At 39.4% G+C, this 72,089-nt stretch overlaps 1 long non-coding RNA gene across 1 annotated transcript; it reads right to left on the bottom strand.

Annotated features, from left to right (window-relative positions):
- Nucleotides 1-42,540: 42,540 nt before the first annotated feature.
- LOC145716494 (uncharacterized) lies at nt 42,541-52,065 on the bottom strand. The gene is made up of 3 exons (XR_014139177.1): nt 51,678-52,065; nt 44,383-44,553; nt 42,541-43,170 (listed from the first exon to the last, which is right to left on the bottom strand). It is a non-coding gene; the product is annotated as an uncharacterized LOC145716494 (long non-coding RNA).
- Nucleotides 52,066-72,089: the final 20,024 nt, after the last annotated feature.

The raw sequence follows: 72,089 nt of genomic DNA, 5'->3' as shown, positions 1-72,089 counted from the left end.
GATCTACTTTCTTAACACATTTCAAGTTTATAATACAGTGTTATTAACTACAGTTATCAGGTTATACATTAGAGCCTCAGAACTTACTCATCTTATAACTAAACGTTTGTACACTTTGACCCATTTCTCCCCATTTTTCTGACCCCTCCAACCCTTAATAACCACTTTTCTATTTTCTGGTTCTATGACTTGACTTTTTTAGATTCCACATATAAGTGAGATCATGTGGTATTGTCTCTTTGTGTCTGGCTTATTTCATGTAGTGTAATGCCCTCCAAATTCATCCACGTTGTCACAAATGGCAGGGTTTCCTTCTTTCTTATGGCTGGACTATATTCCATTGTGTGTGTGTGTATGTGTGTGTATATATATATATATATATATATATATATATAGACATTTTATTTATCCCCATTGACAGATGCTTAGGTTATTTCCATGTCTTGGCTATTAGAAATAATCCTAAAATGAACACGGAAGTACAGACATCCCAAGATAGTGATTTCATTTCCTTCTGATATATACCCGAAAGTGGGATTTCTGGATAATATGGTAGTCCTACTTCTAAGTTTTTGAGGAATTTCCATACTGTTTTCCATAGTGGCTGTACCAATTTACATTCCCACCAACAGAATGCAAGGTGTCCGTTTTCTCCATATCCTCACCAACATTTGTTACCTCTTTTTATTAATAGCCATCTTAACAGGGTTGAGGTGATATCTCATTGTGATTTAAATTTGCATTTCCCTGATGATTAGCAATGTTGAGTACCTTTTCATCTGTTGGCCATTTGTTTATCTTCTTTGGAAAAATGTCCCTTCAAGTACTTTGCCTTTTTTTTTGCTACTGAGCTGTATGGGTTCCTTCTATGTTTTAGATGTTAACCTCTTATCAGATATATGCAAATATTTTCTCCCATTCCATAGGCTGTCTTTTTATCTTGTTAATTGTCTCGTTGTTGTACAGATGCATTTTAGTTTGATGTAGCCATACTTATTTTTGCTTTTGCTGCCTGTACTTTTGGTGTTATATCCAAAATATTATTGCCAAGACCAATGTCAAGAAACTTTTTCCTTTTGCTTTCTTCTAACGGTTTTATTGTTTCATGTTTTAAACATAAGGTTTCATCCACTTTGAGTTGACTTTTGTGAATGGTGCAAGATAAGGGTTCAATTTCATTCTTTTGCATATGGATATCCAGCTTTCCCAACACCATTTATTGAAAAAATTATCCTTTCCCCATTGTGTACTCTTGGCACCCTTGTCAAAGATTAGTTGACTGTGTATGTGTGGGTTTATCTCTGGGCACACTCCATGTGTGTCCGTGTGTGCGTGTATATGAGAAAAGTCTTTGTTTCTCAGTTTACTGACATGAGTGTTCAGTAAGAACACGAACAAGGTCCAACGAAAACATGTTATTGTTATTCTAGAAAGATTATTGTACTAGATTATTTATCTTGCCATTTCTTCCTGTAAAAAGGAGTAAGAAAGACTTTTTTAAGGTTAAAAATTGTGATCACTAGATGCGTGTTCTGTAATCTGAGTCACCATTCTTTGGGAGTCTTCATTCTTTCAAGTCCTACCCTCACCCAGATGCTTAGTGGCTAAATAATTTCCTTTGTCTCTCATACCATCACAGGGCAAAATCTGACTTGGTCATTAGGCTTCCAACACAACTCTGAGTAATGATAAATGTGGATATCAGGTAATATTGACCTTTTATACTAATTCCCAAACAAGATTCAATTGGAAGCAAGAAGTCATTAAAACATCCAGGTCTAAAAGGGTAAAAGTGTGCCAAAAGTGACGCTTGCTTACTAGGCTGTGTCTAGGGGATCTGAAGAGACTTCACAAAACCAGAGACCAGCCAAGAGGACAGAATGCTTTTGCTGCTTGGAAAAATAGAGATAATCTGAGAGTTGGGGTTGTCATGCCAATTTATCTTAATTTCGGCATTACTCAATTTATCTGTAAAAGAGGTAATGAACTTTTACATACTAATGGGAAATAGCATGAGACAAATGAAAACAACCCTCTTAAAGAGGCTTCCCTGATCACACTAGCTGGAAATGGACCTTTTCGTTTTCCCTGTTCTCTTGCATTAGTTTCTATCCTACTTCTTTAAATAGAAGTGAATTGTGTCTGTGTCTGGTCTTTCCCTCTGAGACATGTATTCGTTGAGAACAGGTAACTCTACCATACATATTTTGCTATCACCCACACACCTAGCATAGTGCTTTATATACAGAAAATAATAAAAATGTATGAAATGAGCATGAAAATGGATAAGTGGAAGCAGTGTTTTGGGCCCATTCAAAAGAGTGATCATGAAAATAAGCAAGAGAAAACTAGCCCAGAATATAACTTTGCCATAAAGCATGAAATCATTACAAGCCTGCAAACCATTATTACCAGGCCAGTCTCCATTCTCCACTTTTCCTGTCAAATATTTTATTTCCCTCTTGCATACATTTTTTACTCCTTTATTATTTTTACTTCTTGTTTTTGTTTCTTTATAATTTAGCTCTTTGAAGTTAAAAATTTCATTGAAATTGAGCAGTTGTTACTTTCTTTAAATTAGATCATAAGACTACTAGAGTTGATGAGTTTTTTTTTTCTGAATTCTGTTTAGTCATTCTCAGTCCTCAGTCATCACTAATATTGATAATGCTAATTGTATTTCCTTGTGGAGTCCTGCTTGACAATACATGATACAATTAGTCAAAAGCAAAATGAAAGCAAATTGTGGGCAGGCTAATTCTTTTCATAATGAGTAATATACATTGATAGATGAGTTTTGTTAATGAGGAGTTCACATTACTTTATAAATTTGACCCTCCCTTCCTTGTAAGCATCTGGTAAGGATTAGTTTCCCTGTCTTTGGAGAATTTGAGGCTCAAAATTGCACAGGGATAGTCCCGACAGGGCCTAGTTGCAGACTCCTAAATTAATATAATCTATCTCCCAGATCATTTGTCTTCCTATAGAAACCTATTAAGTGCCTCTGGTATAAAGACAGACGCTCATCAATCACATAACAAATGTGATAACGAGCTTGCAGTGAGGTTATAGGAAAACAGAGGGACTAGAGGAACACACAGCTCTGCTCTCTGGCTGTAAGGTGGACTCATGCACCCTCCAGAAGGCCCCAGAAGCTACCTCTCTTGCTTCCCCCTACATTTTGCCAGGACATACAGCTTACAAAGAAGACTGCTACCAAATCGTTCTAATGCCACTTAAGACTGGAATTCATTGGGGGTAGAAAGGCCACTGACTCCTTTCTAATAATCTGCTCAAAATGTAGAAAAGAGAGAATGGTGTGTATTGTTCAGGGCATCATAGGGAATTAGGGAGATATTTTCATTTTTAAAATGGTGTTGTATCTTCTCTTTTGTTCTTGGGACAGTAATCTGGACAATGCCATAAGGGAGTTATACACAAGACGAATAATAACTGAACAATGGACTTTCAAAACAGAATGTTGTTTCCCATAAATATCCCCAAAGTATCTGAGACAGCATTATGTTATTGGGGAAGAGCCTTCACCGTTTTCATTTGGTTGTTAGGGTTCTCATTTTTTGTTTGTTTTAAAATCAAGACCCTTTTCAACAGAAATTGGAAACCACACTGTTTCCAACTGGAGAAGAATGCCTACTGCCTATGGCTTTTATTTATTGCATACACGTATTTGGACAAATGCTTGATTCTGCAAGCAGTGATCTAATAATTCTTGTTTTGCAAGGAAACGATTTAATCTGAAGCCATGTCTATCTAGCCTCCCTCAAGACTGAAATGCATCATTACCCTTCTTAGTCTTTGTGGACCCCATGAAGATCCTGCAAGAAAATTTAGAGCACCCTAAAGCTACCGCCACCAGATAAAAGAATTGCCCTTTATTTTGAAAGCTGACTACGGGAATGATCTCTATTGATCTCTGAAGTAACATTCAGACTTTAACATTGGGTTGTTTTTCCTAAAGTCAATAATGAAAAATGAAGTAACCCTCAACCAAGTCTGTGTTCCTGTAATAACAGGATTGCTATGCCTTCCACTGACATGAAAGAGGCGGTTTGCTAAGAAGGCTAACTCCCCAAGTCCTGCTGTCAGAAGAAGAGGTTATAAGCACAGAAACAAAGCTGTTCTGTCAGCCAAAATACCAGTTAAGCTGTGTTTGCTATGGCATAAATAAATGTTCCCTTCAGATCCAGTCAATGTGAGAAAAACAAGGAAATTACAAAGGGTGGTTTTAATGTTAAGAAGACAGGAGGTTAGGAGGCACAAAGAAAGTTTTAATTGTTTTACAAACGTTTCCAGTAAACCATTCTAAACAGCTGGGCCTACGAAATCACCACCAGGACATTTCACAGGAGAGTAATCTTAGACTTGGAACAAGAGAAGCAAGCAGGCTGCATGGTCCTCCAGAAATGCATTCAGAGAAATTACCAGAATAGGGCGGATTCTAGCAAAGCACACAAGCTTTCTTCCTTTTTCCCAGCAGGTGAATTTATGCAAAAGAGATACTATTCTGAAAAATAAGCCATTTCTTTTAAAAATGACATTTCAACTGAACACAGAGCCATATGTAAGTCTTCAATACAAAGAGTAACATAAGATTCCTATGACTCTGGAAGCAATATCTATAGAAGCAGAAAATCCATAAATCTTGTGAATTTTTAACCTTGCCCTAAAAACTGTATTAGTATATCACTAAATTAAGGGAGGTACTTTTTTTCTAACTCCTTGAATCATACAATGTTTTATGTAATAGCTCTATGGTTTGTCTTTTCCAGTAGAGAGTCTCTGACACTGGCATGAAGGTCTCAGCTTTAGCCATTTTCTCCATCTGGTCTATAAATGAAATTCATACATATGTAGATGGCTATGCATCTATCTATATATGATACATATTAATTACTTAGGTATCTATGTATGTGCTTATATCCCAGCTTATCCCATGAAAACTTTAGGTGCTAACAGTAAATACATGCAAAGAATTTGCAAAACAAAAATAAAAAGATTAAGGCTATAAGACAGGGAAAATCTACATTAGCATAAGAAATGTCAATGGGCTAGAAGGAAGTGTTAGGGAGAATATATGATGCTTAAACAGGCTACAAATTTCTATTTAGTTGCTCTAGCAGAGCCGTGAACTCAGTTCTGAGCTTTAGGGATGACAATATAATAATGTAAATGGAGACAATGAAATTGTTCCATTATATATGAAGACCAAAAACAAGACCCAGAAGGTCTTCAGGAGGATCCAGTTGGTGTTGGCCACATGTGTGGAAGTCAGAGACAACACCCTCAACAACAAACACAGCGAAGTCATGTGTGGTGGTGTGCCCCGAGGAGTAAGCATAACCTCTCATTTCAATTCAGGGAAAACAGTTCTCCCTGACAGGTTCATGGGGAGGGAAGGTAGTATAGTCCCTGCCGATGGAGTTTTGGTGGGTGGTTTGGCCCAAGGGTAACACACCTGTCCCTGTAGTGAAATAGACTGCATGAACATACCTGTAGGTAATTCTAGGGTTGAAAGTGAAAAAAAAAAAGAAAGAAAGTAATAGCTATGACCTGTTGAGCTGCTACTCTAAACCAAGTGCTTTGTTTGTGTGCATTTTCCACGTATTTGTCCTCAGATTCTTCAAAATAAATACCATTTCCACTTTGGTATTTTACAAAATGAGGACATAGAAGCTGGAGAGATTTTAATATACTTATCAAAGAGGTGTGTGGGTGTGGGTGTGTATAACATATGTATTTAAAAGTGACAAAGTTAAAAGAAAAAATGAAAATCCACCAGCGTTGTGGAATATTTGAATACAACTCTCTCAATAAGTGATAGATCAAATGGACATAAATCAGTACAAATAAGGAAGATCTGAATGGAACAACAGAATTGCTTTGCTGTAGGATTTCTCAAATTTCCCTGATGGCTCAGTACGAGACTTAGTGAATGAAAATCTCCAGGAGAGAGATTCAGAAAGCTGTATTTTAAAAAACTGCCTCAGATGATTCTTACCTTACAGGAGGTTTGGTAAACACTGATCTAATGAATACATAGAAACTCCTGAACCCAGTTCTTTTCAAATTACAAGGAACATTTACCAAAATATGAAACATTTACCATGACAATGCTTTGGTCATATAGCAAGTTAGAGTAAATTCCAAAGAATTGATTTCACATGGAATGCTATCTCTGACCACAATTAAACAAAAATGAAATAAAAAAATAAAAATTAAATTTCACACTCATGCATACACATGCAGAACAAAACAAAAATAATTTTGGAAATTTAAAAATATGTTTTTAATAACTCATGGTTTAAAGAAAAAATTGGAAATTAAAAAATACTTAGAATTGCACAATAAAGACACTGTAACTCAAAATTTTGGAAATGTTGGTGAGTGATGTGTAGTGGGAAATTTTTAGGTTGAAAGGCTGTCTGAGAAATGAAGAAGAAAGTCTGAAAATTAATGAGCTAAGCAACTATCTTAAAAATCTGGGGAAGAACAGTAAACTCAAAGAAAGTCAAAGAAGAGTAAAACTAAAGGCAGAAAATAATGAACTAGAAAACAAAGATGAGAGGATCATCAAAGCTAAAAATTGTTTTTTGAAGAGACCAAAAGAAATTGACAACTCTGGAAAGTTTTGTCAAGAAAACAAGACATGAGTTTCAAAGAAACACTTTCAAAAATGAAAAATTACAGATACTGAAGAGAGAAAAGAAAAAAATGCTCTGATGCCAAAAATTTTGAAGACTTTGAAGAAATGGATATCTTCCTAGAATAATATGGTTCATCAAAATTGAAAATGTGACAAAATAAAAAATGTGAGTAGCTTTGTAACTATTAAAGCCATTAAACAAGTTTTTTTTTTTTATTCTCAGAAGGAAGATGCCATGCACAGATGATTTTAGAAATAAATTCTACCCAACATTCAAGGGAGATAACTCCAAACGTGGCACAGAAAAAAAGAGAACATCCCACAATTCATTTTATGAGGCTAAATAACTTTGATGACCAAAACAGATAAGGATAATCTTGAGAAAAGACACTTAACATACCAGTCTTACTTATGAATATGGATCCACCGATTTTTTTCAGTAACAAGCTATTTTTATAATTTTATTAGTGCTATAATTATTTTATTAATGACATAATATGATTCGAGTTATATTATTAGTGCCTAAAAGCTGAACACTATTATATCTTTCTGGTGAACTGAAAGTTTGATCATTAGGTGGTGAACATCTTTATCTCTACTGATGTCTTTTGCCTTAAATTATATTTATGTATTATAAATTAACTGTATCAGCTTTCTTATAATTAGCCATTTTCAGGTACATCTTTTTTCTATCCTTTCCAACTTTTCTGTGCCTTTATGCTTTAGGCATGGCTTTCACATACAGCATCTAGCTGGATTGTTTTTATTTTAATCCAGTTAGACAATCTACATATTTTAAGAGGAGAAGAATCAGTCTATTTAAATATATTTTGGTTAATCTCTGTCAACAGTTTGGGCTTTTTCTTTGTCCTTTTTTTTTTCCCCCTTATCCTCCTTTCTTGTCTTCTTTTTATTATCTTTCAAGTTCCCCCCCCCCCCCATTGGTTTGGATGTTCCTGACACTATTTTTGATCTTAGTCAAAACCCTTGAAATTTTATCATGCTTCCATAACAAGGCTTAGCTTAATGCATATATTTACCTTCCTAGTGAGTAGCCCCTGGTCCCATGAATATTTAACTCCATCCACCATACACACTACCTTTTAGGTTTCATGCTGTTTTGTTCATTATAGTTCTTTGCCACTTCCAATGATTTTTATTCTCCAAACTGAACATAGTTATTTTTGCTTTGTTCAACGCTTTCTTAGATTTATTCTCATCTTTAGTATTTTCTTGATTCACCAGTCCTCCTTGCCATCTGAGTCTTCTTTCTGTGATTTTTTTTCTTTATCTTTCTAAAACCCATCCTTTAGATTTTCCTTGAATGAGAATCTACTGGTAGGGAACTCTCAGTTTTCGTTTTTCTAAAAACGTCTTTCTTCTACTCTCCTTTGTGTGTGTTTAAGTGTTTTGTTTTGCTACTAATTCGCCTGACTTCTGCTTTCCATTTTTGCTGTTGAGAAGGAAGGCCATTAGATTAATTATTTCTCCCTTTTAGCTAGCCTATCTTTCCTCACGGGCTGCTTTTATGATCTTTTTTTCTTTAGATTTCCCTGGGTATGTTTTGATACGGAATTTCTTTTCATATGTTGCGTTTTGAATTCATTAGGTCTACTCGATCTGAAGACAAATGCGTTTTCAATTCTGGGGGAAAAAGTTCCCACATTTACCTTTTAAAATATTTTCTCTTTCTCTTCCCTTTTTTATTCTTTCCTTTTGGAGCTCCACTCAGATGTATTTTAGGCATTTATCCTCCATATTTCAACTTCTCCTTCATACTTTCTGTCTCTTTGTTTTGTATGTTGCGAATGTTTTTTTAGGCTCCGTCATCCAGTTTGTGTGGACAACAGGCTTTTAGACAACAGGCTTGAGCAATGGAAACTTGATCAAGGCCAAAGGACCCACACTGACCCCGACCCCCCGGCTGAATACAGACAGGCCGGTTGGGTGACCCACCTCAAAGAATCCAGAGGCTCTGACTGACCGATGGGCTATTTACAACCCAGGCACAGTTACCAAAAAAAGGGAAGATTCCATGCACCCCCATACCTCCTCATCTTCCCACTTGGAACACAGCCCATCCTCTGCCTCGTGGCAGACAGTCTCTCCTCTGCTGTCCTGCCCACCACTCCCTTGCAGTGTATTCAATCAACTTCTATCTCCTTTGTTCTGCCTCAGGCGAATCCTTTCACTGCCCACCCCACCGGCTTCCACCTGATAGTCGCCCCATATCTGGGAGCCCCCTATCTGATTAGAGAGACCACAGCTTGTGATTTTCCTTTTCAGCTACGTCTGATTTGCTGTAATCATCCATCCGGTGTTACCATTTCAACGACTTTATATTTCATCTTGAAAAGTTTTACTTGATTTTTAAAAAATATGACTGTTTTTAAAAATACTCTCTTATTCTTTATGACATTAATTCTCTATTCTCTGATATGTCTTAAGCATATTAAATATGCTTATTTTATGTGTTTTGCCCCATAATTTCAATACCTGAAGTCTAGAACTATCTGGTTCTGATGGGATTTTGTTGTTTGTTTCCTTGATTCTTAGTTGTGGTGCCATTACCTGGTGTTTTAGAACTGTTTTCTACTATGAGTCATAATCATTGGAATATTATATAGGGGAATACTTTGAAGTCTGGATTGAGGAGGCATTCTTCCAGAAAGGATTTACTTCTGCTTCTGTTAGGCATATGGAAACATTACCAACTCGGGCACACTTTGTTACAATTATTGAATTCAGGTTGCAGAAGACAAGGAGTGTAAGGTCAGACCCAAACCCCCATAAGTGCTGGCCCTTGGCTATGGATTCTCTGGGGAGATATGGTTTGCCTTTCTCCAAAGTCAAGACTGACAAGTCCTCAAGGGCAGGTTTTGTTTGTCATTTTTCATTCCTACCTCACTCTTTTTTCCTGGAGGATACAGTCCTTCCTGAGTCTCAGCTCTGTACTGTGGGCCTCCAACTTGACACTTCCTGGCATGCGTGCATGCAAGGCCTTGCCTCTGGTTTCCTGTGTGGCCATGAATCTGAGGATCCAGCTATCCTCCTCCTCCTCCTCAGGGCTTCATGGCCTCAAAGTTTTATTACCTCTTGTCTCATGCTCTTGCTTCACATTCCTGCCTCAGAGAATTTTTCTTACTTTCTTGAAAATTCATATAAGACTTGTGAAGGATGTGTACACAATATTTTATGCAGCATATCAGTGTTTGGCAGGCTTTCAAGATCTCTAGTCCATCCTAATGTTGAAAATAGAAGCTCAGGTACATGTCCTTAATGGTACCTAATGCGGGTTTTCACCTCTGGACTCGATAAATATAAGATTGGTTAAGAACTATAAAGAGTTTTCTAAATGTTTAGCTTAAACATAAGCATATGCACAAACAAAAATTATACAGATAAAGCTAGAGAGTAATCCCGCAGTACGATGATATTAGTGCATTCTTACCCAGGAGTGGCTGAAAGAGCCTGCAGTTGTCATGATGATTCTGTATGTAGTGCCTACTGATTTTTCCTTTTTAAGAATGCTAATCTACACTAGTGCATAGCTTAGTTCCTGAGGACTTGCAGACTTTATGTCTGTAATGGGTCTGATTTTAGTCTCCAGTATCATGGGCCAAAGCTCTAGCTACTCAGTTGCTGTTGTGACTTCATATATCGTGCACATATGTGCTCGAGATGAACTAACTTACAGCTGCCTCACAGTCATGGTTCACTTAGTTTGAAATACTTTCCATGTATTGCTATAGTGTGAAGAAATCTAATGGCTTCTTGAGTTTTGATGGGAAAGAAATAAAACCATGATCTGATCCTGGAACAACAAAATAAGGATGCTATAGGTAAGTTTTGGGTTAAAGCCCAGGGCTTTTTTCTCTATGCACACTTCTTTGTTTGAAAAATGTGACATCTGTATCAGTTAGGATACAGGCTTAGTCACTCTGAATGGAGGACTGCTGGGTAGTGTCAGCTAGAAGCACATGCCAGCCAGAACTCAAGGTTCTATTACTAGGGGAGAAGGGGATGGTGGGTATCAGCAACAGCTATGTCTTTGTGGAGGGCAGTAACGAGTCCATGATGGATGTGGAGCTTGTGGACAGACCATAAAGAATCTGAAGTTGAATATTTTAGCCTTAGTTTGAGATGTAAGGGAAGACCATGGGGGGACAGGTGGTTTAAGCAATGGAACAGAATGTTCATATCACATGAAACAATAAAGTACAACCACCTTTCAGAGAAGACCAGAGTAAGAGCAATACCAATAATAATTTAAAATGATCAGAACTATATTCCAGTTAATGCTTACTACTCACATATTCAGTCTTTCCATGATGTATGTATCATATATGCATTAAAACAAGCTTGCTTTTAATATAAACATAAAAACCACTAAAGCTTGCAGTGTGGGAAATATGTATTTTTAGAGCATTTAGTGAGTGGGACAAAAAAGTCTTTTGGTGACATACTTTGGTTTCCATTATCTGTCTGCTGAAATCCCTTAAAAGGGAATACCTCACATTTACCACAGGATGATAGCTTAAATTCAATTTAATACTCATCTTTATTCTTAATATTCCCTTGGGTCATTTCTCAAACAATAAATTTAGTTAATTGGGAAATCAGGAGTAATTTCATATGCACATCCCTCTTTGTGAATAGGCAAACTGTTAGTCATTAGCTCTTCAATCCCCTAGAAGAAAACTCTGACCTAAGCACAAAGAGTTGTTATTGAAAACTTCAAAAGAAAGTCAAAATTGTGAGTTTCTCCTAACAATAATTTTTGGTATTTTTACATGAGCTTTTTACAAAAAGATTTTAAAGGACTTCGCTGATGTTTTGACAAAGTGTCACTTCACTTAGTTAATGACAAGGAAATGAAGATGTAGGTTGGATGTATATAACATTCAACATGACTGAGTTAGCTATTTTCCCATCTGCTTTGACTTTGTTTTTATAAATATTAGCCCATTAGTGACATAGCAGTCACTAGTTTTTGTCATCGATTAAGTGAAATAATAAGATCCAGTTACGTGGCTTGATTTCCACGTGGAACAAACTGGCTGGGCACAATTCCATTTGCTGGAAAGGAAATGATCATCTGGTCATGTCCTTTTGTAATAACTGGCACAACTTTGTGAAGAATTCATACCCAACCAATTTTATTTCTTGCTACAACTGAATGATGAGCCATTGAGCCTGCAAATAATTTAATTCTGCTCCTGTGACATTCAGAGCTAGCCAACTCTTTCTCAAACTGTGAGGCTGTGAGCACTCAGCATTCCTCTCTTACTTAACATCTGATTTCTTTCCACTCTATTTCCATGTCAGCACATTATTTTTTATCCTTCATTTTCAGGCATCTTGCTCTTGCCGTCTTCCAAATGAAAGAAAACACACACACACACACACACACACACACACCCCATAATTTGGCTTGAGAATCTGTATATTAGGAAATAAGCAGGCATTTCACTGTTAGCAATAAGAAAATCTAAACGGTTTGGGTTCTGTTGTTTGGTGATATGAAGAATTGGACCAAGAATTTTGGAAGATCCACTTAAGGACTGAAACATTTTTTTTAAGATTTTATTTTTTTTGAGTAATCACACCCTATTCTTCTTTCCTATCCACATTGCTGGAGAGTGTGGTGTCCTAATCAATAAATTTGGTGATATGTTATCAGTTCTCATTGTCCCGGACCTCTCTGCAACATTAACTGCCAGCATTTGTTCAGTAGCCGTTGTGTGCTAGACAATGTCCTAGTTTAATGAACATGTGCAGAATATTTGTCCCCCCAAATGTCAACTTTCGCCATCTTGGGAATAAATGAATATTTTTAATGTGAAAATCTTCATGAGAAAGGGTCCAAAAAGTGATTCAAATGTGGCTTTAGCTTCGACTCTGTTCTTTTTCCCGTGTGCTACTCTGTACATGGGGAATCCACTTCGGCACTTAGGGAGACTTTCCTGCTCAACATCACATACTCAGTTGGAAATGTCATTTTTCTAATAATCACTGTGGAGCAGTTAAAGGCACCATTATAAACCACAACGAGATATGGCCAGACCATTGTATACCCTAATTACAGAGGCCCCTGTCGTATGTGAAGCCTCAAGTCTCACGTATGACAGGTTCTCTTTTTTCTAGTGTAAAATGGAAATGTACGTAGCCAGAAGGTTTTCTTTTCAGGTCTTCATGTATTATTGATAGTTAATGAAAACAGAATAAAAAATAATCTTATCAACAAAGGCATCCTTCTATGGACTTGTTTGTATCTCCCTAGAATTTCATTTTTCTCCTGCTTTTAAAAGCCGGTTGCTTCACCACCACCACCCTCCCCTGACCCACATGCTCACACACAAATGCCGAGAAATGAAACACTCTAAACATTTTGTACTGAAGCAGCTAGAGGATAAAAGATCCAAAGATATATTTTCAAATGGAAATCACTGCATATACCAAACCTAAAACCTGCCAAAATTCCCTTTATTCAAAGTAGCATTACCTTCATGGTCACTGTGCTTTCCCTAGAAATGACTGCATTCCTGTTTGGTTTTCTCCCCTTATAATTTAAGGTATGTCTCTGGGATCCTATATGCAAGTGTGGGGGGGATCTTGGTTGATGATTCTGTTTGACATCCTTGGAGAAATAAGAGATAAAGTAAATAAACAAATGAGAAATGGTGAATTAAGAGAGTATCTCCACAAGAAACCCTGTATGTCAGTTCCAGTCCTTGTTGGCGCCCCGATGAAACCATGTCCCGCTCACCTCTGTGTCGCAGATATGGAGACAGCTAAGGCTCTGGTGTCCGCCGGCTTACAGATGTGCTTGGGCGGAGGAGGCACCGGCAGGAGGCTGCAGAGCAAGAGGAAGAAGGAAGCCAGGGTATTTCTACCCCCGGACCCCCTCCGCTGAGTCCAGGATGCCGCTTTCATTTCATGGCTCTAGTTCCCACTGGACAGGCCCCCATGGTCCCAGTGTCCTCTGGACAGCCCAGCCCCTGGGCTCTGCTAACACTGTGGCTTCCCTTTGTCCCCTCAGCCTTGGGGTGAGGGCAGCTTCCTGAGGTTGTCAACCCCTGGGTTACCTCATGTTCCCTTTTGGTCTTATCTTCCTTGTAACCAATTCCCTGTATTTAATTTTATCCGTTCTAAATATTCAAAGTGGTTTCTGTCTTCCCATTTGGATCACAACAGACATGTCCTGGATATTTAGAAAAACCCAAATAATGCAATGACTCCCTGTTTCTTCCAGATATATTTTTTTTATGGACAGAGGGGAAAAAAAAATCTAAGTGTACCACTTTAAAAAAAATGCCAACATCATTTGTTTAATCTCTTGAATTTAAAATTAAAGTCACCTCCAAATCTTTCCAGTTTTTCATTTATGGTTTAATGTTTCTGTATTGCTGTCTCTTTTTTTTTTTTTAAAGATTTTTTTTTTATTTATTTATTTTGAGAGAGAGAATGAGAGACAGAGAGCATGAGAGGGAGGAGGGTCAGAGGGAGAAGCAGACTCCCTGCCGAGCAGGAAACCCGATGCGGGACTCGATCCCGGGAATCCAGGATCATGACCTGAGCCGAAGGCAGTCGCTTAACCAACTGAGCCACCCAGGCGCCCCTGTATTGCTGTCTCTTAACACCATCTCCATGACGTTGAAATTTTATACCAGCTCTTTTACTATTCTTCAGAAGGCACAAAAGTGGACAGTGCATTTTCCAGTGTTTCAACTCATTGTCATGCCCTCACTCACGGCCATCTCATTGGTGGGTCCAGCTTCGCTTTCTCATTTTGCCAACATGTCCTCTCTTCCTAAGTCAGCTTCAAGGAAAAGCTGTGTTTGGACCACGCATTAGACTTTGTTTAACGCATTCAAGCCAGGACACACTTTTGATTCAATAAATGAACCATCGCTCTCAGGGGCTCAGCAATATTTATTTGGTGCCTACAGTCTACATCCTTGCAATACATGTTATGGGAAGAGAAACATGAAGGAGCACATGTAGCCCCTACCTGGTGGTTAGGGAGAGAAGTGCCATTTGGCCTTCAAGGGACAAGGATCCAGAAAGACAAGGATCCTATAGAAGACAATGCAGTCACCTGGAAAGATTTACACTTAAATGCTATGTGGGGATATTCCATCCTGAGAGGACTATGTGAACAGACTAGTGTTATGACCAGGTAAGAATGATTAAAAAATACTTTATGCAAAAAGTAAGCTGTAAGCAGAAGAAAGGGACCGGGTAGCTTTCGTGGGGACGGAGGGATAAAATGGCATTTCCTGGTAGAGATGAAGCATATAGAGTCTTTTTTTTTTTTAAAGATTTTATTTATTTGACAGAGAGACACAGCGAGAGAGGGAATACAAGCAGGGGGAGTGGGAGAGGGAGAAGCAGGCTTCCCGCGGAGCAGGGAGCCCGATGTGGGACTCGATCCCAGGACCCCGGGATCATGACCTGGGCCGAAGGCAGACGCTTAATGACTGAGCCACCCAGGCACCCCAAAGCATACAGAGTCTTAAAGTTACACAAAGTAAAGAGCAAACCAACTTACTACCAAGGAGCAAAGAGGAGAGAATCAACGGTGAAGCAGAGCAGGGAGACAGAGAGAGACAGTCGGCCGGGGTAGAGTCCCAAACAAAAGTGAGGAAGAAATTTGATTTGCAAGACAGGAGGGTCCTGAAGGTGAAGATAAATAACTTTCTTCTAGCCTTATCTCATTTGTGGATTTAGACCAGGAAACATTAATGTGTTTTGGGTTTTGGAGAAATGTCCCTAATATTTGAGAACAGAATAGAAACCTGTGTATAGCAGCCTGTTTATACTGAGGCTGCTTAGATGCTTGGAGGTTAAGTGATTTGACAAGTTCAAATGGCCTCCATAAAGGTGGAAAGCTAGGTCTTACAAAGCATTGCTTAGTGCTACAAGCAGACAAAATATTGGACTGAATAGACAGCTGGTCCAATCCAAAATAACATATTTTTAAACTGATGGTTACCAGGTTACCAGAGGGGAGGTGGGTGGGGGGATAGGTGAAACAGGTGATGAGCACTGGGTGATTGAGATAAAAACTTTTAAAAATGGCATATTTTTCAGTTTATGTCTTTGTGGCAGTTCATTTCCTTTCCCCTTGTCCCAAGACCCTCCCCACTGATGTTGGTCTCATCCTCCTTTGATCTACCCTCTACCCTGGTGACAGAAAATCTGTATATAACACAGACTTGATCATGATGTCCCTGTGTTTAAAATCCATTGATGCTTCACTACCCGAAGGATAGGTCCATTCCATGACTATGGCATATAGGTAGGGTTACCAGATTTAGCAAATAAAAACCCAGGACTCCCGGTTAAAATTTGAATTTCAAACAAGAGATTTTTTTAAATATATGCTCTGTCCAATATTTGGGACATACTTATACTAAAAATTATTTGTTGTTTCTCTAAAATTTAACTAGGATTCCTATATTTTATCTACCAATCCTATAAATGGGGCCGACCCTCATCTCCTTTCTAGGCTCTTCTATGCCCCCCCCAGTGCCCAACATTCCAGTCATCTCTAGGACTCCCACTGGGATTTTACTCACATTCTGCTCTTTGTCTGAACTAGAGTTCCTGTCCTTAAATCCAGACCTTGAGGAGTGTGGAACTCCAGGGGGAAGAAATCTAGTCAAGTGTCACCTGCTGTTGCTCCTGGAAGCTCCCACTCCTGCCAGTGGAGCAAAGGGTTCTGGCTGTAGGTTGTAGCTCTGCTGTTGTGGGGAGGGGGGCAGCAGGGCTGATCTTTTCAGTCTGAGGAGGCTCTGCATGTTTCCAAATAACCAAGTCTTGCATTCTTAAAATAACTTCCCTTCCAGCTTTATGAATCAAACCCTGACTCGGGGCTCCCTCCAACAGTCTGGTCCTTCCTGAGGCTGCTCAACCCCCTTCCAGACTGATTGCTGCCTCATTCATATGGCTCCTCCCTCATTCGAGACACGTGTCTACAGATGTCCAGCTTGTGTCCACACCAGACAGAGCTCCCCAACAAAGCTGCTTTCATAAATAACACCTCAAACGATAATGTTTGTGCCAAACTGGCTTCTTTCACTTTATAACAGTGTCTATATTGTAACCCCAGGAAACCTGACCCTTGGATAAACTACTTTTGAACTAAAAATCTACATATTGTGTTGAAATTCTTTGAACTCGGACATGTAAACTCTAAACCAAGCATCAAGTATATTTCCTATCATGGTAGAAGAGTATGAATAATGAGTTTAATCAAGTTACTATTTGCGAGAATATGCTGACCTAGAATTTAAAAAAATCCCCTCATCTGAGGAAGAGCTCCTTCTTGACATCAAAGAGAGTGTTTCTTTATTTTTTGAGATGGCTGATAAAAGATGATGGGAGTGTGAGTTCCTAGCAGGATTTCTCTGGATAAACAAGAAAACGTCACCAAGTTTTTACCAGTGTACCACTAGAAGTGTAGGAAATTGCAACAACAACAACAACAACAAATCTGCACATGTCCTTAGATCCTTCCTTCCTTCTGTCCTCGGGCAAGGGGCTGCATGGTAACGATGATAACCCTTTTTCCCTTTACACTGAAATCTCCACAGAAAAACATCGTAAAAACCTTCCTTTTTGACTTTAGAAAGCAATTCAACATCAAAATAATTATCAAGAGGCTAAGGAAGTTGTAGCCCTGGTCAAGCTGTTCTCTGCTGAAGCAGAGGCACGGAGCAGAATGTGAACAGCAGCTGATTAAAGCGAGTCGGCCAGCCCGGGGTGCGGACGAAAAGGTAGAGCACTGCCTGCAGTAAGAGGTGAATTATCTTAAGCCATGTTTAGGTTCCAGCATTGAATAGGTTTGTAAAGAATTAGGTTCCTGGGGCGCCTGGGTGGCTCAGTTGGTTAAGCGACTGCCTTTGGCTCAGGTCATGATCCTGGAGTCCCTGGATCGAGTCCCGCATCCGGCTCCCTGCTCGGCAGGGAGTCTGCTTCTCCCTCTGACCCTCCTCCCTCTCATGCTCTCTGTCTCTCATTCTCTCTCTCTCTCAAATAAATAAAGAATTAGGTTCCTTAGAAGCACTTCGGAGCTCTCATGACGAAATATAGCTGCTTATTCATTCACGTCCTTGAATTTTAAACTTCTTTGGTTTATAAATTAAATAGCAATAATAGAAAACAAATATGTGTAAGGACAACCACATCAGTCAAACTAATTGGCGCTGGTATTATATAAAACTCCTCAGAGAAATCTAGATTTGATGTTAAAGTAAAAGGAAAACCTCATTTTTGAAAAAGGAGGACAACGGATTCATGAAAATATTCCTTGTCCCCTTTTGGCATTTCCCCTCCTCATCCTGCCCATGAAATAACTGAATATATTTCCTGCAGTCTATCAAACTGCTTTCCACAACTTACAAAAATTAAGGGATATTACTGGATTAAAAACAAGCAAACACTGTACTCATTCTGTCAAGCAGCCATGATGTGCCATGTTCAGAAAATATGCTGTGCTCATTTTCATTGATTTATTTCAAAACTTTTCTCAGTCAAAGGGTCCTTGGAGGTTTAATAACTTCCTGCTACAGACTGTAGCAGATGGATTAGGTGCGATTGGTGAAATATAGCCATCAACATATAAACCCAATGTCTTATCGAGAATACCAATTTGAAAGTTGGTGACAGGACCTAAAAAAATCATCATTTAATACCATTATTTTCAAGAGCTTTTTCATTTGACATGGATGCTTTAGTGATTTAGTGCCATGACTGTAAAATGTCAGGAAGATTTATTGACATGAAGCAGATCAATTCGTATTAGAAAATAGGAAGAAGAACTAGAACATTCCTTTTCTGACTGACACTATTCACCTGTTCTAAGCAGAGGGGATTGAAGTAATAGCTAATTAGCATCTTCAATTTTTTTAGAAGATTTTATTTATTTATTTGAGAGAGAGAGAGTGCACGCACAAGAGAGCATGAGTGGGGCAGGGCAAAGGGAGAGGGAGAAGCAGACTCCCCCCTGAGCAGGGAGCTAGATGAGGTCTTGGTCCCAGGACCCTGGGACCATGACCCGAGCCGAAGGCAGCAGTTAACTGACTGAGCCACCAAGGCGCCCCTAGCATCCTCAATATTAACATTAGAATTATTTTTTTCTTAAATTACAATCTAAAGTAAATAGCAATTGTGCCTGGGAGTCATGGCAGAGAATGAAAGCTACTGTAACCATGCACAGCAATAGTTTTCAGTTCCATCAAGCTCAAGTAATAGTTCTATCAATTACCATGTAAGGAGTAGATTTCTAAGTGAATCCCGCATCTTCTTAGAGAAAGAAATACCAGTTTATTGAACCATATCAAATACAGTCACAATGAATCCCTCCTGCCATGTTGATGTTTCCTTCCATGGAAACAAAGCTTACGAAAGTAGCTAATATTCTGTTGTGCTTAAGAAATTAAGTTCACGTGTTTCCTCCAGCACAATTACCCTAACTGGCTATGAGAGTTATCAGTGGGTTTGATATTACTCCCAAGCCAGTGTGATGAGCGCTGTGGTAGGGGTATGCTTAGAGCGCTCAGAGAGCAAAGAGGGGGTCACCTCGCTCAGGCAATCCAGGAAGGTTTCCCGAGGTGTCTTGGAGAACAAGTAGGAGTTCGCTGAAGAATGAAGAGTTATCCAGACAGAGGAAAGAAAGAGGAATAAGAAAATGGTAGGGAAAGAAGAACCAGATATTAGGTGTCATTGACTGCCCCACTGAGAATCTTTACCTGGCAGGCAGTGAGGGTCTGTAGAGGACATTAGTTACTTTTATATTCTTGGCATCTATGTTCTAGGAAGGCAACGGCACCTCAACTTTCCTTGGAGAACCATTACAATTCCTTATAGTATCTGAGCATTTAATTCTAGACTAAGAACATATTGAAGAGGTTTGTCACCAATGACTTACCCACTGTAAGAGTTTTATGCATCATGTTCTAATGACATACAGATTAATTTTCACTATTTACTACCATAGTTAATTCATGGTTCTCCTTTTTTACTTATCCTGACATTTACCCATATAGCATATACCAGGCAGTAGGTCTGTAAAAAATGAGCAATTAATAGTACCTGCCTTCAAAGAGTATATAGTTTAGCAGCAAATATGAGAAATACAATCATAGTGAAATTATATTACAGTGAAAGAAATGCTATTATAGACATATGTAGAAGATATTGTAGAAATACAAAGGAGTATCTAAAAATGAAACCATCTAACTGAAAGGGGCCTAAGAGGACAAGGGAAGGCTTGCAGGAAGATCGGAGCCCTGAGCCATGTCCAAAGGACAAATTAGAGGGGTGGTGGAAGGTGGCAGGTTGGATGAAGAGGGGAAGAAATCCCTGTCAGTTCCCTCTATTTTTACTGTTTAGGAAACAGTCAGTGTTTCAGTATGGATGGAATACGGGGTTGGTGTGAGCATATGGACAAAGCTATGTGAGAACTAGAGTGGTTGGTAGAGCTTTATTCCTTGGGGGTCAAGCAACTGACTACAATAAATAGGTACAATAAATTTGGGTCTTGACTCCAAATCTGAAAGGGATATTTATCATACCAGTAGAGTAGAGGAGGACAAAGCTCAGAAGGGGAAAAAAATTGTGGAGAGTTAACTGCAATAGAAAATTCTAGGTACTACATTGCCAGCATAGGGCAAGTAATTATTGAAAGTTTCCCTTTTTTCTTTCCTATTCTCTGCATCCATGAAGTGATCCATTGCCTTGAAAAAACTGAACAGGCAAGTACAGAGATGTTAAATAATTCATTTGGCCTATTTCACTTAGTATATGTATACATTGGCTCTGCTTGGATATCCAAGAAGGAATGTGGATTAGACCCATTCACACCATTGATTTGGGTGTGACTTTTTTGGCGGCTGACAGTTTTGAGTTCCCTTATTTTTATTCTTGTAAGTCTCCTATCCTAACAACCATCATTTCTATGATCTGAGACTTTCCAACAAATCTAATATGAGAGATTCAGAATCCCACAAAATGGAATGCAGTTTTTCAGGCAATAATGCTTCCTCCAGAACTTGGAAGAAATCTTTTTGGCACTAAAAGTGAAGGTAGAAGAGGTAGTCCATGGTGGATTTCCGGACTCAGAAGTAGGAGAGAAGATTGAAGGTCCTCCCAGGACCAGGTGTGGGAGATGCACTTTACTTCTTTCAACCAAGGTATGACTTTTATTCACGTTTTATTCTTGTGTCTTTGGTTTGAAATGCAAATGTCATCTGGGTATCAAGAGAGAGACATCTAGAAAAGATGTTTTAAACCCCTTTTGTGCCTAGAGATGTTTAAATTCTTCCCACAATTTATGTTTATCTCTGGGGGAATCATATTTTTAAGGAATTGGCAGCCTCAGTCTCCTCTGTCTCCAGGAGAAACCCACACACATGAAGGATTTTGTGAGCTCAACAGATTCTACTAAGGATTTAGGGTAGGGGGTAGGAATCACAGGAGCAGTTCAGATAGCCCAGAAAAAACAGGCTTTTGCCCTCCCCTTAGCTTCATTCTTTCTCTCCACTTCTCCCTTCTCTCACTTCCTTCTCTCGAACAACAGAAAATTCTCCCTTTGTCTAATGTATAGCACTTTAGCATTCAGTTTTTGAAAAGTTCTTCCTCTGCCACAAGCATTTTCTACCAAATACAGTGTTCCAAGAGGAATTTGGTGATAATGTTTTTCTCCTTACAATAGGAATTGTAGTCACTCTCAAGGTATGTTTCTTTCCCATACTCTGAGCTTATTATTTCATATTTTTCCCTAACCCCTCACTTTTCTCATATTTCCACTGGGAAAAAACAGACGCCATCACCAGAAAGGCTCCGTTATCTTCCAATAATGAGTCTTACAAGCTCAGCTGTGTTGGCATTGATCTTTGCCTTCTTTCTTCTTGTTATGATTAGGAAGTTTCTCTTTTCTCACAAAAGCTAAAAGTTCGTCGTATTTTCTGCATGTCTCCTCCTTTGCTTTCTTAAGCTTTTTACTTTATTCCTTTCTCCAGCATCACTGATTTCTCTTGGCCAACTGGATCTTTCCCATCCCTATATACATTTTCTAGTGTCTCCCATTTTAAACAAAATTGAAAACTAACTTATGCTCTTCTCTAGCCGCCACACAAGTTCATTATTCCCTTTTACACACAGAAACTTGTAAAAGCCTTATTTATGCTGTCTCCATTTCCCCATTTTCAAGTAACTCTTCTACCCATTACAATCCACCTTTCCCCTTTATCCTACCACTGAAAAAGTTTGTCAAAGGCACCAATGATCTCTATGTTGTAAAATCCAGTGGACACTTGTCTCTCTTCCTCTTCTTGACTTCTTAGCAGCACCTGACAAGTTGATCACTTCCTTCTTTCTGGACACATGTCTTATCTTGGTTTCTGACTCCATGTTTGCCTAGTTTACCTCTTAGCCCTCATGCTTCTCTTTTTCAGTCTCCTTGACTGACTCCTCCTCTGTCCATTCGCTAAAAAAATGGATTCTACAGGGTTTAGCCTAAGCCCCCTTCTCTACTCTCTTCCCATAAAATATCACCCAATCCCATGGGTGTAAACACTGACAGCTCCCAAATTCTTTCTTCCATCTTCAAACTCCTGTCTTTGCTCCAGGCTCAAATAGCAAAATGTTTATTTAATACTGTCAGTTGGGGAAACATTAACCCTATTTCCCTAAATTTTTATTTTTCCCCTAAAATCTATCCCATGTCCATACAAATAAATGGTATCACCGCCTTCTCAGTTGCCTAAAAACAGAAATCTGAATTATTCCTGAGTTTCTGTCTCTCATTCTCCAGAAAAAGGCTCTTTGCAAGTTTTATTAATTCTACCTTGAACATAAATGAAAATCTACCCATTACTGATCTCCACCCAGGCCAGCATCACCTTGTGCCTCATGAAATCTCACAAAGTCCTAACTAGTCTCCTTCTTCTCATCCTTTTTCAATTGATTTTTAGTATCCAGAGTAATCTTTTAAATGCAAATTTGATTAGGGACTCCTGGGTGGCTCAGTTAAGTGTCGGACTTGGTTTTGGCTCAGGTCATGATCTCAGAGTTGTGGGATTGAGCCCCACATAGGGCTCTACTCTCAGCGGGGAGTCTGCTTAAGATTCTGTCCCTCCCTCTTCCTCTGCCCCTTCCCCTGCTCACTTGCTCTCTCTCTCTCAAATAAATAAATAGATTTTTAAAATAAAGGAAAATAAATAAATGCAAATTTGATTAGGCAATGGCTTCCTATTCTTTCCCAAAGCTTGGTCTTGGCCTCTAAGTCTCTACACTACCACTTACTTTTATAAATACAACTTGTCAACTCTGCCATTCACTCAGTATGAGCCAGCCCCACGCTAGCCCTCTCTTAACCCCTTAATTAAATATGCTAATTTTCTCCAGTCTTAGGGCCTTTGCACATGCTGGTTCTTTCACTTGAAATATTCATTCCATGGCTCATTGCACTTTTGTTTTCTTTTCCTTCAGGTCATCCGAATGGTCTCTCCTAGTCATCTTAGGCTCGCATTCCCATACTCTACCACTGCCTTCTCTTTGATTCTTCTACAACTTCTAGTTGGTTTTCTGGCTTGTCTTTCCAACAAGCCTATTGGTTTTTAGAGCCTTTAAACTTGGATGCCTAGGTCCCGCTCAAGAGATTTTGGTTTGTGTAACCTGAGGTGAAGTCTGTAGTCAAGATTTTTAATAGCTCCCTGGGTGATTTTAATGGGCAGCCAAGACTGAGAACCACTCCTCTGGACCAGTGCTTTTCAAAGTATGGTCCCCAGTCAACAGCATCAGTATCATCTTGTTAGAAATGCAAATTTACAGGCCCCACCCTGAACCTACCTAATTAGAATCTCTTCAGGTTGGGGCACCTGGGGGGCTCAGCCGTTAAGCATCTGCCTTTGGCTCAGGTCATGATCCCGGGGTCCTAGGATCGGGCCCCACATTGGGCCCCTTACTCAGTGGGGAGCCTGCTTCTCCCTTTTCCTCTGTCCCTTCCCCCGCCGCCAACCCGCTTGTGCTCTCCATCTCAAAGAAATAAATAAAATCTTAAAAAAAAAAAGAACCTCTCCAGGTGATTCTTACACATGCTAAACTTTAAGAACTGCTACTCCAGGGGCTCCTGGGTGGCTCAGTTGGTTAAGCATCTGCCTTCAGCTCAGGTCATGATCTCAGGGTCCTGGGATTGAGCCCCGCATCGGGCTCCCTGCTCGGCGGGGGGGGGGCTGCTTCTCCCTCTCCCACTCCTGGCTCATGCTCTCTCTTGTTATCTGTCTGTCTCTCAAATAAGTAAAATCTGAAAAAAAAAAAAAAAAGAACTGCTACTCTAGAATAATGTCCACAAGGGTTATTCTTTGTATCCAGATACGGTGCTGTGTCTTTGGCCTGGGAGGCACAATGCATATTTGAATCAATAACTGAATAATCTATAATAATCATTATCAAAAGATGAGTAAATTATATAATAAATGATGTAAGGTCTGAATGCAGGTTATCTGATATCAATATACTTTCCTTTACTAAGACCTCAGGATCAGTTTTTTCTACTAGCCCTCACTAAGAAAGCATGTTATATCAGAGATAGAAGAGCAGCAAATAGCGTGAGTTTCTGAACTGCTGCCCCAGCAATTTCCTTTCCCGGCCTCATTTACACTGTTCTCGACCCTATAGCACTGGGTGTTCTGACAAGTGTGCTATTTTCACTTCTGACTTCCAGATTCAATTCAAAGGTGGCAAAGTGGAGAGGCTTATTTATTAGATTTCATCAGTAACAGATTAGCACACATGTTTATTTTCCTTTAATTTCCCGGTGAGTGGGTCACTAATGGCCTGCCCAAGCGAATGAGGGGATGCCTGCCCTTTCCTGGACGAGTGAACAGTCTTCTGTTAGAAGCCCAGTGTTGTTATTATCTGCATCGCCTCCCTGGCACCATCTGGAAACCTCACCATTCTCAGAATGCAAGGTGCATCTGCTTCGTTCTTAGACATTTTATCATGCTGAGAAGGCTCAGGCACTGGGAAGACTGTCATGATTGTCTTGCTAGAGAAAGAAAAAAAAGATTATCTACTCTAATTCAAGTATGATGTTGAAATATAAGCTGAAGAAAAACAATGATATTAGTTCAAGCTGCTCAGGAATGAATTATACCTCCCCTTGTAGAGTGTCTCTAACAAATAAACCAAAAGCTGCTCCTGAAGGTGGATGCTAACTCTGTAGCTCAGGCTTATTTCTGGCATTATTCTCCATACTGCATCAGTCTCCCAGACCCCAGGGAGAAATCATGCTAGAGCTCTATGTTGGCCAAAAGGGTTGTGCCTGCAATCTCCTCCACTGCCAGGGGTGCCCTGGAGAGCTTTCCTCCCACTCACGGGGGCCTCCCTGGTGCGTGTTTCAGTGGCTTTCCTATAGGGCAGCAGCAGCAGTGCTTTGAAGGACACTGCAAGGTCTTGCTCAAGAAAGATGTCCTCCCTTCCCCCTGCTAGTCTTTGGTGGCTGCAATTCTTAGCTGTCATCTCTCTTTAAAAGGCAAGAGTATGGTACTGTTTGCGGAAATTTATCCTTGACTATCTCCTTCTGTTTTCTTAGTTTCTATCTTTTTAAGATTTCTGAGGATTAGCTTAACATAGATAAATCAGTGCAAAATATTGAGGGAAAAAAAAGATCCAGACGTGGGATCTGCTTACTCCACTCTGTGAATCAGGCAAAACAGATACCTTGTGCTGCATAACAAATAGAATTTGTACATGCTCTGAAAAGTAGCACATGCCTCCCATGTGAAGAAAAGAATGGGGAGCCAGCTGCTACAATGAGAATATACTATGGAAACCGATCCTGCTGCTAGAACCTTCCAGAAATGATAAAGAAGCATATTTAAGACTTAGCTCAAGGGATACATCCCCTACGCAGACTTTCTCCCACTCCCCTACCCCCAACACACACTCATACACATACACACACATGCACACACACACACACAACCCCAAGTAAAATTGGCTACACCATCTTTGGTGCCATAAGGGTAGGAATTTTTTTTATTAATCTTTGTATATCCAGTGTCAAGAATAGTAGTACTCACAGAGTAGGTGTTTAGAATTTTTTAAATAAATGAATCAATTTATTAAATTGTCCAGCAATAGGAGTAATTTGATTTTCTAGGTCATGTAGAATGAGTGCTACATCTCTATAAGTTTCATTTATTACATCCTTTATTTATGGATGAGAAAATTGAGCTTCATAGAGATTAAGTAGTTACTTGCTCAAGGTCACTCAGCTAGAAGATAGCTGATGTGGGATTCAATCCACATTCGTCCTCCCCAATAGTCCTAGCCATTATGTCATATTGCCCTATTATTGAAGCCACTTCTCTAACATGCATTATTTTTCAGATCTAACCCACATAAAGCCCAGTTGATGTAAAATAATCTTTGTAAAGAGAGGAACATTCTTCCTTTGATGATTAAGCTTTCATTGCTGGCTACAGTACCAGGATAGAAATGAAAAGCTTTAGGTTATCGGGTCAGGTGAATCTTTTTTGAACTTGGTCAACAGGGGCAAATCATTAGATCTTTCTGAGCCTTCATTTTCCTATCTTTAGAGAAAATAGTGTCTATCCTGTTTTAGTCCCAGGGTAGAAAGGATCATATAACAATATGTGAAAATATTCTGTAAACTATTAAATGGCATAAAATGTTAAAAAAGAAGGACATATCAGAAATTACTGCACAGTGGAAGACTGGGTTGAAGTTAGAGAAATATTTGAGTCACTTAAATTTTTTTGAGTCTATATATGCATAGTATATACTATATATACATTCTTATAAATCTTTTTTAAATGAAGATAACTTTGGGGTAATTTATGGGGTCTTTTTAGTTGAGGTTTTCTATTAATTCCAACCAAGGCGACCCAATGGATTCATTTGCCAGCCAGCCTGAAATGAGGGGCCTTGTGACCATGTGGCCTGCTCATTTAAGCAGATGGAGTAACACATTCAGTGCTAATTAAAATCTTCAAAGGGTCTTCAAAGGGTAGCGGTAAATACTATGTATTTCCCTTATTTAAAACACTAGCAGATGAAAACGTTTTTTTCTTAATGAATATAGGATTCCCATCTGTTATCTTTACAAAAATGCACCATGTAATGCAGAAGAAAAAATAGAATTGAAAAGATTGTGTCATTCTTTTCTTTTACAGTAAGCCATTCTTTTCTAGAACCAGATGATGCTTTTTTTTTTGGTCTTTCCTTTTTTTTCTTTTTTCTTTCTTTTTTTTTTTTTTTTTTTGCTATCATATCTCCCTTCAAAGCCATGGGAAACGATTAGTCGGTCCTGATAAAACATAACCGAGCAGAACTCCTGGCTGTCCCTATTTCAAAAAATATGGTGATAATGCCAGAGGTTGGCTCACACAGCCCCCACCCCAACCCCCTACTAGTTTTTCTTCTTGTGTTAGAGCAGCTGGAAAGCTTAGGTCTGAGTGTCGTAGATGTGCAGCAGCTAGGATGACGCCAGGCAACTGTGCAGACCTCCACACAATCCCGCCTTCGAGAGCCTTGCATGTGCATGTGAGCGGTGTCAGGAGAGAGTGGCTCCGTAAGCAGGCAGGTACCTGGCTGAGGGTACCGGTTCTTCACTGGCAGCCACAGTAGAGTTTCTGGTGTCTGGTCCCAGCATGTGAGGTGGCAAGTGGTGGACAATGGGGACAGCAGTGGCCTTGTAGCCATACAAATTCCATGGGGAAACTGGGCATTTTTCATACTTCTGTCTGTGGCTGAATACATACGAGTGTGTTTTTCCGGCCCTCCCAGAGAAACTTGTGAGCTACCTAACATCCTTTTATAAACCCTTCTCTGTCAAACTAGCCAGAGCCAAATCTGTTGCCTGGAAGAGTCCTGACATTTATAATTAACACCATGTGGAGTTTTAACATAAATCTATTGATATGCCTCAACAAACATTGCTAGTTGCCTAACCAATCTCCATTTCCCCTCTTTCTTATTAACAGAATCCTGTTTTGTAGGGGGCAGTAATGTCCCCGACTAAAAAATGACATTTCCTAGCTTCTCTTCGCATTAAACATGGCTGCGACATAATTCTAGCCAAAAAGATGTCAGCTGGGGGTATCTGTGTGAGCTTTGCTTCCCTAAGTACCACCCTCTTTCTGCTTCTTTCCTGCCTGAAATATGGATGAGGCAGCTGGAGCTTCAGCATCCATCTTGGGACCATCATGGAAAGGCCAAGAGAGGCACCTGCCCTGCCATCCATGAGCCTCAGCACTGATGCCAGCAACGAACACCTGCATTACCACCAGACTTCTTCTCCTAGGAGAGAAATCCATCTCCAATACCCATTTTCAAACACTATCACACTGGGGATTAAAGCTTCACCATAGGAGTGGGGTTGGCCCACAAACACTGGGAACAACAGCTATTTTAATAACACAGCTACCATACTAGGTAGACTGCCCCTGTCCTATGTTAGGAGTCTGGGCTAGGTTACCAAAGAACCCCTCAGTTCCTTTCCTCACTGGTTGTTCTTTCTTTCTTTATTCTTTCCTAAAGAAATTTTAAATGAGTAGGGAGAGGGATCTTGCCCCTTTTCTAGAATACCACATTCATCTCTCAAAGAACAAAAAATAGAAGCCACAGGGAGGCAGACTTCAGCTCTCTCTCTATAAAAGACTACTCTGCCAGAGCTCCCCAAATGTTACATATGCTTAATTAAAGGTAATGAGTTCCCATGACCTCGGGTGTTTAAGCATAGGTTAAATGACCTTTGGGAGGAGACGGTCAAAACTTAATATCCAAACACTAGACCATAATCAAAAAAACCCTTAAGTCCCTTCAGTTTTACAGTTCTTGGATCCTGTGTCAATATCTCTTTCACAAATACTTTGCACTTGACTACGAAGAACTTGTTTGTTGTCTTTACCCCCTGCCATCTTTGTGATGAACATCTCACCCCTCAAATGCCATGTGTGTGGTGGGTATCCTCTTTTTGATTGGGTACGAAGGATGGCTTTGGGAAGGAAGTGAAACTCTGAGGCCAAAGGTGAAACAGCTCGCACTTTGGAGACAAGAGCAAAGATGGAAGGAGACTGATGAGTGCAGAAAGAAGCGTACTGAGTTGATTAAAATGGGAGTTGGAGGTGAGGAGATCATGAAGTAGAATTAGGTTCAGTTCCTAGAAAAGAACCTGTATCTAGAGACTTGCAGGCATGGGGACCAGGTGAGTATGCAGCTTAGGGTGCTGGAAAAGAACCCGGAGAACAGTTTCAGCCTGTCACCCGGGAGAACGTGCTCAGTGTGAAATTTACTTTCCTCACACCCTTCAAGCTAAAAATGCTCACTCAAGGGCAGAGAAGCACAATGGGGTAAAAACAAACCACGCTTACGCTTAACAGTGCCAAATAAGAACCTGTAATATGCTGAGTGTTTGCAGCTGATAAATTGGGATTGCTTGCCTGTACAATGTAGTTTTTTGCAACTCTAACTAGTTTGGTCAAGTATGATGTTCCTGAGGACTCATTACAAAGACAGGGTCCTGAGGGGGCTTAGGGGTCTGTGCTGTGTTCCTGGGCCCTCTGGTCAGGCAAGTGAGGTCCGTGACTAACACGGGAAGCTTCCTGATTGTCTCACACGTGCTCTTCTGTACACGATCAACTCTGCTGTCTCTAGCAATAGTCACCTTTGGTCCAGAGATCCACCACATTTCTGCCTGCTCAGCCCAGGTGTTGTTAAAGGTGAAAGGTGCCTCAATTTCATCTCCTGTTCCTTAGCCTCTGGTAAGCTCTTGGGATTTGCTGACTAATGTTTCAGGTGGTTGAAAAGAGGCATCATTCCTCAGCAGTGCTAATGATATTTCCCTACTAACTAAATCACAAATCCCCAGCGCCCTGTCCCCAGCCCAGTTTGCCTTCAACAAAGAGGGGCATTACAAGGAAACAGAAAACACACACCCTGCTTTGACTTTGCTTCCTCTTAGCTGACTTTGAGGCCTGGCATGGTCTGTTTCCCACCCCCACATAGTTCTCTATCATGGCTCAAGCTGCTGAGGAAGTGACTGGCAGAGGCTCAACCCTCCCTCTTGCATTCTAAGCCTATGGTGAGGCATCTTTCCTTTCAGGGCAGATGCTGCAGGGAAATGCTCTCCTCAAGATTTGCATAAGGCATTCTCAGATGCAAAATGCCTCTGTGTTTCCTTTCTTTGGTATTCTCTTACCTTCTGACCCTACCAGCATCTAACATCAACCCAGAGAAAAGCGTGTGGCCAAATAATCAAGCTGGCCATCAGAAAGGTCAAATTCCACTTCCCAGGACTCTTGAGAATATTCAGTTGTTTTCTACAGGTGGGAGGTTGAATTCTTGTGAAAATTACTCTGGTCCTTGTCTTCCAAAGAGCATATAGATTTCCCCCCTTGATTGAATTGGTATTTGCAGTGAGAAGGATAAAAAAGACAAAGGGCCTTTTCGATTTGTATTGGCAGTCCAGCTTTCTTGAAGTTGAATGGCTTAAACATCACAAAACTGGGGACTTGTCAGTCTGAGCCTTCTACAGGAGTCTCCCTGCCTCCTTCATCTGGCTTGGCCTCCCTGACTCCCTGAAGTGCCACCCTCCCCCAACATTTCCCATTTCCTTTTTATCCTGTTTGCCAACGAATGTTCCTTGCCTCATTCAGGTGTGCCTTCAGGCCTCACTTCATCTTAGAATCCCTCATAGACTATAAAAAAGAGAAGTGATATTACCAAATGTTTAAGTAAGAAAAATTCCATGAATCTCTGCAACTCAGGGCTGTGAAAACACACTCTGTGTTAAATTCATAACGTAAATGTTGATATCACTCATTTTGTATTACCTGTATTCAGTTTCCTTAATTTATAAGTAGGTCTGTAGAAGGCAGAGATGGATAGGGCATGGTAACAAGATTTAATTCAATTTAATAAATATTTGTTGAGGGCTATATACATGGTAAAGTCTTTGCATAGAATTATGCAATAATAATAGCTAATAAGTGCTTTTTGATGAGAACCCTATTTTATAGATGCTATGAGGCCTTTAAGTTTTGTTACAGGATTTTTTGAAAAGAGAAGAGAAAGCAATAGCTATTCTCCCATCGCAAATCAGAATTTTATTGAAATTTCATACTATTATATTTCAGAGAACTTCTAGACACCCTTCAAGTAAAGCTGCCTTTTTTTTTTAATTGGAAAAAAATAGCGGAAGAAAGTATTACTTATGGAATGGTGTATTTCATGCTAACATTCCTTTCTAAAGTTTCAAGAAATTAAAGAGGATGACCGAATACAATCCATGCAATGAGTTTTCCAAATCCTATTCATACTATAAGTGATGGTTCTAAAGACAGAAACATGGGGTGATCGGGAACATGCTCAGTTTGTTCTTAATCTATCAATCTCAGTCACAACTGTGATCATTTAGCACATCATGGTGGGGGGTTATTTTCTAGTAAAATGGGCCAACATGAAGAACACCCTGCCTGAAATTATGTAAAAGCTGTGGCTATGGAGGCTTTAGTATTTCTTCTGTTTCTTCAAACCAAAACTTGACCTTGAGACGAACTTCAAAAATAGCATGAAGCCATGGCTAACAACCTTCTTATAAAATGTCACAATTCAGTGCTCTTGTAGTGAGTCATGGAGCCCATGATAAGGACAGCAGGGCTAAGAGTATAACCCTGTCTTCACATTGCTAAGAGGCAAGACAGGTTGTTGCTTCCCTGTGTAATATGATCCATGCTGAGAAAGGTCACCTGCTACAAAGTAATTCTCCTTCCCGGTGTCCGAGTGCCTACTGCGGGATAGACTTTAGATTTGAGGTCTGCTTCTCAGTAACTACATGACTTCAGTGGCTACAACGTGAGGACAACAGCCAGCACGGAGTCAGGCACTTTCATTATAAGCAGGCACTTAGGTTACACCAAGCATTTTATATTTATTGACCTGTTTAAGCCTCATACTCTGAGAGCTACACAGGAGGACTGTCTGCACTTTATAGGTGAAGGATAGGAGGGGCAGGGAGATCAAGAAAATTGTCTAACATCACGAAGGCACTAAGTTTTGTAGTCTCTTGAATATTTTTTCTTCTTCTATAAAATGGGGATAATTTACTTACATTCCGGGCTACGGGGAGGATTAAAGAAGTAATAAAGATAAAGAATTGGGCACATAATAGATGTTCATTGAGTGGAGATATCAATAATTCCTTTAGATGAAAAACGCTTCTTCTAACACCCTCCTCATATCAACCCATAATGACTCCTCATTTTATTTAGAAGTTGCTTATCTACCGAACCCACAAGCCAACTATGAACTAGGAAAGAAGCACAAAGCAATCAAAACAGTCTAATCAAAACAAGCAATCAAATAACCCTCTTGCCCATTATCCTAGCAGAGCCGCTGGGAGCCTTGCTGAGAGCCTATTTACTTCAAGGGAGCCCTGGTTCTGAGGAGCTTGGTTATAAGGCTTCCCAGCTCACAGATGATTAGAAATGCAAATTAGAAGGGGAAGAGTCTGCTAAGAGCAAGATGGGACAGCTGAGGGTCTGCCTGCATGGGGGCAATGGAAGGGCCACAGCAGCTGGACCAACCTGGACTCTCTGAGGAGGGCACAGTCCCTGGTGACAGATCATCAGCCCTCTGAAGAGCCTATCCTGGCACCTTGTACCCTATTTTGGCAGAACTGCTATTCTGCCTCTGTGTCCCCTCGATGCCTCATCCATGCCCTGTTTGCAGCCCTAGTGCAGCCTCAATTGCCCTAGTAATTTGTCATCAATATCTCGTTCCAATTTGATGCTAGCCTCTTTGAATGGCAAAGCCATCATTTTTGTATCTCCGAGCCTCTCACATAATGGATGCTCAATATTTGCTCGTTGAATGAATGGTTACTGATTCAACACATTACGAGAGAAACAGACAGGAATTTGAATTCATGATTTCAAAGTTAGGAACCAATGCAAAGGATGTTGAGAAACTTTCTGTTCAAAGCCATTACAACTTCTAAAAATTTTCAATTAAGCAGGTAAGCTTCAGTAGCCTTGAAAATTAATGTCAGTGTGGAGCACATCATTACCTGAAGGCTCTGGATAAAGTAGGCATTACTCTGTCCACCAACCCACTGGTGAGAAGAGGAAAAGGAACCTCAAGAGGAGAGAGACCCATGTCTTAATGAGTGCCTGGGAGTTCAGGTGGAGAGAGAGAAAGAGGGCCCAGGAGACAGATTATGAATACTGAAGATGAGTGTGATTGATGTCACAGCTGAATGGAGGCCCAGCCCTGGTTCTGTCCTTTTCTCTGAAAATGGGATGACATTTTAGAGGAAACTTGGAAGACTGATTTGACTTACTTTGGAAGGTGGCATTAATCTTATTCATTTGGAAGAATGAACATAAGCCAGGATAATAAAGCAAGACAGTAACTCATCAGTTAAATGGTGAGGCATCCATGTTTCATGGAAGGGTGTCCCTACAAAATATAGAGAAAAGCCTTTGACTAGCCAAGGACCAGAACCTTGAAAGACTTAGAGAATAGAGAATCCATGAGCATCAAAACCGGCTTGTTTTCCAGAGAGGAAGGAGGAGAATCAGAGAGGAAGCAAATAATGAGCCAATATCATGGGTTGCAGGGACGAGAGTTAAGGGTGGGGTTAGGAACTTCAAGTCTAGAGATGGGGCAGAGAGAGGAGACATATCAGATTGGTTTGGGGGATTTGAATTCAGAGCAGACCCAAGCCTATTCTCTAATGTAGAATCAGAGAAGCAGCAAGACCCCCGAGTAGAAATACTTTGATGATGTGCCTTGGCACACAGGCCCGAGCAGCCCATGGAGCCCTCTCTCCAGCTCAGGAGCAGGGGAATAATTCCTGTGTGCCTAAGCATAATAGGGAAGGGTTGAAGGGCTACATAGGGCCACCAAGCTTTGTATGGCCCCATGTTTTGCAGGCACAGCAGCATAATCTATGTCCCTAATAGGGTCATGAGAATGAGCTCAGGGAAACCCAGACCCTGGGCAGCCTTGGAATGGGTTCCTAGTGGACCCTACTGAAAACCAGATGGGAAAGATAAACTTGAACCCTAATAAAGAGAGAGGGCCATCTATATCAGAAAGCCCTTCAGATTATGCCTTAGCACTAAATAAGGCCCCAGAATTAGCTACAACCTCAGTGGAAAGGCTTGTTTTAGCCTCGTGGTATGATGGGAGCTTCACTGATGGACTAAGTTTCATACCTGCAAACAAACCCACCTTTTGTCCCATCATGACTGACCCTAACCTAAAACCCACTATCAGGAATACCTCCCCAGCTAGAAGCCAAAGACCTCTTGCTTTGCTTTGTGAGGATGGAAATAGCACACTATTGACCCTGTACTCCATCAAACTGTGCGTACTGAATTGAATTGAAATGTGCTAGAGGTCAGATGGAGCGAAGTGTCCAGCCTGGGCAGCTTCAGGGCTGGCTGTCCTCCCAGAGCCCCGATCCTTGTCCTCTGCATTGGTTCCCATGGCTTCCCATCGGAAGTCACCCCTGATGGCTCTGTGATAGTGCATAGCACGAGAAAAAGTCACTTCAACCTTTGACAACTCCTCGCTGAAAGCACACAGAAGGGCATGCCCCACACTGGTTCTCCCAATTTCCATAACCATGAATTGTATTCTGCTGTTCAGGCCAATGCCTGGGAATGTAATAAGGAAAATTGAGATAAGCTGGAGGCTTCTAGTTCAGCCCATTTTTTTTTTTCTTTTGTAAATCTGGTTCCTGCTGCTGTTCATTCACATTTCATACCCTTCACAAACTATATTTAGTCCCCATATTTTATAGTTTTTAGAGGCATGAATTAAGTTTCACATGCAAAATAAAACCTGTGAAATTTCTCCTTTCCCCAGATGAAAGAACTCGCCCGGCACCTGGAGCAATTTTGCAAATTGTGCCAGAAACAAGAATCAGATTTCAGCAGTGAATACAGATTTATGCAGCCTAGAAACTGTACTGCAAATAACATTCTAGAGGTCACACTGAAATGTAGCTTCTTGCCTTCAGAAGACAATCTGAAATACAACCAAACCAGACAAAATTACCATACCATTGTCCATGCTCTCAACTGAGAGGACTAGTTACTTGTATCTATCAAGGAAAATGAAAAGAAGAGGAAATCATGCTGGTCAGAAGTAATTTTGCTTGACACTGGATTGGCAGCTCAGGCTGCCGTAACAAAATAGCATAAATGTGGTAGCTTAAACAACAGACATTTATTTCTCATGGTTCTGGAGGCTGGAAGTCCAAGGTCAGATTGCCAGCATGGTTGGACTCTAGTGAAGACATTCTTCCTGGCTTGCAGATGGCCAACTTCTTGCTGTGTCCTCACATGGCAGAGAGAGACAGAGACAGAGACAGAGAGAATGCTCTCTTTCTTCCTCTTTTTATAAAGCCACAAATCCTATCAGAAAAGGGCCACATCCTATGACCTGATTTAACCTTAAATACTTCCTAAAGATTATCTCCAGGTACAGTCATATTAGGGGTTCAACATATGAATTGGAGGTGTCCTCATTGGTTTTGAAACTTTCAACACATGCTAGAGAAGTGGGAAATCAGTATAGTGAAGGACCACTGGGGCTGGCAGTCTGCTAGCAAACATTCTCTCTTTGGTCAATAACAAGAGCATTTCAAGGCTAGTGAGTCCAATAAACACTAAATCTTTCTCATCACAACATGAGGTTTCCCCTCAAAGAAACTGCCTGAGTCAGCTAGAGCCCTTGCCTAACAGTACCACAGGTGAGAACTAACTCCTTCATACACTTCATTAAGATACCTTTCAATGAATCTAATTCTTCCCCCACAACATCACACATCCTGCATTCTCTTTACTCTCTTGTGTAAATCCCGCATGCTATTTAAGAAATCCACAGATGAAGGATTAAAATCTCTATTTAGGTAAGACCTCATCTTCCATTACCTACGTGTCTGCCTCCAAGAACATGACTAAATGTATCTTATACCACAATGATAACTAGATTCCAAGGTCTTGTCACTTCCATAAGCCTACCTCACTCAACATCTGAACACAAAACCATCTTTCCTCTCTGGATTTCTGTAGCACTTATGTTTCCTGTTTGTAAAATTCACCTGGCAATGAACTGTTTGTTACAGTCTTTCTCCACCTCAGTCCTGTTCTCAGGCACCATTTGTTCTCTCTGAGAACTTATATGTAACTATATATACGTGTGTGTGTGTGTTTCATTTCGGTGATAATCTAAAAAATACAGGCATGCTCTGGATCATCAAATGAATACCTCGGAACTGAGAACTGCCTTGTGTTTTCAGTGCCCATTTGAGTTGCTGAGTGTTTGGCCTCAAGTAGCAGCACTTTAATCATAATGAGCTAATGAGAGCATAAGCAGACTTAAATGCAAATGATAACTTTTGCATTAAGTGAAAGCAAGGTATTCTACATGCAGAAAAAAAAATTATCATTAGTTCAAAAAGAAAGTGTTCGCAGACCTCTGTCATCACTCAGCACACAGAGAAGCGTTTAAACTCAAAAGAATCTATGCCAATTTAGTTTCAGTAAAACAGTATTACCCACCACATTCAATTGATGACTGAGTATGTGACTTCTGTTATTTTTTCATAGTTTATAGATTTGTTTTGGCTTTACAACTGTGCGAGAGCTGTAAACATACAGAGTACACATGGTTTATATTTGCAGATATTTGAGTGACATTATAATATAAATAATTTAGTCAATACTGGAATTCCACAGGCTTTTTTAAAGTCATGACTGTAAAAAATGTTTAAAGTAAAATTATGACTATAAAATACTAATATGCTTTAATTATTTATTTTAACATACTACTATATTGTGACATATCTTTTACTGCGGCCTTCAATGGTTGTTTCAGTCTTTTACTACTTACTTATTTCCACTCATCATTGCCTTATTGTTCCCAAATAAAATGCCAGGTTTTGCAGGCAGAAATGAGCTTTCAGATCACGTGCATCCTCCTTAGCATCAAGCACAGTGCTGAAGACAGAATGAATGCCCCTTCGTTTGTGGATTGTAGCTCTTTGATCAACCATTCTAGACTTAACTTCCCATTCCAGAAAATTGTCTATTTGTTTTTTAAAATTCACTTCCAAGAAAGGTATTTTTAAAAAATCTATTTAGCCTTAATTTTCTGGTGTCTACTATAGTTACAGGCAAATAATAGCCTGCTTTACTGAGTATAATCAGGTGCTAAAAACTGTACTAAGCATTTTCTACTGATCATCCCACTTTATCATAAAACCTGCAGAAAGGCAGGTGGGATAATAAACAGATTACTTCTGCTTATTAATGAAGAAGCTAAGACATATTGGGTTTAAGTACATTGCTAAACGGTCATACAACTAGTAAGTGGTAGAAGGATGGTTCTAACCAAGGCATACCAAGCCCATGGTCCATCCCTGTACTGCCTGAATCTTAAATTACAATAGGAATGTGAAAATTAATGCACTGACGTTTTGTATCCTACATCAGGAAAGTGCAGAATGGGAGGGACAATGTTCCCCTTCACTCTATAGGGAGCTATGTGGCTATCACATCATTTATTAAACACCTACCATATGATGATTATTATAAAGGTGCAGATGAAGTATAAGTTGTTCGCATTTCAAATTTCTTAAATGGACACCTATTGAAAAGCAAATATTTTGATATCTTTATTTTGTCGGGAATAGTTCTTGGCACATACATAGCATTCCAATATTTGCTGAATGGATGAAATCCTCTCCTCTTTCAAGCTTAGAAATAGTCATCTGTCCCATAGTTTAAGTTCATCTCCCATGCGTGCAACACTCACTTTATTTTCATTGTCAATTCATTCTTTACCAGTTTAAAAAAAATCCACTAATTCTCAAACCATGTCTGGATGCCTGATAACATGGCCTGTGGCAAAGATGACCTACTATTTTTATGACCTTCATGATGCAATCTATTTGGGCCTAAGGAGTTATTGGAATAATGACCCACGTGTGGACTCCAGGAGATCAATTCAGTTGTGGTCAGTACACAGAGCCTTTGAAACACATTATTTTCACTTTATTATTTTTCAGCCCTTTTGTCTGAGCTGCCAGAAGAATGGATGATCTCTGACAGGGTCTCTCCTCCCAGTGAGTTTACAGTACATATACTATTTAAATGTAACAAATCTAATTCCCTCAGCTATTGCACGGAGATCTGATTTCCCAGGAGACCCTCCTTGTTCCTGCCCTGGTGACAAGATTTGTTCTCTTGTAACTCCACAGCCTATACATCATCTCCCAGAAGTGATCAATTCTGTCCTGGACTAAACATGAAGGCAACCCCAGGGTCATTATCAGTCTACTATGTGCTATCAGTGGATGGTGCTATCAGTCTGCCTAGGATAGTTCCTGAGACTCATTCATGTGTCTATTTATTCACTCATTCCTTCAACACACAATTATTAAATACTTACTCTGTGGCAGGAGCTAGAAGCTAGGGACATAGAAACGATTAGGGGGAGAAAAGCCTGCTCTCAGGACACTAACACTTTGGTGAGACATGCAAAAAATCGCTCCGTGGGGAAGTAACCACCGTAATTTCATGGGTGCTCAGATCCCATGATGAAGGTGTGGTAGGGGTGAGGTGGTGAACATAGAACGAAGCATGATGTTGGGCTGTTTGATATTTTTTCCCAGGTTTAAGGAGATATAATTGATATAGAACATTATATAAGTTTAAGATGCATAACACAATGATTTGACGAATGTATATACTGTGAAGTAACGACCACAGTAAGTTTCATTAACATCCATTACCTCACAGTCACAGGTATTTTTTTCTTTGTGATGAGAACTTTTAAGATCCCCTCTCTTAGTAACTTTTAAAAATATAATGCAGTATTTTAACTATAGTCACCATGTTGTATGTTACACCCCAGAATTTATTTATTTTATAACTACAAGTTTATACCTTTTGACTACCTTCATCTCCTGCCTCTGGTGACCACAAATCTGATCTCAGTTTCTATGAGTTTGGGTTTTTTCAGATTTTACTTATAAGTCAGATCATAGAGTATTTGTCTTTTTTTTTTTCTTTTTTTGTCCTTCTTATTTCACTTGGTATAATACCCTCTAGGTCCATCCACGTTGGTGCCAATGGCAGGATTTCCTTCTTTTTTTAAGGCTGAATTTTTTTAAGGCTACATTTTCTTTATCCATTCCTCTGCTGATGGGCACTTAGGTTGTTTCCATGTCTTGGCTATCGTAACTAATGCTGTAGTGAACACGGGGATGCAGACATCTCTTCAAGATACTGATTTTGTTTCCTTTGGATATTTGCCCAGAAGTGGTATAGCTGGATCATATGATAGTTCTATTTTTATTTTCCTGAGGAACTTCCATTCTGTTTTCCATAGTGACTGTACTATTTTACATCCCCACCAACAGTGCACAAGAGTTCCTTTTTCTCCACAGCTTCACCAATACTTGTTCTCTCCTGTCTTTTTGATGATAGCCCTTCTAACAGGTGTGAGGGGATATCGCATTGTGGTTTTGATTTTGCATTTCCCTAATGATTAGTAATGCTGAGCACCTTTCTGTGTATCTGTTGGCCACTTAGTATCTTTGGAAAAACTATATTAAGGTCTTTTGTCCATTTTTAATCGGATTATTTGTGTTTTTGCTATTGAATTGTATGAGTTTCTTACTAGACTTTGGATATTAACTTCTTATGAGATGTGTGGTCTGCAAATATTTTCTCCTATTCCATAGGATGCCTTTTCACTTTTTTGGATTGTTTCTTTTGCTATGCAGAAGCTTCTTAGTTTGATGTATCCCACTTATTTGTTTTTTATTGTGTTGCTGGTGTTGTAGGTGTCATATCCAAAATAAATCACTGCCAAGATCCATGTCAAGTTTTTTCCTTATGTTTTCTTCTAGTCTTATGGTTTCAGGACTATATTTAAGTGTTTAACCCATTTTGAGTTGATTTTTGTAAGATAGGGGTCTAAGATAGTTCCTTTTTTTTTTTTTGCATGTGAATATCCAATTCTCCCAGCATCATTTATTGAAGAGTGTCTTTTCTCCATTGACTATTCTCAGCTCCCTTGTCAAATATTAGCTGACTGTATATGCATGGGTTTATTTCTGGGCTCTTGATTCTGTTACGACATCTTGAAGTCTGTTTAGAACAGCACCCAGAGTGATGGGTATAATGCCCCATCTGCAAGGCCATCTTTAGAAAGTATGAAAACTCACCCAGAGATAGAGTGAGAAGCTGAGCATTCTGGCGGCCACCTTAATAGTGATTTGAAGTTTTGTGTGCTGTTCTTTTTTAATATGTATAAATTCATGTGAATTTTCATTCTAGCATAATATAGCATATTTATTTTAATATAAAAATGTGTTAAATTAATTAGCGTCCTCCATTTTGCAACTGACAAGTTCCTCAAGTAAAATGTATACTCTAGGAAAAAATGCCAAATTCTTTTGACGACTTTTCATACTCTATGGCACAGGAATGAGTACTCCTATTTTAAGCTGAGAAAAAAAAAAACGCTAAGAAAAAAGAAATAGAATAACAGAATATTTCATTCAGTATGGGAAGAGTATGATAAGCCCCAAATGTCTTTGACTAAGCTAATAACAAAACAGCATAAAATCCAATTCAAATCCATAGGCCATAAGAATTTAGGCAAAAAAATTAAGAAAAGTTTACAAAGCTATTGATGTGACTAACTTTGAAAATGCAAAGCATTGGCTTAACAATTAGCCTTTTTTTGAGTAGATAAGAGAGAAGATTTGAGAATATTTATATAATAGTTACCATAAAATATATCCTGAAGTTATACTTACTCTATAACTTGTCATTATAAAATTTGGTTTTGATCTAAGTCTATTCCTGTCTTCTTATATTGAACATTTTGTGTAGGTGGTTCCAAGTTCTGTTGATTTATAATCTTGAGACTATGAATGTTTATTGTAGGAAGCCACATAGAAAATGCTTGTTAAAGAAAAAAAAAGTTTAATGTTTAAACTATTTGCCCGAGGAGACTGATCTTACTCACCAGTGTGTAGATACTTAACCCACTGACTCAGACCTCCTTGATCTGTTTTTAATTAGCTAAGCTGGTATAAAAAGTTTTGAACGGACTCTCTTAGAACTAGGAACACTTTTAAGGCACTTCTGCTCATAAGAAGCTACTTCTATAAATAAAATAAAGTGATTCTCACAGATTAACTTTATATTTTAAATTATTTTATTATTTTTAAAGATTTATTCATTTATTTGAGAGAGAGGGAGAGAGAGAGCATGAGCGGGAGGGGCAGAGGGAGAGGAAGAGAGAATCTCAAGGAGACTCTGCACTGAGTGTGAAGCCCCATTAGGGGCTTGATCTCAAGACCCTGAGGTCATGACCTAAGCTAAAACTAAGAGTCAGATGCAGACACTTAACTGACTGCGCCACCCAGGTGCCCCTCACAGATTAAAGTTAAAACACAATGCAAAGTCTTAATTTTCCTCTAAGTTCCCCAACTGGAAGTTAACAAAATCTATTTATTATCTGCCCCCTGTTCCTCCCTCCCCCTGCATATTCTGATGGCAGCTCTAGCAATCTGCTGTTCCCCCCACCCCAACCTGTTAACTCATCAACACTCACCAGGTTACCCAAACTACAGTCTTTTTTGATTTATCCCCTTCTCTCTACCCACCAATTTTTCATCACCCTTAACAGCAAGCTGCATCCAATAAATATTCATGGTGGCTGCATGCTGCTCAGCACTGGGCATTCTTTCAGGTCCTCACTTCCTGATCTGTTCTTGGCCTTCTTAGGTCTCCACTCCATGTTCTAGAACCCAGTAAACTAGATTCAGATGCCAGCTTGGTGATGAACTTAGAAATCCTATATGATGTTACTATTCAGAATCGGTCCCCTCCTGGCTCCCAAGGCCATAACCAGGTGCAGGTTGGTGCATTCCAATCTCTATCCACTCCATCTCTTCCACTCAAGAAGGGAGATCAGGGACACGTCTCCCATTCCAATCCACACCCCACCTGCCACCAGAGATGCTACATAATTCTCCATTGAAAGCAGTCACTGAATCCCTGCTGCCTGGTACATAGCATCTGAAACCTCATTTAGAAGCACATGTAAGGCCCACTGCAACCTGGCTTAGACTACCACGTCCCCTACATTCATGTCATGTTAGATTGCCCCAAATATTCATTATTTTATTTAATATTCTATGAGTGGCTGTTATGTGCCAGGCACTGGGCTCGGGATTCCACAAGGAGTAATTCTGACACTCTCAGGGAAGTGATATCTAGAGGGGATATGGAAAAGCAAAGAATTAAAACAGTGATGAGAGCTATGGGTGATGGTTAAGAGACAGCCTAGGAGTATACAAAGCCCCTGGTAGCAATGGATTTCCAGAAGATAACTGGGAAAGGTAAGATCTGAAGGATGAACTTACACTATGCTAAGGATTTATCAACCAGTTTCTCTCTTTTGAAACAGCTTTCTCTTTCCCAAGAGAATTCTTACTTGGCCTTCAACGTCATGTTGTGAGGCTTTCCCTGACCTTCCCAGGCAGACTGTTTTCCGACCTATGACCCCATAACACATCTTCCATACCCATATTATTGTTCTTATCCTATTGCATCACAGTGACTAATGAAGGTGATTGGCCTCACTCTCACTCAGGAGCTCCATCAAGGCAGAGAAGATGTCTTTGTCCATCTTTGTGCCCAGTGATATCTGACACACAGTATGTGTTCAAGACAGTTTGATGAATAATAGAATTTAACAAAGAATGAATATGAGTCAACTTTGACATTTTAAAGATTTCTTTGAGAGAGAGAAAGAGAGAGGGAGGGAGAGTACGTGTGAGTGTGGGGAGGGATGCAGGGAGAGGGAGAGAATCCTAAAGCAGACTCCCTGCTGAGTGTGGAGCCTGATGTGGGGCTCGATCTCACAACCCTGAGATCATGACCTGAGCCAAAATCAAGAGGCAGACACTTAACCAACTGAGACACCCAGGCGCCCCAACTTTGACATTTTGACATTTTAAAGTCCATTTTAAAATAGCTAAGACATCTGTAGGGACATACATTCAGGAGCATCCTTTACTATACAGAAATCTTTTTATATTTTAGAATACAACACATGAGGAAATCAGAAAAAAAAATTATTCCCAATGGAAATGAACAAGAGAACAAACACTTTCATATATTTGGAGACATTTACTAGAGCTGGGCTAATTCAAGCAATGTTTATAATAGCTCCTAAATTGTGGGTTGTTAGACACTGCTTTTCATAGGCTTCAACTGTGAGTGGGGTCAGTAGGGACAGCTCAAGGAAGCATCCTAAAGTCACCTGCCATGCCAGCCCACAGCAAAGCCACCCACAGGCTTCTGGACTACTGCAACAGCACTGATCTTCACCCAGGCCACTGGGGCCAATGTGTATGGCCTTTGCACCTGGCAAGAAAGACAACAGGATTTGATAAGCATGTGCACACACACACACACACACACACACACTTTCCAGATAATTAAACTAATAACAATTATACCAAAAGCTTAGTATCTATTTTGTTATCTGTAAAGGTCACTCCCAATTAAATTGCTGGTGGACTTCTCTACAGTTTCTGACTTCCATCCTCTAGTGGTATAATACATGGGCTATTTCGGTCATTAGCAAGCTCCAGATAGCAGAAGATATATTACCCATACACTTCACCACCACAGGTTGTTTTAAAATTCCTTCTAAAATGTTTAGAAGACATTTCTTGTGGAGATTGGCAGGCTATCATTTGTTTTGCTTTTCCATCTGGTGTTCAATTAATATACTAATAACCACTCTAATTTCTCTTGCTATCATATCGATCTCATTTTTCCTGTGGCATGTTTATTTTTACTTGGGGATTGAGAAGCAGTGCAGATTGAAGACAACATTTCATTTACAGCCTCTGCATGTAATGCAACCCAAGTGTTGTTAATGTTCTGTGATGGGGTCATGGCCAACTCTAACTCCAATCGCTCCACGTGCTTAGCATTCTCTTGGATGTTAGTGTTCATTAACTTTATATTATAATTTTGTTTATAAATATTATGTTAATAAACACCACCAATATTGTAAAGCACAGATGGAATATTAAAAGTCAGAGAGAGATGTCTTATAAAACACTGGCAGATAAACACATGTCTTGTGTGGTCTCTTTTCTCCCATTCACACTTTTCATCTTTCCTGGTAGTTCTGTCATCCTTATGGAAGTCACTGAACTTTGCTCTGAAGTCTCAGGGGAGTTTTACAGGTATAGAGCTAGGAATTTAATGACAACTGAGTGAGAGATAGAAATATTTGAAGAAAAGTTATTGCAACACAGGTGAGTGGGCTAGAGATAGACTTGACGGAAAACCTATTCATGGGGCGAAAGTGTAACTACCTGATAGAGGGGACGATAAAGGCAAAAGATTGTTGCCAAAGACGATGGCCATGAATTATACTTCTTTTCTATTTCTCTTAGGGTCTTGTACAGTGCTGGGCAATTAGGAGGTGCTCAATCAATTTTTGCAGATTGACAGAAAGAGATTAGCTTGATGTATGGTTCAAGTGAAACCAACTCAGTGAGTTCATTTCTCTTTTAAGCCAATCTCTACCATATATCACAAACTTCATACATTACCCACCCCGGATCTGTCCCATTGTCACAGGAAACTCTGGGGTCCATAGCGAGGCCTGGTACATCTCTAAAAGGTGGGCTCTGTAGATGGTAGGTCAGCAATATGGCTCCTTTGTTCCAGTTTCCTTTGCTAGCCCATCAAAATCTCCAAGTAACTTCTAGGCCTTTCTCTTTCTGTCTGAATAGAAAAATACCTTTAAGCCAAGTTCTTAAATTTTCTCCTCATTATCTCTAAATGCTGGGGACGAAATGCTGAAAAAGACCCAGACCCTACCTTCCAGGATTTTTGCACACTGCTGTAGGAGATTGAGGCTCTGACCAAAGCACAGATGCTCAGTGAATGTCTGCAGGATTGAATGAGCTGAAGGAGACATCTACTTCCTGCCTCCTGAATATTACAATTATTTCTTTCTTAAAGATACTTAGACTAGAGTGAACTTGAGTCATTCCTCAAAACGCCTCTGTTGAGTTTTCCATTTGGCTTCACATTTTGTTTCTTCACGTTTTGTTTAATGTAAGGAAATAACTGCCATCAAGAGTAAATTTGCTTTTCAAACATAGTCAAAATGTCACTGAGGTGCAAGTTTCATAAATAAAGTGGCTGGTAAGTTTGGGGAATAGTACTGTAAGATCAAAATGAAATATAGCTTTTTTTTAAAAATTAATTATTTATTTATTTCACAGAGATGGCGAGAGAGGGAACACAAGCAGGGGGAGTGGGAGAGGGAGAAGCAGGCTTCCCGCTGAGCAGGGAGCCCGATGTGGGGCTCGATCCCAGTACCCTGGGAATTATGACCTGAGCCGAAGGCAGACACATAATGACTGAGCCACCCAGGTGCCCCGAAATATAGCTTTGAAGTAATGAGGTCACTGATAAACTGATATGGAATGACACAGTAATAATAGAAACTAGCATTTTGAATGCTTACTTAACACCCAGCACTTTGCATGCATTATTTCACTTAATCCTCACTACCACCAAATAATTTGCATACCATTTTTATTTCTATTTATTTATGTTTACTTTATTTCCATTTAAAAAAGGAGTAGAGAGGTTAAGAAATTTAGGAATGACTCAGACTCTTCAAATCCAGATACACTGGCTGTGGTATGTTGGCTAAAAGTTAGTCCAAAATATATAATGAAGAATCAGTATATACATGGCTGCATGAGGTCAAGGTGACTATCTACAACCATAAATTTTGAGTATGCACTTAGTAAATAAGCATGGAAGTTTTAATGCATAATCTCAAAGGCAGAGAGGGAAGCAGATTAATGTTACCTCTCATTTTATCAAAGAAATCTGTATTAATGCAAGACAGGATAGAGAAGAAGAACAAAGAATATACTCAGTATCAAGATTAGAGAATTAATGGGCACCTGGGTGGCTTAGTCGTTAAGCTTAGTCTGCTTTCGGCTCAGGTCATGATCCCAGGGTCCTGGGATCGGGTCCCACATCAGGCTCCCTGCTTGACAGGAAGCCTGCTTCTCCCTCTCCCACTCCCCCTGCTTGTGTTCCTGCTCTCACTATCTCCCTCTCTGTCAAATAAATAAATAAAATCTTTAAAAAAAATTAGAGAATTAATTATCACATTTTTCAGTTTTCTCTTATTTTTCGTAAAACTTAATAAGGAAAAGAGAGAATACAAAAGTCAACGTTCAGAAGTTTTGACTTTTAACGTTAGTTTTTCTTTGCTTTTATGATTACCCAGAGGATTGCCAGAATTCACGAGTCCTTGTGCTGTCAATGGTCTGCTGTAGACCACTTATATCATGCCCATCTTTAAAAGAATCAAATTTGAAGACCAATGTAAGGCTAGTAAAAAAACAAACAAAATAAACACAAGCTCAATGAATTTGGAGATACATGTCGGATTGGGGAAATGTTAAGTTGATTTTCATTTTCACTAAATGAAATAAACACATTTAACTCTTTGAAAGGTATTTGTGAAGGTAAGCTTGGAAAATATTCCAGGGATGACTTTGAAATGCAGCATGTGTGTGTATATGTATATGTGTGTGTGTGTGTGTGTATGTGTGTGTGTGAAAGAGAGAGAGAGAGAGGGAGAGACTATCAGTATTCATGGGACCTGTATTACACGTTACTGTCCTGTCCATTATAGAAATGCTTCTTTGAATACAGATTTGATTATCATCTGCAGTTATACAATTAAAGTATGATCTCTAAATTCATAATGCATCCAGGTACTTTTTAAACATATTTTTATTTTTTTATTTTTTAAAGATTTTATTTATTTATTTGACAGAGAGAGACACAGTGAGAGAGGGAACACAAGCAGGGAGGAGTGGGAGAGGGAGAAGCAGGCTTCCCGCTGAGCAGGGAGCCCGATGCGGGGCTTGATCCCAGAACCCTGGGGTCATGACCTGAGCCGAAGGCAGACACCTAACGACTGAGCCACCGAGGCGCCCCTAAACATATTTTTAAATGAACAGATTTTTACTGGCAGACAGAAAAATAATTGCTGGAATAATCATATATTGTTGAATCTTTGAAGATGAAAAGCTTGAAAGGGAAAGAAAGGGCATGTAGTTATTAAACGTGTAACTCCAGGCACATCAAACAAAAAATCTGGGGGAATCAAAATACTTTGGGTTTTTCTGACCCTTTCAGGCTCAGAAACTTTAATTTCAACAGCCTCAGGATATTATTTTGCATGTTTTTGCAACTCGTTAAGGAAGATAAAAATCTTTTCTTCTGAACTGAACCCTTTATTTTAAATCAAAACCTTTAGACATTATTGAAGGATGTAAAAAAAAGGATCCAAAATAGCCCAATATTTGATAAAACAGTACAGAACTTTAAATTCTAAGCCCTGGCTCAGATCACACATCACTAGCATGCCAGTCGGTTGCTGGATTCAATTTAGTATTAGTAGATAGGGAACAAATCAGCCCGTTCTTTGGCCTACAGTACTCCAAGTAGACCGACCGCTCCAGTGTCTTTCCTCCCAAATCAGCCACTTTTGGTAGAATTGTACAATTGTGTCACCGCATAGCTTTAGGCTTCATTGTTTGCATCCAGATTAGCCTGTCAAGCTGGAAAATGCTCTTGATAAAAATTTAAAAGAAAAACAGTAAGTTATAAACCTATTTATAAAAATTTAAGTATCTCTAATATGCTCATAAGATTGTATTTTAAAAGTTATATATATATGTTCATAGAAAAAAATACAGAAATATTAAACTGTATGTTAAGTGTAGTTATTCTTGGTAGGTGGGATTGTAGGAAGTGCTTATTTTTTTCTTTGTGGTTTTAAAATTATTTCCTAAGTATCCTACAAGTGCTACTTTTGCAAACAAGAGAAAAAAAAAGTCAAGCGTATTATTATTTCAAAAATTTGGCATCAAACATAAAAGCTAAAATTAAATATGTTCAAATGACTATTGTAGTCTCCTGTATGGATTTTTCCTTCTATCATAGACCTAAAAGATCTGCTTAAATAATTTATATACTTATGAGGAAGATGCGATCTTTAATACAAGGTATCTGGTTTTGTGTTTTTGAATGCAGGCTGTTAATAGGAGGATGACAAGGCTTTTCAAAGATGGCGTTCACCACATCAAACTTTAAGCATGATGGCACCCAATCAGTGCAGTTGATGTAATATGATAAGAGTTGAAAGATAGGGGTAATGACAGCCTGAGCTGAGCACATTCTATTTACCCCCCACCAGTGGCCAAGTGCCACCAGGCCCTTCCTTGAAGCTGAACTGTGTCTCTCTATGAAGTGACTTCTCAATTCTGCTTTGAAGGGGCTGGCTTCAAAAAGGTGAAAAATCAAAAAGATTTATTTTGCATAGTTCCAAGGGGGAGAGCTGGGACCAGTGGAGCCAGATCTAAGTTTAGCTTAAGGGAGAATGCTATGAGAGGCATGGTCAAAATCTCTCTCCCCTGTGGGAGGAAGTAAAGCGTCTGTGAGGGCCTGGTCCAGCTGGGGCAGACTGAGGGAATCTCTCCACCAACACTGGTAACAGTGAAATCAAGAGACCATGAAGAACAGATAGTCAAGCAGGAACCAAATCTGGTAAGAAAGAGAGTGGAGTTGCCCTAGTGGAATGGTGAGAAGCAGTAATCAAGGTGGGGAATTAACGCAGGGATAGATAATGATGGTGATGACTTAGCTACATGATTGTGAAGCCTGGTGCAAAATAAAGTGAAAAATGAAAATACAGTCATTTGTTAAAAATTTTTAAGAATTTCAAGATGGCACCATCAGAATATTAAGTCAAGTTGCGGGTCCTTGTAAGCACAAGGCTCTATGAAGCTGGCCCTGCACAGGAAGAATGTTTCATCACCAGGAAAGGGGGGTAGTGTTCCTGGGCTTATCATCTTTGGATGGTTTTTCCTTGCTACCTCACCCAGAAGTTGTGTGGAGTCATGGGATGCATTAAAGGACAAGGACAAGGAAGAGATGGCTATTCAAAATGGATTTGGCAAGTATGGTAACAGGAAATATTCAAATAGAGGCTGCATATTACAGAGAAAATCCAAGCATTGAGTGGGTTTTTAGACTTGAGGAACTTCAAGATCCTTTTCAACTCAGCATCAAGAGTTCTATGCTAGGTCTGTGGGGCTTAAAATCATTTAAAAGTATTCTTCTGACTATGGGGTCTATAAATCCTGAGTTTTCCATGTATTCCCAATTCCAGTTGTTTTCATTCTCGTAAATATTATGCTTACTTGTCAGCCAGTTCTATCTCAGAAGCATAGATGCTCTAACACAGTAGTCCTTACTGACCTGCTTAGCCCAGTACATAGATTTGTGATGGCTCGAGAGACCTTTCACACCAGTTCCCTCATCTCTCTACATAAGAAGTACGAATAGCACATTAGATTCTATTTCTCTGCTCAACTGAGGTCAAGTCTTCTTCCTGTTTCTTCTTCTGTATGAACTCTTACAAAATGCAGAGAACTCATTTTCTTAACTGTTTATCTCCTCGTGGTAGAGGGTATAAATCCTTCTCATTCCCCTTTCCTCCCTGCCTCTCTCTGTTCATGCTCTTGTCCATGTGAAGTTGCATTCCTTCCCACCAAAAGTGGAATATATTTTTCCCGTCTCATTGGTGGTGAGATGTACTATGTGGCTTATTTTGTCCATGCAACATGAGTGGGAATAGTGTGCCAGCCCCAAGTCTGGACCTGACATTGTGTGTTTCCACTGGCCTCTTCTTCACTTCTGTTAATGCCATGAGAATAGGTTCCAGGTAGCCCACTGGTCACGGGGATAGGACGAAAGACTTGTGGAGCAGACCTGGGCCCGTACTGCAGCTTGGGACTAAGACCACTAAGCCAAGCTTCAATCAGCTAAGTTTAAAGCAATTCATAGGTGTATGAGCAAGACTAAATAATTACTGTTGTTTTAAGCCACTGGTTTATTTTGTAGCATTATCGTAACAAAAACTGATAGACTCCTTAACTCCCTGACTCTTCCATACTTTTAATCAGGTAAAGGATGGTGACCATTGAACCCATTCATCAGCTGTGAAGAGTTTTGGAGTAAGTTCTGGAGTAGGTGGGCCTGGACTGACACAGTCCACTTTCCCTCTTAAACTCAGAGCCTTCCTCTACCAGATGGGGATAATAAGATGCACAACTTCTTGTGGTTCTTATGGAGATGGAATGAGATAATATACCTCAAGTTCTCAGCCCAGTGTCTGATGTATACTAAGAGCACAATAATTGTCAAGTGTCATTGAGGTTAGCCCTGAGGAAACAGAGAATGGCCAAGCAAGTACATCTGGAGGGGAATGGATATTTGAAATAGGAATCACCTCAAGAAGCTCAAACAATAACTTTGGTCACATCAAACACAATCAAAAGGAATCAACAATGGAAAAAAAATTGTGTTAGGTGAGTAGGATTAAGGGAGACTACACCTCATATTTTCTGAAATTTGTACAGTGGTATCGCTACGACAGCTCGATCCTACAATCTACGGGATTCACCGGAAGTGAGAGAAAAGGCAAACTTGTCCTAGGACCCATTATTATTTATCATGGCACAATGAGTAAAATGAACAGATGGCCAATTATTTCTGCAACTGCAATAAATAAAGTATTTTTATTGGGGGAGGGTGAGTTGAGATCAGCCGTCCGTCCTGCTTATATGCTTTTGGGAAAGGCCAGTGAAAACTTTGACATGGTAGAGATTAGATACAACCAACATCCACAACCTGTTCCTGGGTCACATAAATACTGTAATTTTTCTTTTGCAATAATTTCTGTTACTGATTAATCAAGGGCATCTGTGCCTTAAACACAGTTTGATTTGATTCTTTTCTGTCAATCATTTTATCTTAATTGATTTTTTTGACAATTAAATGAGATAATGCAGGTGAAAAAGAGCTTTGCAAAGTGTAAAGGGATGTACTTAACTGGCTGATTTTATTTAAACTGAATTGTGCAAGGAACTAAACATGCTTATCTGTTCCATTATGGCAAATTGCGAGATGTCAAACCTGGGCTTAGAACTTGGTGACAAAACCAAGGAAAATGAGCAGCTGACTAGGGGGGTTGAGAGAGGGGGAATAGCCTTTCCTCCCCAAACCATTCCCTGAGGGGATAGAGATAGGAACAGGAGAACAGATAAAGGAAAAGTAAGCTTCAGAAGTGCTTGTTTTGGGAGGTGAGGGCATGGGTTAGCCTGGTGATGGGTATTAAGGAGGGCACGTTCTGCATGGAGCACTGGGTGTTATATGCAAACAATGAATCATGGAACACTACATCAAAAACTAATGATGTACTGTATGGTGATTAACGTAACATTTAAAAAAAAAAAGTGCTTGTTTTTCTCTCCCAAGGATGTTCCTGCCTGAAAGAGTGACCAAACGTCTCTTTAATTGAATGAAAACAAAATGTAACTTGCTACTTGGACACCAAATGGTTCCTACTGTTTCTTCTGCAATTTCCATTCCTCTTTGCATGGACCTAAGCCTTAAAATTGTCTTAGAGATTCAGTCACCAAGAATGACTTAAGCTCAGGACACAGTCTCCCCTCATCTTCTCTGGCCCCTTATAGATGGTGTGCAGTCCCCAGAGAAGGGGCCCAAGGAGGAAAATCACCTTGGGGAGGCGCCTGGGTGGCTCAGTCGTTAAGCGTCTGCCTTCGGCTCAGGTCATGATCCCAGAGTCCTGGGATCAAGCCCCGCATCAGGCTCCCTGCTCGGCGGGAAGCCTGCTTCTCCCTCTCCCACTCCCCCTGCTTGTGTTCCCTCTCTCACTGTCTCTCTGTCAAATAAAGAAATAAAATCTTAAAAAAGAAAAGAAAAGAAAAGAAAATCACCTTGGAAGCTTTGTCTCCTCTTGTGGTACCCCAGGGAGATGAGGAAGAGTCAAAGGTGGGGCTACTGGCTCTACTTCAGATCAGCTCTATGATCGTAAACAGTTCAGGTTCCTGATCCACTACAAATGGGATAACAATAGTACCTACTTCATGGGGATGTTATGAGCATGAATTAAGATAACTCCCATCCAAGTACTAACCAGGCCCGACCCTGCTTAGCTTCCGAGATCAGACGAGATTGGGCGCGTTCAGGGTGGTATGGCCGTAGACAAATTGAGGTAACTCATGAGGACTGCAGCCCAGTGCTTGACTGACTGTGCTCACTTAGCCTTAGCACCATTAGAGTCAGTCCGTGGTGAAGAAGAGAGAAGGGTGTCGGGGTGGGGGGGCGGTTGGGGGAGGTGGGAGAGATGGCAGAAATCACTGAGCTGCTGCAAACAGAGGACAAAGAACTCACTAATTTAAACTAATTCAAATTTTGTGAAAACCAAATATCTGATAGGTCTAAGTTCTTTTGTATTACAATGGAAGCAAATGCTAAAGAAACTAATAGTGTGCAGAAGTTACAGGGAGAGGGGTGCCTGGGTGGCTCAGCCTTTGGCTCAGGTCATGATCTCAGGTCCTAGGATGGGAGCCCCATGTTGTTGGGCTCCTTGATCAGTGGGGAGTCTGCTTCTCCTTCTTCCTCTGCTCCCCCCCAACTCTTGTGTGCTCTCTCTCTCAAATAGATAAATAAAATCTTAAAATGTTAAGATACAAGGAGAATGATTAAGAGGGGGAAAAGGGGTAGGGGGGAGATACTATTTTTAAGGACGGGGGAAGAATAGACCTAGTCTTCTCCATTTGATAATATATTACGCTAGTCCTATCTATTTGATAATGGAACCTAAACAGCCAGGTTAACTTCACTGCATTGATTTAAAAGAGACAAAATCTCCCTTTTAATATGTCAGCCCAGGGTACCTTTCTATCAAGTCACAGATTTTAGTGATATTTTCCTGTAAACGTGCCATCTTGTACAACCGAGCTACTGAAAACAGCGTTTTCAAGTCCCTTCTAGAAAAAAACTTCGCACAGATCCAAATAAATCATTCTCAAATAATACTGCTAGTGACTTTGTCGTATGAAGCTTTATGAAGGAATTTTGACAAACTATGTCTTAGCCTATCTGTGCAAATGATTTTCAAATATATTTAAGGCTACGGATATTAGTTGGGCCCACAAAGCAAATCAACTCCATCCCCATTCTTCATAAGAAAATGGGCACCCCCCCACCCCCATCTTTGGTGTCAGATTACTCATGTCCCATGCCAGAAAACACACAATCAGATCTGGCTTGGCCTTCCATTTTATCTCCTGCCCATGTGGGCAAAGCCTTCAGGAATCATGGAGGGGTACCACACTGAAATGTGTTCATTAGCCAGCCCGCCTGGGGTGAGTTCTCTGGGGGCGGGGGGGGGCCTGTCTTGTTGCTGCAGAGATTTCTAAGACAATAGTGACGCGCAGTGAAATCAGCTTCCAGTTGCCCAAGCAGGGCGTGAAGATTATTTAGGCTTGGGTCACAGCCCCAGTCACTCTCTGCTTCCTCACTGAGTCAGAAGCAAAAGGACAGCAATGTCATCATTTCTTAGCCACAGCTCCAGAGTCTTTGGGACATAATTGTGTAGTACTCGGTTTGGGAGATCTCTTCACTCCTGCCGTGAAAATATGCCTCTTTTTTCTCCCAAAAATATGTGCTCAAGCCTTTCTAAAGTAGAGTTGAGGGTTACAAAGTTTCTTTCCTAAGCACCTTTTATCCTTTAGACCACTCTTTTGAACTAGAGGATAAATTTGAAACAAGATAAAGAAGGAGGCAGATAAAATAGAAACAGGAAAGATATCAGGGATTTGGCAGCCAAATAACCTGTGCCCAAATATAATTTTAAACATCTTGATCTTAGATGGTAGGTGCAAAATACATTATCTGGCTTTTTTTCCTTCTTTTTCAAAATGTAGCTCTCCCTCATAGGACATAATCTTTGCCTGGGTTATTTCATGGGGGAAAACTGAGCCAGCTTAGAAATAGAATGTGTGGGTGGCAGGGGGTGGGGGAGGGGACAAGAAATAAGGCCCTCAGGATGAATCTTTGGGTCTTCTGGCCTGCCTGGTTCATGGTATATATATTGTGTCATATGTAGTTACTGCGCCAAGAGATTTGTAGATAACCTTTAATGATCTCATGCATTTACATATGATAGACTACACTTAGATTTAAATATAACAAAACAAGACAACCAGCTGTGGCTCATTCGTAGCAAAAGACTTAGGGAAAGTTATTCCTAGCATGAGCCTGGGCATTTCAGCAAGTTTGATTTGCAAAACTCCTCCTAAGTTGACAAAATATGTGGTGACCAAAAAAGGGGTGACTTTTGTAGTCAGAGCCCTGTATATTTGATGAGATATATCAATTCACTTCCGAACCTGGAAATTACAATGAATATGTTTATACTTGAGTGGACAGGAAGCATCGGTGACAGCCAAGAGGTTGAATCCAACTTACCAGTGTATTTTGTTCACTGTTAGACATTTTTTTAGAGAAGCATTTTATAATCGGGAGAGTGCACACAAAAATCCATATTTGTGGCTTCTTCTGAATATTGGTCAATCTTGGGGCTATAGTCCCACATGGAAAAATCTGCATGAAGCCTTAGGAAGAATATATTCTTTTGGTATGTCACAGTGCTCACTATTTTCTATTCCATTACAGCTAGCCCAAAGCATTTGTTATTTTTACCTATGGGGTCCTGGCAGAATTTGAATTTATGACTTCTAATATAAATGACCCATAAATAGACTAAAAATTAACTTCTAAGATATTATATAGATAGTGTGAATTATTTTATGCATTTCTTAGTGGTTTAACAGCCACACGAAGTGTGAGTGCACATGTGAACACACACACACACACACACAACATAGTTAAAAGGGCACTAAAATGAGAACTAAAAGATATGTTTTTCTTTCAGTCCTGGCTCTGTCAGTAAACCAGTTACATGACTTGGATAATTTTCTGTATTATTTCTAGGCCTAAAGGACTCATCTGTAAAATGAACCTAGAGAGCATCCTAGCTTCCCTCCTAATCTAATACTCTCTGCTTTTTCTTTCCCCCTTAACATTATTTAGGAAAATTTATTTTGGGACTTCAGTAATCCAGTTTGATTTCCTTTATGATTAAAATTCATGGGATTAAAGAACTAATCTGAAAGCAAAATTAGGGCCCAGCCCTAATTTTATAATTTCATTTTATAGATAGGAAAAACTGATGCTTGGAGAGATCACTTAAATAAATACCAAAAGAAATATGTGGTAAATGCAGAGATGTTCAAAATGCTATGCCAGTACAGAGAAGGAAGCAGCCATTCTCTATTTTGTTAAAAGCATCTCCTTTCTTCTGCCTACTATTTTACCTGTAGGACATTCTATGAGCCACAGGGCTGGGAGGAGATTTGAAAGTGACCCCATAGAGACCCATGACCCAATAATGCGATCTGGAATTTAGAGTGACAGGTTAAAAATTACTATTTCCCGAACTCTTATTGTACTGACTTGTATTATTTGGGTCTGTGTCTTTCTTCCCTGCTAGACAGTAGTGAGTCTTTAAGAGTAAGCACCTCTCATCTTTTTATTTCCACCCCTATTTCACATTCCTAGTATGGTGTATTGCATAAACTAAGTATTCAGTAAATGCTTGCTAAATCCAAAGAGAAACTTCCAGATCTATAAACCATAGAGAGGGACATCTGAGTAGCTCAGTTGGTTAAGCGTCTGCCTTAGGCTCAGGTCATGATCCCAGGGTCCTGGGATCGAGTCCCACATCGGGCTCCTTGCTATGCAGGGAGCCTGTTTCTCCCTCTGCCTGCTGCTCCCCCTGCTTGTGCTTGCTCTGTGTGTCTCTCTCTCTGATAGATAAATAAATAAATAAATAAATAAATAAATAAATAAATAAATAAATAAAATCAATCTTAAAAAAAAAAACCATAGAGAGATTTTTCAATTGGCACAATAATTAATGACATGATACCATAAATGGGCTTGATAACCAACAACAGTAGATTAGCTATGCCCTGAGTGATACATCTTATTCCACTGCATAGCAGTTCAGCTCAGTAAATCTGTACTGTTTATCTACTATATGCAAAATAGATACTAAATGCTTTAGGGCAAAACTCCCTAAACCTGGTGATAATCATCAGCATTACCTGAAGAGGTTTTAAAAATACAGACTTGGAAACTATAACCCCAGAGATTCTGATATAATGTATCTAGGCTTGCGGTCTCTATGTGTGTTTTAAGTTCTCTGATTCTAATCATTAGTCAGGTTTGGGAAATATGTAAGCAATATAAAAGCAAAGACTGTAACTGCGGATTATGTACTTCATTTTAAGTTTGTGATCTAAATTTCAGGACCTTAGTTACTTCCTAATCTCCTAAAATCAACCATAAATTTATTAGTGTCTATGAAGTTTAGAACAAATGAGTAAAAAACAAGAAAATTAAATTACACAAAATGTTAAATGTCATCCATCTCTGTAGCTAGCAATAAACTACCATTTTTTTCTTATCAAGATAATTCAGGAATATTAGTAGTAGCAATTGAAGAGCACTGCTTCTTTATCTCTTGACAAAAAATACTCAATTACCATGGTAACCACTGAGATGGGACAAGATTTCTCCTTAGAGGCAGAGAATAGAACCAAACATCAGTTGGGAAAGAAGAGTCTTAACTACCCACAAGTGATATACTTTTAGCTGTATTTGCATAAACTTAGGTCATTTTAGCTAAGACTTCTAAATTAAGAAATTTTGAACACTTGTCATAGTAGCTTCCCACATTGACTACCCATATGTGGGTTTTGTGTATTCATATTAGCGGATTTGAATATTTTTATTAAATCACCTAGTCAAGAAAATCAAACCAGTCTTAGCATGTAAAACAAAATAAAAAAAGGAATGAAAGCTGATGAAATACTCTTTCTCTACAATAATGATAATCATAAGGACAACTTCCATTTAATGAGGACTCACTATACCAAATACTTTCTCTATATTGTGTCATTCTTTTCTTATTGCAGCACCACAAAATAGGTATTCTTTTCATATCTTATAAAAGAGGAAATTTAACTTCAGAGGGTTAAATATATTTATCCACCACCATATAGCTAGCAAATAGTAGAGTTAAGATGAAATCATTCTGACTCAAGAATCTTGCCCTCCAAAATAAAAACATAACTTACACCATGTAGATAGGAACTGTGGTCTTCCTAGCCCATTATTCTCTCTCAAAGGACACCAGAATCTCTTTGTGGAAAAAGATGCACAATACTGCATTGCCCTCAAAGGTTAGCAATATATAATCTTGCGGGTCCTTGAACTTATTCTCGAATATCTTTAATTTATTGATATTTTACAGCTAAGCAGTCATGCAACAAATATTATTATATAATTACCAAGAGCCAGGCATTATATTTGTTATTGAAAATATAAAAGCATAAGGCAGCCTCTGTACTAAAGAAGTTCATAATCTAGTAATAGAGGAGTAAATAAATAATATCAATATAATATGTAGGAATTGCACTAAAGAAAAGTGTTTGCAAAGGCGGGGTGGTCAGGGAAGCCATCACATCAATGCTTTGAACTGGATCTGGTAGTGACTAGGATTGGCAGGGAGATGGGAGAATGACACTTTAAGCTGTGGGAACCACACTTGTGCAAGAATGCAGTCATGAAATGGCTTGAGTTGGGAGTCTATTGGGTTGGAGTTTAACTGGCAACGGGAGGAGAGGGAAGAATGAGATTGTAGAACTAGGTAGCAGCTAGGGGCTTATCCATTACTATTATTATGCTCATTTTTTACTTACTCAACACTATGTGCCCAGCATGGCCTCAAGTACTTTGCATACATTATTTCATGAGGAAGTTTACAGTTGACGAAATTACAACTCAGATAGATGAATGATTTGCCTAGATCATGGAGCTTGGATAAGGGTAGAATTTGAGCTCAGATTTGATTTGTCTCCAAGCATGCATTTCTCTTCCATCTACCACACATAGGTGTTTGGAGATTATTTCTCCATAAGCAATGAGGAGCTGCTCGAGAATTTCTAATTACCATGTAATATGCAATGCAATGAAATTTGAATTTTGGAAGGATCTCTTTGGCAGCAGTATAGAGAATAGACTGTGACACAGGACTAGAAGACCAATTAAGAAGTTATTACAAGGGTCCAAGTGAGAAAAAATGAGATCCTAGGCCAGTGGTTCTCATAATTGACTGTCTAATGGGAAGCTTTTAAAAATATATAATGCCTGGGTCCCAGAGAGTCTATTTTAATTGGTCCCAGATGAGTCCTGAGCAATGACATTTTTAAGACTCTCCAGATGATTCTGTTATGCAGTCAGAGTTGACAACCATTGACCTTGGCCAAGTCAATGACACTGGGATTTTCTTAGTGCTCTTGGGTTATGTTAATGTGAGGCCTAGGTTAAGAACCTTTAGTACCTTTATGAACCTCTCAACAAAAAGATTTCATTCAGGTTAGCAAGTAGATTTTTCTGGGTTATTTAGAATGGCCAGAAAATGCCTTCCTTTTATTAGAGGATAAGCAAAAACTATTGCACATATTAACACTTCTGAAAGCAATGTGCTCTTAGTGGTCAAAATTTCATATATAAAATTCTAGATATTAGAGCCAGAGGCCATAGTTTTTGACTTTTCAGGCAGAAATGAACTCTCTGAATTGTAGTTCATGGTAACAGAGTCTACTCAGAGAAACAGACCTATGCCTGGTAATATAGCAAAAGGAATTTAATGTGGACACTAGTTGGGGGGCACTTGGGTGGCTCATTCGGTTAAGCGTCTGACTCTTAATTTAGGCTCAGGTCATGATCTCAGGGTCCAGATCAAATTCTTCCTCTCCCTTTGCCCCTTCCCCCTACCCCACTCATGTGCACGCACACACACTCTCTCTCTAAAAATAAATAAAATCTTTAAGAACAAATAAACGAATAAACAAAAGTGTTACAAGAGCTGAAAGGGAAAATGGGCTGGGCATACACCCCAGGGATGGGAGAAAAAGAAGCTACACACCACATATGGAAATGGGGGACAAAAGTAGGGAACATTTTTACTGCCACACATTTTTAGTGCCTGGGCTGCCTTTGAGAGCTGGGTCCTTGAAGGAAGTAGCTGACTGACTGGAGCTGGAACCACAGAGATGTAGCCACTGTTGGAGATGCTTTTTAAAGCTAAGAGGAGAGGGGGAAAACCCTGGCTCTTCCTTTCCAGTCGCTCTCCAATCTCACGCCTGTGCCTCGCATTGGCTGAAGCTAGTAGCTGGAAAGGGATCTTGGGATGCATACTTTGCAGGACGTTTTCACTCTGTAATACATTGCTGAGCTGGAGGTTGTGGATGGATCTGAAAGCAAACAGGCAAATGACCAGGGCTAGGATGCTGAGCCAGATTTGTCCTAGATTCTGGCTGTAGATAGATTCCGTACCTGCTGTTAAGTATATGTGGTATAGAATACAAAATAACTACAAAGTACCGAGAGTTTTCCTTTTATTCCAGGTACATAGGAACAACTTTTCTAGAGACATGTGTTAGTAATTGTTCTGACATTATCAGCTTCTCAGCTAAGTTCACATTTACAGAATATATTCCAATATAAGCATGTGGAAAATATATTTGACATGAATAAAGAGAAGATACAGATTACAAAAAGGAGGCAACTTTGGATAGGTGTAGTCTCCATGTGTAGAATTTTACTGACACTGAACGGTTAGCGGTAGGGTAGCAGCTGCGTCGAGGATGCTATTTTCAGAGAAGTGGTAAGTCTCATTTCCACAAGCCAGTTTGCAAGAGTTACGTGTAGAAGAGTAATTTTTTCCCCACTTAAAAACTACCTTGGCTACATGTACTGAAAAACAATTAAGAGTGGAATTGTCTTTATGCAAACAGGTCACTGAAGGGGTCATATGGGCTTTTCAATTCCAGGACTAACTTTCTACCTATTGGTGGCCATCTATACTGTTTAGAAGGGTCTTGCTTATTCCAAAACAGCATCCTTGGTTAAGACAGAGGAGTCTGGTCCCAGATGGGCCATCTGGCTGGAACACTGATGACAGGCACACCTTGATGAATTTGGACTAAGCCCTAGATGGAGATCCAACAACTCAACTGTATCATTTTCCTAAGGGAATCTTGCATGATACCACTACACCAGCGGGGCTCATTTTCCTAAGGAAGCATTAATCTGAGTCATGTGGAAAAACATTATTTTCCTGTTCCCCTTTGAACTTTAAGAAGATTAGAAAGAACAAGATCAGTCTGGGAGGATTGTAATTTAGTTTTAGTAGTCTATTCATGAGTCTATTCTGATTGAGATGACTGTTACAGTAGATTAAACCCAATTATTTTACAGTGGTTTCTTTTTTCTAAAATGGAATTTCTCCACAACTTGGTAGTTTGCCTTCTTAAAATACAAATAAGTACAATCAAGGCCTCAAAAATCCTCACATCCAGATGAACATGGCCTATTCCCAATCCATTACACATACACCATTTATTTGGCCTGTACCTCTGTGTAGTTCTTCAAGAATGCATTTTCTCATGACCAGTTTCAAACAAAGCCAGGGCTTTAAATCAGTTAGGTTAGTCTGAAAATATGCCAGTCCTTTATCAGCATCTTTTGGGGCATACAGTATCTCTTTCAGATCTTGGCTTCCAAGAAGAGAGGAGTCCTTGTCTTGACGGGTTGATTTTCTTTGCCTAGGCTCAACCAGTAGTGATAATAAGCAGAGGCACTAGGCCTATTGTGTTTCATTGGCAGGATTATTATGTTCACTTAAGACTTGAAAGGTTGCGAGCTAGTACAACAACTTCCTTGCGTGGGGCATGTCTAGGTTTTGCATACTAAATGCTAATGGTGTGTGAATTGCCTGGAATACCTGATATGGTCCAACCAAACAAATATCCATGAGGGTTTTTTGTAAGTTTTCCTGTTGGTTGTGACTCTCATTTTCATGAGGCAAAAGGTAAGGTTTTAAAATTAAATTTTATGTTGTTAAGATTTTAATCAATTGGTTTGTGTAAACTCCCCTTCATCCTTCACCTGCTCCTGTGCTTTGGGGAGTAATAAGGACAAGACCAGAATTGTGTGTCCAAGAATTTATTGATTTTATTTTATAGGAAGACCTATGGCATGGGTCCCTCTGTCACAGACAATGGAAATAGGCAATCCCCACTGAGGAATGAAATCATTCAGAAGTTTCTCTGTAACTAAATCCAATCAGCTTTCCTGCAAGGATAGTCTTCTCTTCATCTAGAAATTTACGTATTTGTAGAAAACCTATAGCCATTTTAATCTTTATTCTCTCTTTTCACTCCATCCAGTTTGCATTAAGATAGTCCCTAATTCAGTGCAGAAATTAGGCTTTTTATTTGCACTTCCTTCTATACATGTGACATTATAATAAAGAAGTTTGTTGTCCTCAATAATCTCATTTGGCTCCAGCATATTTTTTTTGAGATAATTCCCTCGTTAGCTGGCTGTATTCTAAATGTGTGCAAACCATATTATGCTTCTCGCTTCTAAATTATGCAAAGAAGACCCTTACTTTCTACTCTATTTTATAGACACTAGTTTTCATTAAATTGACATAAATAAATCATCCTTAAACTTTTGAGTCTGTTCTCAGTTTAAATTTCTCCTCAGATTTGACAGTCTGCTTCTTTCTAAAACATTATTTGAAATTGAACAGATTAGAGCATTGTATGGCAAATTTCCCCCCACATTATTTTATTCTTTACTTTCTAACATCCTCTCATTATTTCCTATACTTTATTTGTTTAACTTCATTTTCACATAGTTATGGGGATTCAGCCATAGAGTTGCATCTTAAGGACTGGGAAGTTTTTAATCATTAAATCAGCTTAATGACCAAGAAACTATCCAGACCAATCTATATTTTAGTCATTCACAGTAGAATGACAAACCAAAGAGCTGTGGGAAATCACTGATATAAGTTACACAACAGAATATTGGGAATCCATTAGACATTAGTAGACATTTTTTTTTTTTTAAAGATTCTTATTTATTTATTTGTCAGAGAGAGAGAGAGCACAAGCGGGGGGAGCAGCAGAGGGAGAGGGAGAAGCAGGCTCCCCACTGAGCAGGGAGCCCGATGTGGGACTCGATCCCAGGACCCTGGGATCATGACCTGAGCTGAAGGCAGACGCTTAACGACTGAGCCACCCAGGCGTCCCCATTAGTAGACATTCTTAAATTAATTAGTTCAAAACTACCACCCTTTCAGAACCATGGACAGCTATATCAACCTCTTGTGCTGATCTCAAAAATTGGAATTGTATAATGAAATATCTAAAGGCTCTTAATTAAGTAGCCTTGCTTAATGCTTTGAAGTTTTAAACATCTTAGTTATCCTTAGGAGGATTATACTGGGTATTGGGGTCTGAGCTAATCCTTCAGAAAGCTTGCCTAGGACCATAAAGTAGGAGCCTTCTAACATTAGTATATTGGCTAAGCACATTACTATCCTAGAGCCTTCATGGCTGAGACTTGTCTGAGGGATCTTTGTATATCTGTATCTGTCTCAAAGAGACTACTTTCCTGGGAAAGTTTAGTGACCCTTGGCTTTGACCTAGTGATAGTAAATTTTGAGGCTAGGTAACTTAGCTTAATAGAATATCATAATTCTATGCAATTATGTGTGAGTACATTAGAAAAGCTAAAGAGACGAGAAGACAGAAGTGGGAAAGGTGAAAAATGTGTGAGTGATCTTGAAGAGGTAGTTAGACATTTGTGGTCAATTTGATCTAGAATATCATGGGACCCAGTGAAAGTGAACAAGAAAAAAGAAAAATGTAGTCATGGCAATATGCAAAGAAAGGTTATTTTACCTCTGTCACTAGATACATGAATATTTCACTGTTAGAGAAAAATCATCCTATACAGTAATTATTAGGTTCTTCCCTGCTTTTCTGATAAACTTTTACCACCCAAGATAAAATGTGAGCACAAAGGACCTGGATTAGATTCTTGGCATATTTCACCCAACTTTTTACACTGTATTTCTACTATCTACCCTCTCTCTCTTCTCTCTTCTGTCCAACCTTCTCACTGTCATTATATTCTTGTGAATTTTTTTTATTGGGAATGTTCCCCTTCATGGGAAAATGTAGCTGGTATCTCTTTGGAAAGGAAATAAGACTAATTGGCTACTTTGGCAATTGCTTAGTCCTGAGTCTAGCAGGAAGGGCTGGGTTTTGGCAGGAAAGCGAATTAAATGTTCAAATTCTCAAGCTGTCAGCTAGCAGATGTATGTTCAAATAGGAGAACAAAGAACCTTCTGGAACAAAGTTGAGAGCCCTGGGTGTGTTGTCAGTTGGAAGGGGAATCTGTTTCAGCTCAGAAACAAATGCTCAACTCCATGTGTTCTGACTTTCTGCACCAGTCCCCTTACTTCAACTCTGCAACCCTGTGCCTCCAGCCTGCTGAGAAAATATCACTCTAAAGGAACACATATGGCTACAAATTCAAATTTTCACCCTTGCCACATGACTGTGCATCTTTATTATTGAGCTAATTGCATTGGACAGCATCAGGTGCTTTCCACCTGTCCTTTCTTTGCGGTTGTGTCACAGCTCTATCTCCTTGCTTCCAACAAGGCCAAGCTCAGGAAGGCCACTGACTGTCTTCTGGCCCCAGTCAATGGCAAGAAGCCAGCAATCCCTACACAAAGAGCCAACAACCTGTTTCCTGGCATTTGGTTTCTGCTAGAAGAACCCCTCTTTCATTCTCTTTTGTCTTTATGGTATTGGTGAGGGAATATAAGAGACTGGTATATCTTGAAAGATCTTTAGATATTATTGATACCATGCTACTTTTAGCAAACCTGTAAACTGTTTATAAACTTTTTCTACTTAGTAAAACCTATTATAGCTTCAAATCTTATCCACACTCAGACTACTTCTTACCCCCTCCATTTGTCCCTCCCCTAGTCTAAATCACAATCACATCTCACCTGTAATATCTTTGCCTCCCAAGCAGCCTTTGGAATTTACCTTTGTTCCACTAATCTCAACCCACCAGCCAGGGGGATTTTGTCATATCACACCACATCTCTGTTAGAGCCCAACACTGGCTTCCCAGCACACTCAGATGAAAAGTGAAGCCCTTACAGTCATTCACAATGCTCTGTAGGGCCTGTCCACCAACTCTCTGGCCTCAACTCCCATTTTTTTTTTCCTTAGAGTCACTCAACTCCAGCCATGCTGTCCTCATTGATGTTTACTACACACACTCCCACTGCAGGGTCTTTGCATTGTTCTTCCCTAAGAGAGTCCCAAAGCTCACTTCTTCCCTTCTTACCCTGCAATTTTTTTCTTCCCTTTTTTTTTCATCCTTAGCATTCATCACTATACATTTTACTTATTTATACTGTTTATTGTCTTGCTTGTTATCATGCAAGCTTCATTTCCCTCTAATTTCCCCATGTTTGCCTTGTGAATTTTCCTCTCTTATTAGCATTTGGCATTCTTTGAGGTATTTAACTTGATATCTTTGCATCAAGGCTAGCACTTTGTTTTTGTCTTTCCCAGCTTTTTGAGATATAATTGACATATAGCATTGTATAAGTTCAAGGTGTAAAACAATGTGTTGATTTGATACACTTATATATTGCAAAATGATTACCACCATAGCATCACCTAACACATCCACCACCTCACATAGTTACGTTCTTTTTGTGTGGCCAGAGCACTTAAGATCTACTCTCTTGGGAATTTTCAATTATACAATACAGTATTATTAACCATGCTATACATTAGATTCCCAGAAATTATTCATCTTATAACTGGAAGTTTATAAGTACCCTTCGACCAATACCTACCCACTTAAAGCTACCACTTTGAATACCTTCTTCCCCCCACAGGTCCAAATTCAATCCATTTAATTTCAATCCATACAAAACAAATATCAAAATAACAAAAATCCTTTATACAATGAGGGTAAGGGGAAATATTCTGAGGGAGAATGGGTTTTCATGATGCAGGTCTGTGTAATAGGTGAGGAAGTGCAGAATAATAGAAGGCCAAAATATTATTTAATGCAAAAAAGGATGGGATAGACATTTACCCAGAACAGATTATCTCCAGACACCTACTGTGAAAGCAAGGAAAACAGACCAGCTTCTCCCAATTCTGATTAAGTTCTCAACAGTGATAAAACTCTTGGAAAATCTCAGGCTGTCTGGTCGTTGGTTATTTCCTGTCTGACTGGGTCTGCTTTTCTGCATACTTCTACATTCTTAATTATCTGAGTCACTTTAACTCAACATAGGAAGGACTGTCTTTACCTATGTCTCCAGACCTTTAGAGATTAAGTGGACCCTTATGAGACCTGTCATATAATCCTTATATGTCCTTATACCTGTGGCTTAGGAGGCCACAGCCTTTTTCTGAGTTTTCTTTTGGGGAAGTGAATGAATGGGAGTGGCTCTTATTAGATTTTTTTCCAATCTGGGGAATAACCTCATGCCCAAGAATTCACAGGAGTATGTTCTCTTAACTCTTGCTCACAAATAAAATTAACCCGTCAAATACTTTTACTTTAGTCAAAAGTTCAAACTAATTAAGATGGAGAGTTTGCCGCAAACACCACTACCCTAGGTTATTTTTGTTCATGTACACTTTTTTTTTAACAATTTTGAAAAATATTTATTGCCTCAAATATTTTTATTTTCAAGGGAAAAATCATCATAATATTAAATAGTTACAAAGCATTTAATTTCTCGCACATGGTTAGAACTGACATTTAAAAATGAAACTATTACAACATTCTTTCAAATGTTTCATGAGAAATCAAATGCTATAATTTGATAACTACCATAATCCATTTAAAATATATTAAACTGTTCCGTAACATCTAGAAATTTTCTATCTTCCCTTTTTCTTTGTCAACTCATATTTCTATTGTCAACTCATATTTCTATTGTACTACACCTGCCTAGATATTTAATCTTATATATTTTGTGCTTGAAAAATATTTTATCATCATATCATGCTAATCTGTAACAAAATATGCACATAGGTTTAAATTTTAATTTTTAATTTTATCTAACCATGAGATTTTAAATGTTATGATTTTTTTTCTGGATTGAGTTACAATGATAATTTTTAGTAATATATTCTTGATCAAAACAACATAAGTATATTATAAACATCAGTGAATTAAACATAAAAAGTAAACTTTTAATTGAAAAATCTTTAAATGAGATGGATAATGATCAACCTTTTCTTAGGCTTTTAGTGAGAGAGAACTGTATTATTATATTATAATCTATAATATACATTATAATCTATACTACATATAAATATTTTATGATATGAAATTTTATAAGAACTGACTGTAATTGGAATACTTTATGTAATATCATGAACACAAATATCCAAGCCCTACCCCCAAGGGTTCTACGGTAGTTCACCCCTCCCTTACACTTTGAGAAGCAGTAGCTTTATAGAACCTACTGGAGACCCCTACTGGGTCCTAATTCTAAGTGCAAATGATAGCCCCCTTGAAAGATCTAAGTTAAGGGCGGACATCATCAGGACTGTGGAAAGAGTGGTGAACAGTGCATTGTTGGGAACCAGAAGAGGGTACAGAGACACCAGTTGGAGATTATCTCAATAATCTAGGTAGGAGAGGATGGTGGCTTAACACAGGGTCATAGTATTCATGATGGAAATAAATAGTTGCAAAATACATCCTAAAAGTAGAGTTAAACACAGTGTCATGTTTAATTGAATGTGGAAGGCGAAGTAGAGACAAGTGGTATGGGTGATTCTCAGATTTCTGGCTTAAGAAACTGAGTGATGATATTTACTGAGATATGGAATACTGAAAGTAGAACAGTTCGGGAAGTAGAAGAAGATCACGGTTTCCATTTTGGACATGTCTGTTCCTAGACATCCATGAAATTCTCGTTGGTCAGCTACAGTGGCATGTAGCTCAGAAAACCGGTACAAACTAAAGCAGTAGCCCTAAAACTAGCTAGAATCAGAATCGCGTGTGGAGCTTGTTCAAATACAGATTACTGGACCTCACCCTCAGAGTTTCTGATTTCTGATTTTATACATCTGGGAGAGTAGGGGCAGACACTTGAATTTCTAAGTACCCAGAAGACGTTGTTACTGCTGACTCAGGGATCACATTTCCAGAATCACAGAGGTAGAGCTTCATATTTGGGAGTCATCTGGTACAGGGATGCTATGTGAAGCCATAGGAATGGATGAGGTTACTGAAAGGCCAGAAATGGAACCACAGAAAGCTTCAAAATTTAAAATACCAGTGGAGGAGTTAGAGTACCCTAAAGACAGTGAGGAGACTGAGAGTATGAAGAAGGTAGGTGACCTTTCACTCATCTGACCTCTTATAGGTCTTTGTAGCCCTGTAGAATTTGCCATATCTAGTGCTAAGAAAATACAATAAAATAATGAGTAAGTATATTCTGGAAACAGATGCCACCATCTGGGACTGAAAAAAAAAAAAAACCCAACATTTAGCTTTCTGATTCCCTCAGCTGAAAATTATGAAGCCAAATTATGACATAAGAGCTGAGGAATTTAGGTTTGTTAGAAGAATGGATACATCTCTTAGAAGGAATACAACACCCATCCAAATCACTAAGGATCATCAATATGCAGATCATCTTTAGTGTACGAATCATTTCTTGAAGTCTCATCTGGCCCTGTGGGTTCTATTTCTATTATGCCTGTATTTCATGATAGACTGCCTCTGCATCCTCAGAATGTTAAGGATGGTGGTTAGTCCTGGACAGGAAAGAAACACTGCATGCTTTCTCCCTGCCGCCTTACTGAAGAGCCCAACACTCTTCCTGACTTCTGCTACTTTCTTCACTGTTTCCCGTTCAACCAAGCCTTTTCTCATAAACTTGAAAATATTAGCCACATGGTTTATTTGCTAATGTTTAAATGAGGGATATCCAAGCAGGAATCTTAAGAGAAATTGACTTCCAACCTTTTGGGGTCTTTTGTAAGCTCAAGGAAGGCCACTTGGCCTCTTGAGCCATGTACATGCCTCAACATCCAGTGACATCTCTTGCATGACTGAAGTCCCCAGTAGAGAATGCAGAGTTATTTCTGTTACCATCAACTCCCAGAGGCAAAGGGAACATTCCATTAGTGATTCTCTTCTTCGCATTCACAAGGCTAGTCTGGGGGTAATTTTAGTATCTCTGATCATGGGTAGAAATTCGCTTGAGCTCTCCTGACTTTTTCTGGCTCTTTGTAACCCTGTGGGCCAGGACTGCCCACACATAACAGGTGATTTGCCCACACAGAAAGCACAAAACAGTTCCTACCTTAACAATGAAGTCCCCCAGCCGTATTTTCTGATGCTTCTCCTGTTGCCAATCTGTCTTGTCACTCTCTAGACCCTGCTTACAAATCCCCCACCCGCCCCCATTCATGGATGGAACAGCCTGCCAGCTTACCTACCCACCTCTCCACTCAGGCCCAACCACCTACCCACCTGCCTGCCCACCTGCTCGCCAAGCTATGGATCTGGCTTTGTCTGTTCCTCTGACACATGATTTTTGTTGTTGTTGTTCTCTTTTGTTTCTATTTTTGTAGAGAAAAAACTTTGCAGTTTTGTTTTTGCAATTTGAGCATTGCAAATTTGACCCACAAAATCTCCCCCACCTTTTGTTTTAGTTTCAGTTACAAGTAGTAAGTGTGAAATCAATGTTCTCTGGCAACTCGTGTTATACAATAAATATGAAAACTATTTTTAGTAAATTGGACATTTTTAAAATTCAGCTGTAGTTGGATATTTAAAGGATTTCTGGAACAAAAACATTTACATATTGAAAAGGATTCATTTACACTATGAATCCTTTCCCCTTTAATGCACAATTTTCATACATTTAGACTGGATCTTCCTAATGTGGAGTACTCCAGCAACCTGAGCATAACTTTCATCATTCATAACCCTTCTTGTCTATGGGATGAGGGTAATTTCAATCTTACTGGGCGTCACTATGGCACTTGCCACTATACAACCCAGATATAGTGGAGAAAGCCCTCTCTCCACAAGCCTCCCGGCTGTGCCAGCCTACCGTGTTCAATCCTGAACTGGTGTCTTCTGGATGACACAAATGTCAAGAGTAATAAACTTCTATGTTGATGATGTTTTCTGCCTGAAGGTCCCAGCTATCTAGAGTAATACCAGGACTCTATACATAAAACAATCAGAATGTGGCACAATGAAACCAATCATTTCTGTCAAGTTAATGAATATGCTAACTGAGAAATGAAAAGTCCATCTGCAGCAATTGGGACTATCTGAAATGAGTGCATCAGCTGTGCCCCAGTTTAATGCAGAGGCTGAGTATAGAAATGGCCTATATACTGCTAACATTTTCTTCCACACAAAGAAGACAATGATTATGTTTACGTGACAGCCAAAGGAGGATATTCTTTCCTTCTTGGAGTCATCAAAGTGCTCCACATTTGCCAATGACCCTACATGAGCAAATTATTTGAATCCACCATTTTAAAGATATGGTACTAAAATAAAACCAGCCAGTTATTTCTCCCTCCTATCTAGGTTTTTGGGAGGCAAGATTGCTGGAACTTGGAGTTTACTGATGATGAAATAGGGTCAGAGCAAACATGGGGTGAGCCCACCATGGCCCTTGCATATGAGCAGAACTAATAGATTAATAAGTCAATTTTCGTCATCTACTAAATACTTAAGTTTCAGCATGTATATATTCTAAACTTACTTTGAAAGATACTGAATTATAACCATCCTGGGGTCAGAGAGTACACCAAATGTACCTTTATAAGTCCAATAGTAAGTCCTATAGGGAACTGCACATAACAGGTGCACAATTAATCCCTAAGATAATCATAGAATACCAGAGTTGGACCCCAGGAAACCCTTAAAAATGTTGTAGTCCAACATTTTTCTGAAGCATGAATTCTTTTAAATATCTGACACAAAACATCTGCTCAATCTTTGCATGGGTACTTCTATTTTTTTTTAGTTTTTTAAATTTTTAAAGAAGATTTCCTTTATTTATTTGAGAGTGCGTGCATGTGTACATGAGTGGGGGAGGGGCAGAGGGAGAAGCAGACTCTCCACTGAGCAAGGAGCCTGATGCAGGGCTCAATCCCAGGACCCTGAGATCATGACCTGAGCCGAAGGCAGATGCTTAACCAACTGAGCCACCCAGGCGCCCCTGCATAGATACTTCTAAAATTAGGGAAGTCACTGCCTTCTAGGCAAGTCCATTCAAAGTTGGGGAGTTTTAACTTACTGAATGAAAAAAAGGAATAAAACAAACACTGGAAAAATACACAAAAATATAGCATTTTGAGATGGACACCATTCTAGTGATCAAAATCAACATCTCAAACTCCACGATCAATTATTATCAGCCCCTTGCATGTACCTGCAATTCACTTGCCCTTCTTTAGCTTTATCCTACTCCCTTGGCTAAACCATAACCCTGCTTAAATCCATCTCTCCTACTGGCCCCTGCCTGCATGTTCTGCAGCACATGCATGAGTAAAATACAGGTCTGTGCTGACTGGTCACCCTTTAAATTCACTTCAGAGGGCTCCTAAGGATGCATGACATCCTATCCCCTGACCAATTCCTTCTCCCACTCTTCTGGATGACTTTCAGACCTCTCCTCTTTCCTCAAAACTTCAAATATTCTCCCCATCCCCATTTACAGTGGATCACCTTGCTTCCTATTTCACTGAGAAAATAGATGTAATCAGAAGAGAAGTTCCTCATTTCCCCTGCTGTATCTAAGCAACTACCTGTATCTGTGCTCATAAGCTGTCCTTGTACAAAGGCCAACCCCTCCAGTTGTACAGTAGTTCCACCCTCTTTTGCCTACTTAAGGTTTTATCATCAATTTTCCCCTCCCTACTGGATCATTATCATAAGTATACACAGGGTAATATTTCTCACAGTTCAAAATAACCTATTTCTTTATCCTCTTCCTGCTTCTACTGTCTCATTGTTCTCATTCCTTTTACAACAAAACTCCTAGAAAAAGGAATTGTCTACACCATCACTTCTGGTCATCCATAGATTCTGTTATCTTTCACTCCAAAATCTGACCACATCTCACCCCCTCCCTTGATACTATCTTGGTCCAAGACATCATATTTCTCACTTGGATTGTTGCAACAGTCTGTAATCTAGTTTCCTGCTTCTCTTCTTATCCTACCTTCACCTTATTCTCAGTGCATCTGCCACAGCAATCTTGTTAAAACTTGTCAGATCATGTCATTCCTCTGCCTCAAACTTTCACTTACCCAAAAATCTTATCTGAGCAAAAGACAAAGTCCTCATAATGATGTGTAAAACCGTCCATGATTGGGCCCCCATACCTCTCTGACTCATCCTCTCACCTCTCTGCTCACACTGCTCTAGTCCTGTTGGTTTCCTTGATGTGCCTCAAATCTGCCCGGCTTGCCCCACCTTCAGAGGCCTTTGCATTGGCCTTCTGCCTGGAACATTTTTCCCCTTAATATCATCCCCTGCCAGTTTTTATGCAAATATCAACTCCTCTGTAGACCGTTTCTTATCACCCTCTCTAAAATTACAACTCCCAGGACATTTCATATTCTCCTTACCTATTTTATTTTTCTCCTTAGCATTTGTCACTATCTAAAATATTGCATATTTACTTACTTTTTTTTGTTGTTTGTCTACACCACTATAATTCATACTCTATGAAGGAACAGATTTTTGTCTGTTTCATTTTCTGCTGTTTCTCAGCACCTAGAACTATGTCTGTTACATAGAAGATGCTCAGTAAGTAGTCACTGAATGAGCAAATACATTATTTTTCTGAAGTAAAAATACATGAGCCAAATTTCACTGTCTGGCACATATAAAACACTCAATAAATATTCATTGAACAATGAATTCTTTTCCTAAGATTTAAAACACAAAATACACGAGCAAAAATTTCACGGCGGTGAATTAGAGATACAATTGTTTGTTTCACTGAAACTGTACAGAGTATATCTGTAAGTAGGTCATAACTGGGGTTTGGGAATCTGTTTATCATGTAGATATTTTCAAAATATCTTGACCTTCCTTGTAATTTCTTACAAGGAAAATACTCCTTGACCTTCATATGTAATTTCTGTTTCTTGTCACTAATCTATTGGATAGCCTATCTTTGACTACTAATCATGGTAGAATTTAATTAGAACACATTAAAGGGAAAATCCCCTACCTTATTTCTGGGATGAAGAATGCAATCCAACTGAATTCATTTTGTGATGAAATTCATTTGTTCA

The sequence above is a fragment of the Leptonychotes weddellii genome, chromosome 12 (genome assembly GCF_054177405.1).
Source record: "Leptonychotes weddellii isolate Sample4059 chromosome 12, ASM5417740v2, whole genome shotgun sequence".
NCBI lineage: Eukaryota > Metazoa > Chordata > Mammalia > Carnivora > Phocidae > Leptonychotes > Leptonychotes weddellii.
The sequence above is the reverse complement of the archived record's forward strand: the minus strand, read 5'-3'. Positions and strand labels throughout refer to the sequence as shown.